The 67,033-nt window shown below is 42.7% G+C and overlaps 3 protein-coding genes across 6 annotated transcripts; 1 reads left to right on the top strand and 2 right to left on the bottom strand.

Moving 5' to 3' along the window:
* Positions 1–11,001: 11,001 nt before the first annotated feature.
* Positions 11,002–21,713, bottom strand: exoc5 (exocyst complex component 5). The gene is made up of 18 exons (XM_082515822.1): positions 21,519–21,713; positions 21,041–21,135; positions 19,643–19,790; positions 19,310–19,504; positions 17,829–17,893; positions 17,595–17,623; positions 16,317–16,426; positions 16,110–16,154; positions 15,875–16,015; positions 15,718–15,800; positions 15,415–15,624; positions 15,178–15,325; positions 14,967–15,075; positions 13,792–13,912; positions 13,620–13,706; positions 13,410–13,518; positions 13,018–13,233; positions 11,002–12,218 (listed from the first exon to the last, which is right to left on the bottom strand). The coding sequence occupies exons 1-18, from the start codon at positions 21,543–21,545 to the stop codon at positions 12,030–12,032; spliced, it is 2,127 nt and encodes a 708-aa protein (XP_082371948.1). The 5' UTR covers positions 21,546–21,713; the 3' UTR covers positions 11,002–12,029.
* Positions 21,711–26,765, top strand: ap5m1 (adaptor related protein complex 5 subunit mu 1). Of its 3 annotated transcripts, none has more exons than XM_082515824.1 (9): positions 21,711–21,790; positions 21,904–21,990; positions 22,096–22,747; positions 22,841–23,068; positions 23,144–23,283; positions 23,621–23,706; positions 23,813–23,925; positions 24,070–24,166; positions 24,251–26,765. In XM_082515824.1, the coding sequence occupies exons 2-9, from the start codon at positions 21,923–21,925 to the stop codon at positions 24,331–24,333; spliced, it is 1,467 nt and encodes a 488-aa protein (XP_082371950.1). In that variant the 5' UTR covers positions 21,711–21,790; positions 21,904–21,922; the 3' UTR covers positions 24,334–26,765. The 3 variants fall into 3 exon arrangements, with proteins under 3 accessions (XP_082371950.1, XP_082371951.1, XP_082371949.1); XM_082515825.1 differs by lacking the exon at positions 21,711–21,790 and having other exon boundaries at positions 21,797–21,990; positions 22,096–22,214; positions 22,365–22,747; XM_082515823.1 differs by lacking the exon at positions 21,711–21,790 and having other exon boundaries at positions 21,797–21,990.
* A 4,769-nt stretch (positions 26,766–31,534) lies between these two features.
* slc35f4 (solute carrier family 35 member F4) lies at positions 31,535–47,587 on the bottom strand. Of its 2 annotated transcripts, none has more exons than XM_082515267.1 (7): positions 47,178–47,587; positions 34,440–34,740; positions 34,052–34,271; positions 33,834–33,959; positions 33,553–33,745; positions 32,803–32,892; positions 31,535–32,253 (listed from the first exon to the last, which is right to left on the bottom strand). In XM_082515267.1, exons 1-7 carry the CDS (start codon positions 47,404–47,406, stop codon positions 32,012–32,014), a joined length of 1,401 nt encoding a protein of 466 aa, XP_082371393.1. In that variant the 5' UTR covers positions 47,407–47,587; the 3' UTR covers positions 31,535–32,011. The 2 variants fall into 2 exon arrangements, with proteins under 2 accessions (XP_082371393.1, XP_082371394.1); XM_082515268.1 differs by lacking the exon at positions 47,178–47,587 and adding an exon at positions 38,746–39,230.
* Between the last annotated feature and the right edge of the window lie 19,446 nt (positions 47,588–67,033).

Below are 67,033 nucleotides of genomic sequence, written 5' to 3'. Positions count from 1 at the left end.
GGATTACATTTCCTTTGAGTGGAAATGCTGTGCATGCACTCCTCACTCTAAACATTTTTTCCACTGATGCAGAGAAACACACTTTCTCATGCTGTGGCACTCCAGATTCCTCAGCCGTTCGGTGACTCTTGGCATTTGCTTATTATCAGAATATTCTTAATCATAGTGGAGACAGTGCCAGTGGAGAGAGCGAGCCGAGAGAGACACGTCAAAACATCTTCAACCGTAAAGGACCAGACAGCAAGCGTGATGGGCAAATTAGTCAGAGGCGCTGCCTAAATGGATGGTGAGGGCACAGGGGGAGAGATAGGGAGTATACGAGTGTGTGTGGAAATCAGCGAGGGAGCAGAAAACAGAAAGAGAGAAAGAGAGGAACCTTCTCCATTTCACCATTCAGCGGTGCCTCCTATTCCCGAAGCACTTCGCCAGATCACAACCCACTAACTGATAGAGAAATAAATTAAGGAAAGGCTGCTCAAATAGATACGATTCTGAAGAAGATTTAAGGAGTGGAACTGATTGTGCATGTCTGATTCCTGCGCTTCAGAGTCCTCACCCGGGGGGCTTGGCTTTCAAAGCTGAGTGACTTGCATGGAGAAACACTCCATTAACAAAGTTCAGCTCTCCTCTGAGCCCCCCCCATAAAAAAAAATCTTCCCCCTCTCCTATCCCCCCTCTCCCACCACAGACGACCTCTCCCAGGCAGCAAAGCTTTTTTCTGAAACTGTTTCAGGGTGCAGTGGCTTCATAAACAGGAAGATTGTAGTATGTTTAGAGAGCAAACAGTTGACAGGAGTATTAAGGGATAATTCTAATTAATACAACTTGGATCCTGTTTTTGTGGTTTCAGCTATCATTTCTATCAGTTAGGATAACATTGTACTCAACCAAAGAGTCTGCTGAGCTCACACCACATATTAACAGCGAAATAAACTGAAGACAATGGGGCAAGACTAACAGATGATCAGAAACATGGCGACAAAACATCAAAACCAAACATCAGACTTTATCTACATTTAAAAAACAAAAACAAAAAAACACAAGTATGTTTTTATATTTGTGCATCTGTAAGCAGTTACGAACACGTTTTTCCTCACCTGAAAATAAGTCAAATTCATTTAGAGACACAGAATTTAGGATAAAGTGAGAATCAGCACACAGTACCCATAGTTACAGTGATGCATCACTTAAAAAGCCATTCTACCTCATGATCAAGGAAAAACAAGCAAACAAGGGAAAAGTATGCAACTTCTCGTCTCTAAATATGGTTGTATTTTACCTTAAATTATAATTTTTCATCTTTGTCTGCTTCTCTTGTTCCCGATAGAGGCATCCAAGCTTTGTTGTGCTTTTCTTTTTATCCTAATTAAAGGCCATTTGGGGACATTTCCTGCATACAATCATGTTGTTCGAATTGTTGTTGGAGTTCTGTGATTTGAGGATATGTCAATAAAGCTAACATTTCTTAAGTAGTAAGTATTGTACAGTATCCAAAATTTTAACAAGAGTTTTGGTATGTTTTTTGTAGTTTCTGATAAGTTCAGATATAATGTAATGTTATATATAATTTGTGAGCAGGTGCTTCCGCCTTCCAGTCCTAGCTTTATATTTACAGGTATCAGAGTGCCTGACTCTGGACTTTCTTCTTATTAACTGAAGACCAAAACTACGATTCTGTTATAACTTTATTCATCCTGTAAATGTTTCTGCTACACAACTTGGTTTAGCCCTGTCAGACTTGTTGGTGCTAAACTATTCATGCATTCCTAAATCGTATTAAAGGGTTAACCTGAGCTCAGGCAGTTTAGAAAGACAGAGGGCCATTGAGCAGGCATAGCATGGAGGAGAGCAGTAGCTCGGGTCCAGAGTCCCAGGATTAGAGTCATGGGACTAGTCAGAGGCAGGACCATTACCCCTCAGTGGAAAGCCTCAAACCCAGTGACTCCTTCTCACATCAGATGGAAAGGAATATACTCAGAAAGAGAATAAGAAGAGAGAGGGGTGTAGGCGTGGATGGAGAGGAGTGGGTTATGTGTCCAAAAAGAGGCTCGCAGTAGTGCAGAGCAACTAGGCGCGGTGGGATGGGGAAGCTGTGTTTTTATGGTCGGAGAAGAGACTTGTGATCACTTTGAGGGAGGGTGTCTATGAGGTGGTTACCGCAGTAGAAATGATTGTGGTAATGGAGGTCAGCCTTTGAAAGAGGCGCTTTGATGCGCCATCACCACTGAACTTCATTTAACTCAGCCCATCTAATCATCTGACACCAGTACTCCAAAACCCATTCACAAATCCCTCTTTTATGCCAGTGGGGCTGCTATCACCTGAATATGTTGCAACTTTATCACACAGCTCATGTCTACAACTGAGCTCTTGACCATTAACCCCATTAACTTGTCAAAATGCTGTTTGAAATATTTGACGTTTTTTTCTCGATTTCTTTGCATGGGTAGAGAAGAGCAAGTAGTATAGAAGCTAGGTGAGTGTGGATAATTGAGCAGTCTGCAGGCGTGGAGCCCAGAGATAAGTGAAAGAGTCAGAAATTGAGTGTGATGCTGAGGCGAGGGCCCGGCCCTTTATTTGATGGAGAAAAGAAGAAACGGGGAAAAAGGGGAGAAGAGGATGTCTCTGAGGAGGAGAGATAGACAGCAGCAGAGCGAGGGACTCGGAGACAGACAAGGGGAAAGATATGGATGGCAGGCAGCAATTACTGAGACTGAGGCTCCATGCGAACGCAGCCAAATGTGTGTGTGACAGTATGCGAGGAAAAGAGAAGCACAGAGCGAGTGGAGGAGTGGAGGCGAGGAGGAGAAGGAGGAGGAGGGGGCAACAGAGGGAGGATTGAGATCTCTGCCTGCCTGGGCCCCTGCTGACTCTCATACAGGCAGATCACAGGCTCATCATGTCAGCTCTGTTTGTGGAAATCCTCCCTCATCAAATGACAAATTTGCTACACGTTTACCTTTATCAGATCTGAGAAGAGAGGCCGAGGAGACGAGCGAGGAAAAGGGTGTGTGTGTGTGCCTGTGTGCGTGTAGGGGGGCCTGTGTATGTGTGTGCGCGTAAGTGCCTCTTTCTGTCGCTGCTACCATCGAGGGGCCAATTACCTGCTCCTCCGAGAGCAACTCTGCCATCTCAGGCCTTTCATTCAGCCGCCTGTTTCTCCTCCTCCTCTCCGTCGTCCTCGGAAACATCTGTCTCTGAATATGCAATGAGTGTGTCAAAGAGAATACACCCACGATCTGCACAGAGCTAATATTTGCTAACATCAAACCTGTCTGTTCTGCCTCTAGTGCCGTGCACGCTGCTGGAGCAGGATGCCTCCGGTGCTGCTGGGATCCTCTCCCCCTCCTGCTACTGGCCTTGTTACTGACACCATGCCTCGCTGGCCTCCTCCCTCTCCTCCCTGCCTCTGCTTTACCCATCCTCTTCTTATCATCCTGCCCCCTCTCTTTTTTTCCCTCCCCCTCCTCGATCAAGTCTTAATTAACTAGACTTGAGTCTCATCAGCCTTTTACAGCCCTCTTGAATAAACATCAGTATTGACCATAGTTTTACATGTCAGTCTGGGCTATCAGGATCTTTATGGATCATAGATAATGAATGCATTTAGCCCTTCGTTAACCTGTCTTTACCTGTTTGTCTTTTAAAGAAATGTTCAGATTCTTGTGCAGGAGAATCCCAACATCAATAAAGGGAGGATTTGATTATGCGTCCCTGTGTAGATTTTCTACTTTTGTGGTTCATAGAAGTAATAGTTTAATCTTTACATGTTTTTGAGCACAGTAACCCTGTGGTTATTTAATTTGTTAGTTATTAAGGAGCGCTAAAATACACTTTCAGAATGATCTGTGGAGTCGATTTTGATTAATTAGTTGAACTGCTTAATTTTTGCTTTTAGCAAAGCAAGTTGTCACTTTGGCTCTTTTTAAAGCAAAGAGCTATGCTGCTCGCTGAGAATAACATTTTCACTTGTTCACACTGCTGTTAAATACTTGCTGAAGTAAAGAATGAAACTGTAGATTTGTCATTTCACGCCTCTTGTTACATCACAAAGTTTGATGTGCTGTAGATGAATTAAAAATTGCAGATTTGGTGTCTCAAAACAAAAGTGCTTAACAAGTTTACCATTAATCATGACACATGCAACATATATACATGTGCACTAAAACCCAAATGATAGATAAGACTGAATTCTTTCCACTCCTCCATTGTCCCTCATTCCTCAGTGCATCCAGCTTCCTGCAATGCCCAGCTACGCCCAGCAAGAAAGACTTTACCATTAACTCCACCAAATGTTTGACTAATACTTTAACTGTTTTACACTATCAGCATCCCAGCCTCCATTATTAATCAGGACAACGTGCACAGCTCACTACATTCTAACTCCACAGTCAAACTTTTTTCATTGTTAAACTTGAATAACAGAGGACCAAAGTCTTCATTCAACCTCTTTATTTTCCTGACACTTTTTTCATGTGCAATAGTACACCCCCATACCTGTAAATATTTAAGATATGTAATGGTTCCTTTTTAATTAGACACTCAATATTATATAGGATGAGCTGGTGCCCCATATGCCAAAAGCTACTGTGGAGACCAAGGTTTGAGTCCACCCCAGACCATTATCTGCGTGTTTTTCCTGTCCACTCTCTGCTCAATACTATCAATAAAACTAAGCGCTGTTGTGCGATGCTTCACATGCTGACAAGTCCTTGGGCAACACACTGAATCCCAAGATGTTCCTAATGTCAGGCTGAGGGTGTGTTAATAGGTGAATAAGAAATAATATGAAGCCTTTTGTTTCCCCAGTGCAGGTGATTAATAACTCCACTCTCTTTACTTGCTCCTCATCTTTGATAAAGGATTTGATTGGGTCTTCCAGCCTCTTTAAAATATGGATTTTTGATTTTATAGTCTGGCTGTCCAGGATCCCTCTAATGTTACTTTTTGGGATTTTTTGGAAACCAGCACTTTAGCACATGAGAGAAAACAAGGAAAGAGGAGCTGTTTCAACAGGAGCCGCTTTCCTCTGTGTCTGCCTCTGCTGAGTGATGAAGATTAAAGAGAGACAGAGAGAGAGAGGGAGGGCAAGATTAAAAGGGGACCATAGCTTGAGTGCAAGAGAGAGAAAAAGAGAGAAAGGGTGAAAGAAGGGAGGGAGGAAGAGCGCACGGAAGATAGCGAGCTATGACAGAGTGAGGGAGGGAGAGCATTTGCATAATGTCCTCCACCACAGTAAGTCCCTGAGGCTAGCCATGCTGGATAACAGAGGACCAATACTCTTAATTCAATCTCTTTATTTTTCTAATACTTCAGAAATTAATAATTCGTCCCCATTCCACCTCCAGCCACCCCCTCTCGTCCACAAAAACCACCGTGAGCGTCAGGCTGAGCTGCCTAAGTTTGTAACTTTAACCCAAGAAATTGATGTGAGCAGGCCTTGAGGCAGACCTGCTAATGAATGGATAGAGAGAGAAAGAAGAAAGTTAAAAGATGGTCTTTTATAAAGTAATTTAAGAAAATCCTGTTAGCTGGATCAAGTACAAGAGTATAATTTCTTAAAATGGGAAAAAGAGGAGCTTTCGTGCCTCTCCCGCACACTTAATAACAAAATTAAGGAGGTAAAAAGATAAAGAGACAGAATCAATTAGGGCAGGCCTGGTAAACAGTGCTTAATGTACAGAGGGTGGGATGGTCCGTGGAGGTGGGATGATGGGTGTGATGCTTAGGTGCTAATAACCCTCAGGCTGCTTTATGCCACACCACCTCTGACATGTCCCGGATGAGAACTGGGCTGGGTGAGATGAGAGGGGGAGGACACAAATGCAGCCGCCCTCACTGCCATTTTAGATATTTTTTTTTTTAAAAAGGGGAAAGTATTCGAGCAGTGCATGATATACCGAAAAATTCATTTTGGTAGTTTCAAACAAAAACGTCTTTTTGCAAGAAAATTAAACAACCACAGTCTTTTTTTTTCTACTTAATTTCAGTTTCATTGGCTCCTCTGTTGTAGCTTTCCTTCCCCACCAAGTCAATAGGACACCCCTTTCTGTTTCCCGATGACACGATCATTCTCCTATGGCACAGGCGTAGAGAGACACCCATCAAGTTGACAGCCTGTTAACCAGGCACTAAACACACTAGAGATAAGAGGAGATTATCAGACTGTTATTGTTCCAAAGGGGAGTCCTCTGTCACAGAGACCTGGCCAGGCTCAGTCAGTCAGGGAGCTGGGTTGATGGTACAGTACCGGTGGTGATTATTTTTTGGGGAGAAGAGGATCCTTTGCCATTAGTTCCCTCTGTTGTAAGAAAACTGGAGTTTTTCCTCAGTGTGTCAAAATCAGATCAATCACACGAACAAACTTGTTTTGAAAATTATTCGTCACTTAACTAAAGTCATTGTTCATCGAGTATATGAACTCAGCATGGTTGTGTGCATGCTGAAAGTGGAAAGCAAGTGTGTTTAATGCAGTGTTTAAGCAATTAAATCATTTTCTGCTTTAATAACACCAAAAATACCTTCGTTTTTTATCAAGTTGCACTTCGTTATTCCTGTGCACCATTTTTAGCGTTTACAGTTGTTCTTTTTGTAAGCTTGCACATCATGTGTGCTGATTATCATGAGTGGATTGGCTCACTTATTGTTAAAAAAAATAAACTTGTATCTTTTGTCAGTTATTATTGAATTATTCCTGGTGTCTGTGTATTTTTTCATTATGCAGAACAAAAAGGGAAATTTCTCGTAGAATTGGAAACACTGCAAAGATATATAGAGTTATGATATGATTTCTTTTAAATTACTGCATTATTTACAATTATATATAATACTAATATATTAATGATATCCAGCACATAAATTATAGGGAATTTATTGTTGAAAATGACAAAGAATTAATTACAATGAAATTAAAAATAACCAAATTAAATTTCCAGCGTCTTATCTTGGGGATCTTTATAATTTGTATCTTTACCTTTGCACAGAAATGTGACTCTTTTGACCTTTTATCCAGCGCGTCACTTGTGTTCCACTTCCTCAGTAGATAAAAGCAAGGATGAATGCTCTCTGTGGGCATACCAAACACTGAGCATTATTTGATTCACATTCCCTTGGGTGTTATGACTGGGAAATAATTGTTCGTATTTGTATTTGTTTCTTTTAACTGTGGTGTGCTCTGGGAAATTCTTAATACCTTCTAGAGATTATACGGTAACTCCCAAACTCCCATGATTATAATTAAGCCTGACTTGGTTATAAAATGAGCAAATAGCAATTTAGTTTTGCATCGTGTGAGGGAGCATCTCTGTGTGTTCCCTGTGTCTCCGCACATCTTTACATTTCTAAATATACTTGTGATGGTGCTTGTGAGTTTGAATATATACATGCGTTGTGCATGTGTGTGTGTGTGTGTGTTGGTGTGTCAGGGGAAAGTGCTGCAGAGGAAATGCACATATTGAAAGTGTTTGTTTGGGCATGGAGACTGCTATCATCTTTCTTCTTGCAAAGAGAAAAAAAGAAGACAAAAAACACACAGACACAAACATTCCCCCATCCATTCTTTCTCTATCTCGCACTCACTCTCTTCAGCTCTCTCCCTCTCTCTTTCTGTATCACTTACAAAGGCAGCCGTTTCCTCCAAAATGAGGCCACGTACGGAAGGTATGCAAATGAAATCATTGCTCGTGGATTAGAATGGGACACCATATACCCTAAATCATGATTGTCAATCATGGCTGGGGATTAAGGGATATGGGCTCACAGACCTAAAAAAGCAACATTTCCCCCCTCAGGCAGATCCCCATTGTGAGAAGCTCTGAGGAGGAGAGGGCTCCACAGGGGAGGAGAGCAACACTGGAGCACTAGTGCCCCCTTCTGTCTCATGTTCACCGCACCGTTTCATCATCAAACACAGCCAGCCTCAACAGAAATAAGAGGCTGGCACACACAAGCCTATTCATTTACATTCGATGTAGCCGCGGGCAAAAACTTGATTAGACAAACGCACATGCTTTGGTGATGCAGTGTTTCATCTTCAGTGGAGGAGAGAGAGAGACCTCATTTGTTTCTCTGGCAAGTGTGCAGGCTTGGTTCAACATCAGTGGGTTAGGAGGGCCAAAGGCCTTACAAACGTAACAGATGTTTGTTTGCCCTGTGAGTGAATGTGTTTAACACCAAAGTCCCTTAAACATCACAATCAATTTGTTTTTTATACCGTGATTTTAAAATGCTTCTGCAGTATTTTTCTTAGTCCTGCACGCACCAACATGCCAATAATGGAGTGCACTGTATGGAATTTAAGCATGTATTGTACACTATAATAGCAAGACTGGACCAGTTGCTAGAATTCCTGATAATTACCCATAATGCACAGTAATATTAAATTATATATTATAACGGTAAGTACATCTACATAAAATAATTAAGAGGAAATGTGCTTAATGTTGCTGCAACTCGAGATTCCTCCTTCATATTTAGGAAGTAGTGCAGCTCCTCACACAGAGACATGTTTAGTGGATTGTGTGTGCAGACCCCGGAGCCCTCAGCTAGAGTGCCAGTCTGTTCCTGTGGAGCAGTCAACCAGACAAACCCAGCCAAGAGAGAGCAAGGCACAGGCACCGGGCCAGGAAATAGCACTGGAAGACACTCCACTACGGCAGAGAATTAATAGTGTTTTTAGGAGATGGGGAGGGTGGAGGAAGAAGGGCAAAAAAAAAAGCAGAACAAACAAACTACTTTGTGACATCTTCAAGAAACTGGTTGTGTATGATTGCAAGAATCAAGGGATTATTAAACCCCATTAGATAATAAAAGCGAGCAAAGGAGGAGAGTTGGCACCGTTCACATCCTGCACAGTGCAGCCCTCAGCTGCCCAAGACTGAAGGTGGCGTGGCACCTGTGCCTTTTTGGCCCTGGCATCGCATGGGCAGGAGGTCAAGGCCAGGGCAACATCTGCATCGCATCAGAGGGCCTGGATGTGTGCCACCAAAGTCTCTCACAGAGGAATTCTGAAGAATAGATTTGAAAAAGACCACAAAAGCCTTTCTTTGAATATCCACCATAGATGTATAAATATGAAGATCCCACTGTTTTAATAGTTTTTACTCCAATTCAGCTCATATGTAAACTAGCTAATCAGGATACAGTGATCCCATCTGTTGTGTGATTTCTAAACATCGCTCATTGTTTGCTTCGAAAATGCTAAGAACGGAGGACATTTAGTCAGACAAGATGTTCTCCGTGAGGCCAAAACACTCATGGATCTAGTCACAATTACTGCCTAATTTTAACAGGGGGGATCCTTAATCCCAGACTGTCTTCCACAGCGAGTCCACCTGAGTCATCTTTTCACTGGTGGGTAAAATAAACCAGAAAAATTGATATGAGCCACAAGCACACTAAAGAGCAAATCATTATGCATCATTAGGTGAAGATTTAGTTTAAACGTGTTTAGCAGGAATTAAGCAAAGCTGTTGTTGACATGGATTGACTGCTGTAATGCTTTATTGTCAGGGCTCCAGGAGGCAGAGAGAGGGACGGCCTAGTTGGGGAAGCAGCAATGCGCCGAAAGCAAGGATTTATGGGATATTGGGAGAACTAGCCGGGTGAGTGGACAAATAAGAAGCTACGGTCGATGATTTGGCAGAGGAGACAAAGGAGGGAGGGAGATGCATAAAGACAGCAAACAAATAGTGTCAGAGAGGATTCAGCTGTAGAATAAAATTAAAAGCATTGGTTAAAAACCAGATGCTTGAAATGTGCACGTAGAGAGGTTCTATTTGAAACTACTGTACTACAGACAGAATATAATTTTCTCACCTTCAAGAGATTTGGATTTGTGTGGATTAAAACCCCTTAGATTACAAAACAACCATTTTCAATGAGAGCCTCTTTCACTGACACCTGGCTAAACAAAGCTTGATCTAATAGCACGGTTTAAAGATTTAATTGCACAATGGAAAGGTCAAAACGATCGATATTGTAGGTATGAGGTATTGATGATCACAGTCCCGGTATAAATTCAAAGCTAACTGCACACATCTTGGCATGGTTTCCTTGCACGGGAGCAGATATTCTGCTATCTGAATACAAAAGCGGCGGACAGTTTCCTGTTAAAACAGGAAACAGTTTTAACAGAAAGTAAAAATCAAAAGTAGAACGACACGTTCACGGTCAGTTCAACCACAGTCTTTCTGCTGTCCTGACACCAGCGTATGTTTGTATGTGTTGGAGTCTTTATGTTTCTGAATGTGTATGCAAGAGCTGCTCAAACTGACGAGTAAGAGAGGACAGTCTTATCCAGCTCTCCAGTGTTGACAGTTTTACTAATCCCCTCCACCTGCTCAAACACCCACCCCAAAAAATACATCCCTCCCCCTTTTCCATGTGCCTGTGCTGGGAGTCCCTGGGGCCAGGCTGCGCCTCTGCCTTCGTCTCCACACCAGTTATCGTCTCTGGCCTGGCTCCGCTCCCCTAACCCCTTCCCGCGCCACACACATTAATCGGCGCAAAAACAAATAGTTTTCAAATGTTTGGAAAAGACCCACTGTTTGCATCAGGGCCTAACAAAATAATTTTTACAAGCTATCCAGTTGTGATTAGGGCTGAGAGAATTGAATTTATGTGGCATTGATAATATTAATATTAGCCTAATTAATTATGTTGTTTGAACTTGCACAGCACCGTGTGTACCCTCTACACAACACTAACCAGCCGGCGCTGGAACTGAGCTTTCAGCCATCTCTATCTCCCCAGCTCTCCCCCAGTCCATGACTACTGCACACAATTCATCAACTCGCAGATATCTAATCCCCTCTGGCTCTGCTCACTTCCTGAAGTCTAAGAAAGAACTTTACTCTGGTGGCAAGAATTCCTATGAATACTTGATGACTTCTATAGACAGACTGTTTCATCTCACTTTGAAAGTCACATTTGAAGAGAACTCAGCAAACTTTCTATTCACAGCTCCCCAATTTATGAAGGATATTCATAGACGGACAGTAATAAAATGCAACAGATTTTTATTGGGTCACTAATTAAGGTAAACAGCAGTACAATGAGAGCGACTTTGTATAAGAGACAGTTTTGGGCATTAGGTACACGACCCTTCGTCTTTCTCAGTGTAGAAGCTCCCTAATAAGCCCTGTGTGAAGAAGTCCCTTCTTGCTTGTTTCCTTAATCATTAGAGGTCCACACTGTAGTGTCTCCTGACCCAGAAACACTGCAGATCAGACTGACAATGTCTTTGGACTGTGTGCCCCACTGGATGAGCAAGTGTTGATCTGTGCAATTACAGTGACACATACTCAGTGACCCATCACACCAATCATCTAAGCCATAAAGAGACCACCCAAACCTACAGAGAGGTTCTCAGACCTGTTTGCAGCTCGGATCACACTACTCTGAGATGGCCTCTTGACCTGTAATTTGTGGTCAAGGGTCAAAGGTTATAGAGGTGGTCATGTGTCTCTCTTAGCCAGACAGACCTCAGATCTCATGCTTAGTCAGGCTGTCTCTGTCTGGTTTCCTACAGTTCATTACAAGGGGTAGCTGTCTGCAATGCACAGAGTGACTACAGCCTTGACTTTACAGTGTGATTGTTGACAGATTCCCTTTAAAGCAGCTTTCGGGTCCACTTCTGTGCACAGGTGCAGCCACAGAATTTATATTTTTGGCACAATAAAAAAAAAAGTGTTTCTTTTTAGATAACCATAGAAATGAGTAATGTCCATTTACTTAGATTTCAGATATCTTTGCCATAGATTAGTATTTAAAAACAATTGAAATTAAGTCAATAGACATTTAAATTTCTTCAGCTTGGAGAAATAAACAATGGGAAAAAAAAGGTAAAATGCACACATTCAAGGAGCACTGGCCCTTGTCTCCATGACGCACAAAGCAATCCCAGTACAGTCTGTATGCTAGGGCCAGACTGATGCATTCACTGAAGCAGTAATGGGTATCTTCAAGATGCATCATCTCATCAAAGCATAATTTACTGGACGGAGCTCAGGGAGGTGTTGAAACAGTCATTAACTGAAGTGTCTACCGAGTCGAGCTGAACGGTAATCCACTCTGAGCTGGACGAAGGCGTGCAGGAGGTTTCGGTCCAGATTGGTTAGCTGCTCACCCGAACAGACCTGCTTCAGGTTATCAGGGGCAACCACCAGGAGGTTACAAAGGGCATGGAGTGTGTCAAAGAGCTGCAGCACCAGAGGGACCTGAACGACAGTGAAGTACAAGACTGTTTACATACTTTAGGTTTTTATACATTTAGATTAAATAAAAATGTCTAATATTTGCAGACTCTCTGTGAGAATTGCCAGTTTTTCCATATAATATAGTTAATTGTGAATAGATTAATTTAATTTATTTATTTGCTACATAACATGATACACGGGTCAAGTTTTTTAAACCTCTACATCAGTGTTGTCCCCCCCAACCTTAACCCTAGTCCCCATATGTTTTTGTTTGAGGTAAACAAACTGCGAGCAATAGTCTACAAAAATGCCAGATTTAGTAAAAATGACACAAATTACAATAAAATGCATACATGCAAATTTATATTTATAAATGCATATTCTTTTTTTAGTCATCAGAAGGTTAAAAAATCTAATTTTCTGAGAATTTTTAATGGTTCATCCTTTACGGGGTTAAATAATTAATAATTAAAATGAATTGTCTTGTGGACTTTTAACAGCTGTTCTGACAAAATAAGCAAATGTACACGTTAAACACGGAAAATTTACAATGCTGTTGGTCCATGTATGTTTAGACTGAATGTTTAACAAAGGAAAATAAGCAATCAAATAATCAATGATGGAAATAATTCTTATTTGCCACCCTTCTTGTTTGTACTGAAAGATTAACAAAGGATGCCAGAGCCTTTATTTTGGATTGGCCTGACCAGTTTATTTAATAAAACATCCCAGGTAGAGCCTTTGTAGGAAAAGCCATGTTTGCCCTGTGACCAGTGCATTCTGGACCTATGCTCCACCCCCCACCCCACCCCACACTCACCCTGAAGTCCTTGGCGCATCGTCGGTATTCAGCCACGTCGCAGATGGCCAGCATCCCTCCCATTGAGCTGTAGCTGTATTGCTGTAGATGCTCATGGATGAGCCGGTGGAAACGAATGCCCAACTCCGTCAGCACTGTGTCCACATTTTTCCCATCCATGGACTTCCGCACGTGCTCCACCTGCCGACTGACGTAGGCACATACCTTGGAGCAGGCCTGTCAAGGTGGGGGGTACACGAGGAGAAACATGGAAAACACGTTCAGTCCGACACACTATCTGTATTTAGTCGAAGAAAAACTAGGTGTGGATTTGATTTGCAAGTTTCCTTTGCTAATTTGTTTAGTTTTGAATGTGAGCTCCTTAAAGCGAGCTGAAGATTTTTCTCTCTTACTGTAGTGTACTGGATCATGACATTGTTTTCATCCTCAGGCCTGAAATCTGTCTTCTTCTGCTCTGTTGCCAAGATGTGCTTCATCTGGCCCACCATGCAGTTTAGTGTTCTGTGTGCAGCAGGGAGAAAGATTAAAAACAAAACACCCATAAATGTCTTTTAAAACTACTTGCTATTTCATTACAGACAAAGTATTAGAAACACACAGACCTGTCGATTCCTGTGTCCAGTTTCACTTCCATCTGCTCTATCACCTCTTTTTTCTTGTGCAAACACTCTGCCAACTTTGGAGATGAGCTAAAATCAGATTAGGAAAGATAAATTCAGGAAAATCTTTTTACTAGATGAATAAAAGGTTCATCATCTTTAACCCTTAACTGACCTTATCAGAGGCATGAGCTGGTCATTAAACTGTTTGTCAAACAAATGAAAGATAGAGTTCGCCTGCTGAACCACATCCAGGAAGTACAGGTTGGCATTCTTTGCATCAGGTGAGGGAATTGCTGTAGAAGAGAAAGAGAGAAAGCCAGACGATAGGAAAAAAAAAAGTGGGTGAAAGCATGAATCAACATGATTCACAAAGAGCAGAAAACCACTAGTGCCTGATGTCTACTTCTTGGCATTAGAGAAATATAATGCATGAAGCAGAAATTCTCAGTAATGCTCTATTTCAGTGTCAGACAGTGAGGAGAAAGTAATCAAACCACAGGGACATCAATGATCCATTTCCTTAATGCAGAATGTACCTAACGAATTGAGCACTGGGATGTACCAAATGCATGTTTAGTTCCACTGTAGCTGGCTGAAAATGATAAGCTGCTCCCTTATTATACAGTCCCATAGAAAATGTAAAGAAGTGCCAAAAGCGCAGCCTGCATGGCATCAAGGTAACTTGGATTTTTCACTTTTTCATATGGAACAGACATTAATGGGCACATGTAACCAACCGCAGTAAGTGATGTCAGAGCAGGTGTTTTCCTCTAGGTGTCGAATCAAAAACGGAGGATGTGGCCTGCCAGGTAACATACTTGATGGTTTCAACTCATGTGGAGCAAGGAGAATGATGATGGATCTTCCACATGCGGCTAAGAAATTGGGATTTCTTTTGTCTTTGATAAAATGATTTGTGTCTGTCACTATGTGTTAGTTCAGTGATAGACTGGTGCCTTGTCCAGCGTGTACCCTGACTCACCGAATGACAGCTGGGTTAGGCTTCCCGCCAGCACTGAATTCGATGTGTTTCCAGCTTCCTTTGTTAGTGTTTTGTTACAAATAAATGTAAGACAGAAATATTGTATTCATCTGGTTTTCCACACCTAATCTGCTCTGGTTCAACAGTTTGAGAACCACTGGACTAGACCATTATCAAAGTTTCACCAGGATGGCTGCTATTATTTAACAGTCTGCTGGCTGTTTGATTGAAAAGCTTTTCTTACAAGATGGCAAGGAAGACCTGGATCATCCTTGCCAGTAAATTAAAAGTTTTAGTTTTAGGACACAGCTATAGTGAACACTGCAGACAAACATTATGGTTTTAATGAGCTAAGTTGGATTTACCTGAGAGGCCAATCTCTAAGGCGTAATCAATGTGTTCTACACAAAGGTGGTCAACCAGTAGCAGGAAGATTGAGAAGGCATTCTTGGGCAGGTCAGACGGGTCTGAAAGCTGTGTAACATCAAAGAAAAATATGCATTTAAACTTTTTCAAAAAACACAAATGCAGTACAGTTAGCGCACCGCTAGTAAACATAGGGCAGAAAAGCCTCACCCTGTGGCATCTCTCAAAGGCATGGCGTGTCTCCTGCAACAAATTGACAACCAGCTCCGGAGAGAGAAAAGTCTCTCCGTGGGTGTCAATGCTAGGGCCCAATGGAAGATTGGTGCGTTGTCTGATCCGTTCCTTCAGATCTTGAATACTGTTACAAAAAACAAAACTTAAATTATGTTTTGTTTTTTTACCAGTTAATCTTTTCTTTGTGTAAAATCAAATGTGTAAAAGTCTGACCTGCCAGCACCCACTGGCCGTTTCTGGTGATTCTTAGAGTCGTAGTATCGCTGCAGAATCATGGCACCTCGAGTGCGAAGGTATTCTCTCTCCATGTCAATGTAACTTTCCAAGTATGAAGAAAAAATGCTCTTAATCAGCTTGGAGAGGAACGTATGCTTGTCTGAGCCCAGGTTGAACTCTGTGAGCTTTGTGGCTAATCCTGTGGTCCTTCAAAAGGGAAATAATCAGAGTCATAAACAAGAACAATGGTTTCCGGGTACCCATGAAGTGAACTGAATTAAAAGTCAGCAAGTTAATTACCTGGTGTAAAGGTCATAGAGATTCTTGAGGTATTGTTCTACATCTGAGTGTCGAGTTTCATCCAGTTTTTCTTTAACATGTGCCTGCAGACACAAAGCCAGTTAAATATAACCAAAGACAGAGTAATACATCAAACTCTTCATTTCAGTAGAAATACCTGTAATTTGTTCTCAAAGATGTTCTGGATGAGTTTGGCCATGACAGTCTCAGGACTACTGAAGACCTCGCCCACCTGCTTATTGACCCTCTGGCAGAGGACTGCCGTGTCCTCAAACACGTCATTCCTCACGTAGGCACCCTTACAAAGACAGATGACATCAGCAACATGTAAATGTCTGCAGATATTACTTGAAGCAATACTACCAAGTGTAAGAGGAACTTTACACACTCACCTCCTGACACTGCTTGATGTAGACGTCCACACAGTGTGCATAGCCCTTTTACGAAAAGACACAAGCATTACATCGCTGTGCAACATTTCAAGGAAGTGCTAAAAATTTAAATCATACATGATTAATATGAACAGAATGGGAATCACAATTATCCAATTAATTTGACCAAAGGTCAAATGTGGACACTGAACCCATTTTCTAGGTTACCTTGAAATGTAATAGAACTGCTGCAACCTCCCGCATACGTCCAATCTCACCCCTGCGCTGAGCTGCAGTGAACTCCTGGATTAACTGCCGCTCCAGGTCATGGTATTTACCTGGTTAGAAAACCAAACAACCACCAATAAATTATTAGATTTTATATTATATTATTACAAAGGATTACTAGGATTTCTGATTTGACTACTCATAAAATGTGGCCTGATATTCATCTAAGTCACAGACACCAATAAACACAAGCTGATTAAATTAATGATACACAAACAGTTGTACTTCATGTGATTTAAAAATCAACACAGTGCAGGCTGGAAAAAGGAATTAAACTCTTAAATTTAGTTATGCATCTTAATGGCAAAAACCTCCATCAGATGAGGATGGTGTGCATCAGCACACATCAGCATGCCCCCATTCGGAAGCCAAAAAAAGTTTACAGGTCACATCCTACAGCATAAACATAAGTCAACTTACATAAGTCCCATTTTCCTCAGTTTTTCCACACTCCACAGTTTCATATAGAGACACCTTTATTGTGAAATGTCATTGTTTCCCCCTAGATTGGGAGACATCCAGGCCCCGAGATAGAAAAGAGTATACCGATGATCTAAGGGTTGAGTGCTAATGTACTTTCCTCTTTGCACAGACTTTTGTGTGTATTTGTGTTTATTATTAAAAAAAAACAAACACCAAAAAAACAACTTCTTTCTCATTAGTCCAGGAAACACTGATCAACAAGTGTTCTGGGATACCTAAATGGACTTCAGTAACCTTGACATATTGCACAAAGTTGTTTTGTGAGGGCAGAGGTTCCATTTGTCCTTCCATCAGCACACTGTCATTTACTGTTTTTCTTAGACTGGAAATAACGTTACAGAAACAAACATTTTTGCAAAGTTTTGATATTTCTGCAGGTGTTTTCTGTAAGCCTTGTTTGGTTTTTTCATTCTTTATGTACACACACTTTTGCTCCTGGTCTGAACTCTGTAGTACATTCACTACTCATGACAGCAGCATCAGGCCTGGACAGATGACCACCCGGGTCTTCAGAAATACTTTTACAGGCTTTTTAATGTTCGGACCCATGAAAGTTGTTGAGACTGAGGGATGGTTAAAACAAACAGTGTTTGTTTAACTTTAATAAGGTTTTCTTCATTGGAGCAGTGACTCAATATTCAATGTTCAATAATGTTTCTTCAAATGAAGAAAACTTGGTCATTCCAAGTAGTTTACAATAGAAACACTAAATGTGGGTGACTGTCAAAAACTTACTTGCAATTTTTGCCTTGACATCTGCAAACCTGGCAGAGAAAAACAGTAAATCAATATCAATGACATTTTAATCTATATACTAGTAAAATAAAAAAGTAGACTATTTTTAGAAATCACATGATGCTGTAAAGATTTAGTGTTGCGATTACACTGAGAGGAACAAAAGTAATACTCTGCGTTCCTCTTGTATGTCACTGCTTTTGTCTAAAGCTGCCTTCAGGATGCCTGACTCACCTGTCGAATGGCAGCTCCTGGGCAATGAGATGCAGCTTCTGAATGATATCAGCAGCTTCCTTAATCTGAGGAACAGAGAAAAAGTGAGAGTGGGTATGTATGTGTGTTTATGAGAGAGAGATATCAGGTGATGGAAAAAGAGTGAGAGCACAGCGGGACCATGTGAAGTGGACATCCAGAGAAAAAGTGGGCAGGCCGCGGGCAGTGTTTCCCCTTGGGGGATCATCATCTTAAAGCAGCCCTCCTCCACCTTCCCGTGTTGAACAGGGAGCTGATAACAGACAGGCTGCGCTCACCTGGGCATCGGCAGCAGCAGCAGTGGAAGTCCTGACTTAGCAGCACATCCAACTCTTTATTGGCATGCCTTTTCTGAATAGGCTGTAATCCCACAGGAGTCTAAATCGCCTTCAATAATCTGTCCGTCCAGGGATATCTGTCTAAAAAAAGGGGGCCCTGTCGAGAGCCGCCCCACACCCCCATACACACCCCCACCCCTCCTGACATACTGAAAAAAAAGCCCCAGACCTACGAAAGGCCCGCCGTCCGCAACTCCTCTGTTCCCGCAGATGCCTGCCTCAGCTAACATCATTACTCTGCTCCCGTGAGGAGGATCCAGCCTTTCTGCTCGGCGAAGGTTTTCTAAGTATCTGTCCCCCAGCTAAGATTAGCTAAATCCCATGTAAGTAATGTAGCCGTCTCCCTGCAGTCAGGGTTTAGCAGCACTTGTCTCCACGCTGGCGGCCCAGCCCTCCCTTTCAGAAGGATTAGCAAAGCCATCCCCCTTCAGCTATTCACTTGCAGCTTTCCTCTTTTCCCCCTCATATGGAGGTATGCTCAGGAAAAAGGAATCTGGACAGATATTTCTGCATGCCTTTCCAGAAAACCAGCTCCATCTCCAGCTTTCGTTTCTGGGATTGACCCCCAGACACACTTCTCAGCATCCGCTAATGACATTCCTACTAACAAGAATAAATCTAAAGCATCTCAGTCGCTCTGCTGTCACTACAAAACTGCAAAATCAAACTTTTGGCCACTTGTCTAACATCGAAAAGGCCTCTGTGTAGACTGACACTGGGTAAAAGTGTGCATATCTTTTCCCAGGATGTATGTCACCAGTGCCCTTGCATGCACCACCTTGCTACAAGCTCTCTTCTGCTGTAACGTGACACAAAGCTGAGGGCCATCCAAATTCTCTCTCCCAGACAACCTACTGTAAATGCAATTAGTTTTGACATGAGCATGTTGACATCCATGCTAGTCAATCAGCCAGCTATTGTCAGACAGCAAATGACAGTTTATTAATCCAAATTAGTCGAGGGATCCAACTAAAGGGATAAACTTAACAAATTAATATGGATGGTTTACCTCGTAATCCTGTTCATTCTCACCTCCAGCAGTATCACAGCAGGGGGCCCCCGACAGTGGTCACGCATACACACCTCCACTGTTGTGAAGGGAAAGAACATGTGCAGCATACTTACCTTGTCTGGGTTGTTAAATACATCGCTGCGTAGGTCTCCATCCAAGAACTCGTTGAAGTAGGTCATCAGACGCTGAGCTTCTACAGCTCTCTGGCGAGGCGTGTTCACCCCCTCCAGCTGGTCCCCCAGGTGACAAACCTTAGTGGCCACATAGCTGATGTGCTCGTCGAGCTCTTGGAAATGCTGAAAGGCCACCTGATATCATGCAAAACAAAGAGGATGTGAAATAAAAAACACACAGAAAAAAGTTTTTGGAATGACAGATAATATAATCTTTGACAGCTCAAGGGCTTTGCAGTGGGTGTGATTGGCTCCTTTCACCACACAACACACCTGGTTGCTTCTCTGCAAGTCTTGAACTTTGTGGGCAAATTCCTTGGCCTCACGATGACACTGATGCTCAAGCTTCTCCACCTTCCGCTGGATCTTCTCATCCAATTGCTTCAACTCCTCAATGTGGTTCTGAAACTCCTCCAACAGCCTTTAATGGGGGAAAGAATGCATGTAAGTTTCCACTTGGTAGTTCTTCAAAAAAAATAACAGGTAAAAGATGCAGAAAATGCCCTTAGTTTAGAATAGTAATTTGGTACCGCAAGGTTAAATCTGTCCCACTGACCTCACAGTTACAGTTAATAGTTAAAGAATAGTGCCAGATGCTTAATTCCTGGGTCCCCAGGCTTAAGAAGCTCTGAAAACTAGCAGCTTCGTCAGCTGCATTTTAAGTGCCACCAGGACTGCAGAGCAAATGTTCTAAGTCAGCACCACATTTCACAGAGTAGGAAACATCCCAAAATGATGAGTGTATAATCTTCTGACTAATTCCCTCAGCACTGGCTAGAGCTTAAAGACATCTCCCATCCTTTCCCAACAGACACTCATTCCCTGGCTGGTGACTCACAGTATGGTGGCCTCCACAGATATGTTGTCTCTGACTTGTAGCTAAGAGTATCCGAGGAGGTGGCGGCAACAGTTTGTGTAGTGAGAAGATAAGCAGGATGCATCTGTGGCACAGTTAAACTGCTGTGGCATTTTTGCTTACGAGATGCAGGCCTGTCCCCAAATATAAACATCACAACAAATATGGGGAAAAAAGATGCAAAAGACTTTAATATTTATTTCTCGTTTTTCTCCAACCCGAAACTTTAAATGAGTGGAGAGGAGATCCAGGTGAGCTTTGTGAAGGACAGCTTCTTTAGAAAGTCAGTCTGTTGACTGTTATAAAATAATACAATGACATAATGTAATTGAAACACTAAAATCTAAAATATAATGAATTATTTCCAAGTATTTTAACAGGAAGCTTACCCTAAATTATTATTAAAATATGTTTACTGAGAGAGAAGAAGATGGTTTATGTGTATTTAATGGCTACAGAGAGAAAATGGTCTTGATTACAGTCTAATTAATTTAATTAACTGCTCAAAAAATGAGTGGCACTATGGCTAGAAAGACAGTATGCATGGTTAATGCTTTCCATTTGTAAAAGTTGAAATATTAATTCATGAATAAGGCATCCTTTTGAGAACATATTTATTATTATAATAACTAAAAATAATCAATTAAATTTTACTTCCTTTTCAATAAAGATAATGGATGGAAGGAGATCTTATACGCTATATAATCTAAAACTTTGAGCTAAAATGTGGTGCATGTAATTCTTATAAACTACGACCTTATATTAAGGATAAGAGAGATGCTACTGCATATGTAAATGACAAGTATCTATAGTACCTTTTGGGGTCAAACGCCTCGGCTCCTCCTTTGGAGCCTCCCCCAGGAGTCCTCCATGCCAGCCTTTCAATGTACTCATCTGCGTCAAAGGGCTCCTAAAGGGGGGAAAAAGCAATGGGAGAAAAGTCACTTGGCCCAAAATACTACAGTCGTCTACAAAAGGATGGTAAAAGATTACAATATCGGGTAAATTGTAAAAGGTTACTAAAGTTACCTGTGCTGATTGTATTGCACACAAACAGCCAACAACATTGCTATTTCCTCGAATAAGCGAACTCATACAATTAGACAATACGTGTCCTCTTTTCCCTCACTTTAACAACAAGAAACCAACGTTTCTCCTCAATGCTTGAGTTATTATTAATTCTTAATTACGCACTCAATTGATAAATACGGTCGGCACTGTTAGGGTACCGTTAATTGTAGTTAGCCCCTTAGCTAGCCTGAAAGCTAACACAGCTACCCGTTGTCATTTTACCTCGAACAGATGAGCTGTCGTCGCCATGTTAAAGATTCAGCTGGCGGCGCGGTGAGATAAAACCTAGGAGATGGAACTCAAAGCCGGCAATAAAGCCGACTTCTGCATTGATTTGGTGGTTTCGTACAGTTTTGCCCTTTGTTGACAGCTAGCTGGTTGGCGATCCAGCTTCCTGTATGGGAGAGAAGGGTGGGGACAGCCGCTTGGAAGTGCGCAAGCGCATTTGTCAGCTGATTGGACGTAGTTGTCACATGAAACAACAAAAGCAGGAAGTAAGTAGCGAGCATCAGCGATGTTCATACAGCGAGGCAAAAAATGAATTTAACACATGCACAGGGAGATTTAAATATTAGATTTTGACGCTTTTGTTTTTTTCCCCATAAAGTCGGGAGTTTGCTGTAGAAATGACTGTACGTGGTTTGTGGATTATTTCTCACGAGAATGGAGGAAATCTGTCAATACGCTTTTCTAGGTTTGTGACTTCTAATTATTGTCACATATATGCTAACATAACATATTTTTTTCGGATTACTTATAGATCGCTGTGTTTTGTCATGTCTTGTGTCTCCTTCATCAGGAGGTTTTCCACCGTGGAGCACCGTGCAAAGAGCCTGGCAGGTTCCTCATATGTAGCAGTCCCAGAGGAGAGTACTTTCCTGCAGCTCCTGCTCACTGAGCTGGGGCTTTCAGACCCAGGTAAGAATTATGTAGCCCTCAGAGATGACTGTCTTTACCGTCCACGGTCACCAGCCCTGGAGCTGCATGTGGATGGACCTGCAAAAGGAATACTTTGGCCTGTGTTGACTGTCTCGCAAGGGCCTCTCATTCTGGCGTGTCTGCCTTTAGTGGATGTCCCTCCTGATCCGCGGCCACCTCTGGCCAGTCTGCTGTCAGTCTCACAGGGTCTCACACTTCTGGCAGGCCTACAGACTTTTCTCCTTGGCTCAGGGAGTAAGCCTGATAGTGAAGGGCTTGGCTCTCGTCTGGCAATGGTGCCCTCAGTCCTCCTGCAGGTTTGTCCACTTGGCACACCCCTTGATGTCCCCCTACCTGGGACACCCACAGCGCCCACTTCTGTTGGAACTCAGAAACAGCCAGCCTGGAAGACAGGACTACACCGAGGTCGAGCTGTGGTTAACGTTGGACTGATAGAAACAGTGCGGTCCATGCAGTATGGTAATCGAAGCAGACAGGACCTCTGGGATGTTTATGGCACCGTGACATGCAAAGTAAGTCCGCAATGTAAAAAAAGTGATTAATGTTATAACTTCTGGAAATGATTTATTTAGGATTATTCTACATTTCTACCCTTCTTTCAACAGTGTGAAGTGGAGGGGGTGCTCCCAAATGTGACAGTGACTCTATCACTGCCACCAAATGGTTCTCCACTGCAGGACATCCTGGTCCATCCCTGTGTCACATCTCTGGATTCGAGTATCCTGACTGCCAGCAGTGTGGATAATTATGATGGCTCAGCTTTCTCCGGGCCATACAAGTTTCCCTTTTCCCCTCCTCTAGAGCCCTTCAGACTATGCAGCTATACTTCTGAGGTATGCATACAAATTCCTTGCAGATATGTTTTCATCTTGTAAATGATTTCTGCTAAAATCTTAATTTCTCACCAGGTTCCTGTTCCACCCATACTTGGTTCATACCAACTAAAGGAAGAGGAGAACCAGCTTCGCGTGTCAGTAACCCTCAAACTTCATGAGAGTATAAAGAACAGTTTTGAGTTCTGTAATGCTCACCTGCCATTCTTTAACAGGTAAACTACACAAAGTTCAAAATCACTATTTCCTCGTGCTTTATGCTTTCTTTACAAGCATAATATGATCCAGTCATAAATATAATTACTGAGAGCCCTTTTAGGAGTTTAGAAATTGTTGAAAAATCAAATGCACATATGTGTGCAGGAAAAATTTTTTTAATGGAAAACTCTTTTAAATGTTTTTAAATCTAATTTAGCAGAGTTATAGTATCTTGCTTGTGTGTGAGAGACTATTAAACAAACTGCACTGTAATTCAGCCGTGTTCTGTAACCTCTGTTAAAAAAATCCGATTTAATTGATTGTCTGCATACTGTCTCTGTGTGCACTGTGCAGGGATCAAATGGGTGTTGTAGATATGAAGGTAAGCTCTGGACAGTTGGATGTTTCAAAAGAGAAAAACCTGCTTGTCTGGGTCCTGGGTAAGCGTTATGCTTCAGACTCTCCCTATAAGAGACAAAATCCCTTTCACTGCATCTGCATACTTTAAAAAAAATGGATGACTATTTTATTCTCAATGATATGTAGGGCAAAAGTTCCCAAAGTCTCGTGAGGTTACGATGGAGGGTAAGATCAACTTTTCTGGACCAACACCAGGACCTTCTGACCCACTCTGCACAAAACTTACTGCTTATGTCAAAGTAAGTTATTATGTTTCATAATTACCAGTAGCCAAGGATCGTCACCCATACTTACTACTTTATGGTCTTCATGTACTACTCACATTAATGTAAGACGAGATAAAAAGATTTATTACTCCTCATCAGTGGCTTTTTTCTTCACAGTTGCATTTCAAAGTGCCTGACATGACGTTGTCTGGGTGTTATGTTGACCAGCATTCGGTGCAGGTTTATTCTTCTGCCAAGCCACGGATTGTAACATGTAAGCTTACAGTAAAAAAATTTTTTTTTTTATAAATATTTGTCTCTTGGGTGACCCTAACAACTGTGTCTGTCCTGCCCTCAGCCCGAGAACTTCAGTCCAAAGAGTACTACATATGGAATTCAACAGGTACAGCTCCGGTATCTTCTGGACAGATGATGATGTAGGATGGATTCACAAAGAGGGGCTTTGTGGACACTGCACTGTGTATTAAAGAGACTGAAAATACTGTAACGCACACACAGTGATGTACGACCCAGGACCCAGCGTCCCGGGTACAGCTGAAAGTAAAGAATTTTGACCCAGTTAAATTATTATTATGGTACCCTGTTTTACAGGAGAGTTATTATCTATTATCTACTCACATGTGCAAAGGCACTTCACAATATGCAAAAATCAACTGGATTACTGCTTTTAAAGAACTACCTGCACCTGCAGTTCAACTTCTTTTATCCCCCAGTCTGCCGCAGATATATCCCATTGCAGACACAAGGGCCACCCCTTGCTCTGACAGTCGCACTTCAGTGACTCTCCATCAGCCGGATAATTAGCAGCTGGGGCCTTGTCATCAGCTGTTGTAGGCCTGGAGTAGAGGGGCGGCTGGACTGTGAAAGGGAAGCCTGATTCGGCCAGTGTCTTGGCGACAAAACCTTCTCTTTTGAGCTGGCAGGAGTCCACACCCATACCAATCACTGGCCCCCACCTCTTTTGACCTCAGCTTTGCCCTGTCAACTAGTAGCTAGCTGAAACACACAAACTCTCCAGCCTGACTGTGATTGAGCGCTGACCCTCGGGCCCTTTGAGACTTGAAAGCTGTCGGTCTCATTCTGTGAGCAGGACCTGCCTAATTGGTGAAAAAGTCACAAGGATGGTAACTGTTGAGTTGCCTCTCGAGGTTACAGAGGAGGTTTTTTAACTAATTTATGGTGCAGCCTGCTGTAAATGATTTTGATCTTTTATTGATGTAACACAATCATCAGAGTAGCCCTCTATGTATGCTTCGATGCATAGATAAAACGGCTCAAATCGGCGTTTGGTTCCAAATGCTTCCCTCAGTTTATCAGCACATTACCTGAACTATGCATGTAACATTTCTACTACACAAGCTCCACCTCTGTGCATTAAGTTGAATGAATAACTAGCTGATGAAGGGTTAAACCAGAGGAGATTGTGTCCCAACTATTCCACAGCAGCCAGACTCCTCTGAGTGGCCTCATTGTCTGCCATTGGCCTCTTGTGCCCCTTGCTGGTCCAAATGCTACATTCTCACGTGGATTTCCACTCAGAAGGCTGACCATGACCAATCCTCTGTCAATTGGAACCAATTGCTCACACGGCATCCTTCACCTTCTTTTTATGTAGCAGTATGGAGTGGCAGACACCGAGACCTCTCGGCTCTCCCCCTCCACGATGATTTGGCTTTAAGGCCCAGTGTGTGTGGTTAGCGAACTGGAAAAGGAGAAGGTTTTTTTTTTGTTTTTTTTTTGAAGAGTTGGGCCACTCTAAATCTCCTCAGTGGTCAGTCTGGCTCCTCAAGTCTGCAGTTAGTGGCCTCTCACTGGCAGACTTTGCTTTGTTGATTGAATAGCTTGCTAAGTAGATGGACTCATTTAATGTGTTGCTCTGCTCCAGTGCCTTCTGTCCATACCTCTGGGCATTCAGCTGAATTGTTCATTTATTTAAAATGTGTTTACTCTTGCATACATGCATACAAGAAACAGATTTACACTTTACTCCTGTAATAATCAAAATAAAGATCATGTGGGCCAAACGCAGCATTTTGGATTGTTACAAATCGTTTAAAACATCATGAAGTTTGGATACTAAAATGTTTTTGCACACCCACAAAAGAATTTGCAATTAAATGCCAAAAAATGCTTCCCACTTCTCTGTGGATGTTTGAGTTACTGTGTGTCCCTCAGCCCAATAATGACACCCAGTGGCAGATTACAATAAAAGTCACATTAGCATGTATTTATGTCTTTAATACATTTAATAAAGTGAATTTCTTCTGTTTAAATAGTTCTACCCAACCACTGCAAGATTATCACTGCTGATTAAATTCCTCCTGCTGTGTAGTGTTCATTTAACACGCTGGGCCTGGGGACCAAGCAATTGAAAGCTTCTGTTGTTCCAGGTGTTTGGTAGGAGTCCAGTTCCTCTCAGCCAGTCTAAGTCTGCTTAGAGTCGGCCTCAGGGAGGCCACTTCATAAATAATGGTAGAATTACTAGCTTCCTGTTTTCAGTCTGAGCGTGCATTTGCTTTAAAATAACAGAATATATCTGCAGACTGAAAGGTTGTTGTTGTTTTTTCTTTTGCACTAACTTTTATCCCAAATGTCTAATAATGGACCAGAAACCTAAAAAGAAAAAAAAAAGTCGATTCAAACCTCTTTTAGCTAAATAGTTCATTTTTGGATGTTTGTTGTCAATATTGCAGGGAGGCTGAAGTCAATGTTCCAGCAGTTTTTCTCACGTCATCGCATTTCTTTCACCAATAGAGGGCGCCATAAACTCAGTCATGAAAGCCAGAACATGCAGTAGCTTCCAAACATCAAAAAGTTTCATCATATTGTTAATAAAAGTTGGTTCCAGAACACGCATGGCAACTTTGTTATCATTTCTGAAAACTGAAATTTGGTATGATAGCTTAAAGATCCCGCTTCTGCTTCTTATCCTGCCTATCTGACCGTTTCATCCTGTGACCTCTGTGCACTTTACTTCAGTTCTCTGCATCAGTTTCTCTTCAGTTGTCCAGTTTTCCATTTTGTTTTGCTGTTTTCAAAAACATCTGCCATCTCCAGTTTGTTGTGTGTGTTTTTTCCTTTAGTCTGTGCTACATCATGAACTCTTTCTTCTTTGACTGTATGATCTAGCTTGCGTTGTAGCTGTTTTTCTGGACAGGTTACACTTCAAAACCAAAGGAAGGGAAAGATATTGGCTCCAGAAGGCAGCCGGGGTTCCCATTTCTTGTGGTCTCATTCCAAAAGATGTCTCTCTCAGTGGGTTCTCACGAGTTTCAGCTTCTGGATGCCTTCTGCATTTGGATCTCCATCGAAAAGGACAAATAAAAGAAGGCAAGTTAGGTTGGAATACACCGCATTCAAACAGAGTATGTATTAGATCAACAATTTCCAAGCCTGAGGTTAAATGTGTAGACTGTATCTTATGTCTTCTCTGCTGCCTGACATTTTAGAGGTGAGCTTGAGAGGCAGCTCTCTGAACCTCCAGAAACCTGCCCTAGAAAGGGTTAAATAAACTGGATATTGAAATCAACTAAGTTCATTTACTCCAGCACTGTAGTGAATTATAATTATGAGTTATTTGTACTTTACTGAAATATTTCTAGTTTGCTTTGCTGCATACTTCTGCTTCACTGCCAGGAAAATTCCTTTAATGTCTCTACTACTTATGTGCTATTAAATGCTCAGTATTTTCATATTGTCGTAAAGATATTTATAATTAAAGGAACTGACCCATCAGTTTTCATTGGAATTGGTGTTTTGTAGGTAATGGAAGAGTGGATGCTGGGTTTAAAGCCAAACACTCTAAAAAAAGAGAAAGAGTAACACAATTGTGGAGTCTATGCTTTTATTTGTTTCTGCAAGTTTGCATCTCCTGGTGGGAGCTTTTCTGTTCTCTGTAGCCTGAAAATAGATCCCGTTGAGGGCCAGTCATGGCTGTAGACCACCCCACTTTCCACTCTACTGGCACTTTAATCAGATCCACTGGGAGACAAGAGGAAGGGCTCAGACTCACAGCTGCCTCTCTCTCCCTCCTTTCCCATCCACCCCATTTTTTCTACCCTCTCCCACTCGCTCTTAAGCACCGTTGCAGACTGTTAGTAAAAATGTATGATTTAAATTATTGATGCTAAAGATGCACTTCACCTCTTCCATACTTTGTCAAGATGCTTTACCTGAATTACTTTGCTCGTGCCTTCTTGGTGGGTTGTAAAAAAACGGTGAATATCCCCATCTGTGAGGTCCCTGTCCTATAAAAAAACCATCAAAATTCCTTATTGGAATCGTTTGACATAGCATGAAGGTGACAGTGGGTTAGCAGTGATATTTTTATTTATTTTTATTTATTTTTTTATTACTTTGGCAATTTGATTGGCAGTGCTTGTGTGGCCAATTTTAAGGGCCAGCAGTTGCAGTGCCTGAGGAGAGATAATGACGGGATGTCTGGGTAATAATCACAACCAGTCAGAAACAATAATGAATGATGTCTCCCAGAGTCCCAGCGCAGATGTGAAATGTTTTAAAAATGAACCAGGCAGCACGACCAGTCTGTTTTAGTTAAATATATTAGGCAGCTAATTTTGCCAAGCTAACCCAAGGTCTTCTGGGTGGAGGAGAATGAATGATGCTTAAATTGCACACACAAACACAAAATCTGTAACACATAGTGATGAGTAACAAAACAAATAAATCATAACTGGGAATGAAATTTGGCGCAGACTGACCTGAAAGCAAAGAAAGAGTTATTTCCTGCTTCAGTGGAGGAAAGGTTGTGCTTTTCTCTCCCACAGATCCTGGTGGCAGCTCCACAGCGTGTGGCAGTGCAGGGACTGTCCATTGTGGTTTTGGCTTCTGAGTCTTTTCTTGCAAAATATTACATGGGGCCACTTTATGCAATCCTGGTCTGGAGTGTGTAGAGCCCATTGTCCTGCTGTCGGTCCAAGAAGCTGACACTTGCAAAATACTTCTCGGTCCAAGCTATTTATGTAAAGTTTAATGGTTACAATATCTGTCTTAAAGTTGGGTGTTACAAATGACCTCAGTCACATGATGGCTCTGTGAGCGTAGACCCACTTGTGCTAATATTTCTTTTCCTTTTTGCCCTGTCCTATAAAAATGTCAGTAACTTCACTTTTAAAGGAGTCTTTTCAATTTGCATCATTTGCTTCAGCTGCTTCCAAGCAAACCCAGTGGTCTTCACATCCTCAGCGGCTTTCAAACTTATGATTTGTCCTGGAGCGTTGTTGTGTGGCACCCAAGTAAAAATGTGGTTAAAAGAGTAGGTGTACACTCCATCCCAACCTGACTTTCACATTATAATGAGCTAGGTTTCTATGGCAACTCTCCCTACAGGTTACTTTGTAACTCATAAGTTAATGCTTGAAAGAGCCTGTTATTTTCCTGCACCCCCTTTGCTATCTGAAAGCCCAGAGGGAGCAGAGAGGGAAATTGTTTTCTGACTGAAAAATATGACTCCAGTAGAGCTCATAAAAGCACCGGGGTAGGAAAAAACTGTTACAGTCCTGGTTCCTATTACACTGCATACAGGAGTTGTTGTGCATTTTTTTTCTGTGCTTGGTAATATTTGGAATTTTTTTAAAGACTGGTATTGTTTTTGTTATCATGCTAGCAGCATGGATCTAGGGATGGCAATCCCAGTCTGTCAGTGTGTTGGTAAACTGCTTTCACCTGACTGAAATATTGTGTCAAACAACTACCCAGTGTGATTTTGCAAAGCCACTTGCGGTACCCAATTGCATGATTATAGCGCCACCTTGAGATGGATAGATGTTTAAATAAAAGGTATTGCTAAAATATCTTAGCAATCAATGACAGCAGGTGCCCGTGTCCCGTGGCTGCTAAACAAGCCCAAATCACCACCCCTCTACCACCGTGCTTGACAGCTGGTATGAGGTGTTTCAGCTGACATGCTGCATTTCTCTTTTGCCAAATGTGGCGCTGTCCATTATCACCGAACCCCTCCACTTTGGTCTGGTCTGTCCAAATTGTCCAGTTGTTCCAGAAGTCTTGTGGTTTGTTCAGATGTAACCTAAGCCATGCGACCAGGATTTCTCCTGGCAACCCTTCTAAACAAGCCATACTTGTTCAGCGTTTTTCTAACTGTACTGCAATGAACCTTAATATTTAACATGCTAATCGAGGCCTGTAAACTCTGAGATGTAGCTCTTGTATCCTCGGACAATTGTCGAATTGTATTGATGCACGCCTGAATGCTCCATACAAGCAAAACTGCCAAAACTTGTGCTTTTATAGAGGTGCTCACACTTGCTGATGATCAAACAATCAAGTGCGTGTGAATAGCAGCACCTGACTGCTACTTACCCTCTTTATTTCAATACAGGCATTATGGGTGTTTTCACAGGACTGCATATAGTTGTACTTTTTTAAGCATGACTGTATGTATTTTACAAAATACTTTTTCTGCAGCTAAAGATTATAAAAGATCCCTCTGATTAATGTGTTTTATCAGTTTCTAGCTGGATACCAGTGACCATTATGAAAGTACAATTTGAACATTGCATTTTTTTCCTTTTGCTTCTTCGACATCATTTATTTTAATATGTTAAAATGCCACCACAGTCGTTTAGCTGAAACTGTCATCTCAGCAAATGCTTCATTAGAGGTTTCAACTCACTGACTGTGCTCCACCATAACAGCACTGTAGTGTGACTCTTGGGATTGTCTGTTTTTCAAATAGTCCTACTGATGATCTCAGTAGGACTATTTGAAAAACATGTTTCTCACCATGTTATGAGATATTAAAAAAAAATCACAGTGACAAGATCATAGCATATGGTCTGTAGGAAACCATGTCCCGTGAGCTTTGACCATTGTTAGACATTTTTACCATGTGTATCTGTGAAAAAGGAAAAATTACAGTTAACTGTCAGTTTTCTGTGTATTGTGTATTTGTGTGTGAGAAAGCGAAGAACAGCACGGAAAAGCATTGTAATTCTCAAAGAGAAGAATTCTGGAAAGTCATCACTGCTGAATCAGAGCAACACAGAGAATACTAATACTGAATGAATCACACTACTTAATTTTGCTAAAAATACTTGTCCATGAGCAGTTAATGGTCAAAGGGACAACAGTCTGCTTTAGTTCATTCTGATAGGCTTGTTTCCATCTTTATAGACTAGCTTGACTAATATTATATATTCAGTAAATAATTTGTAATGGCAGAGAAGATTCGATTAAATAAAAAAATGTTTTAATATTACTCTGCTGATAATGTGATTCAGGGTGCAGTCATTTGCTTTTTTTATTTTTATTTTTTTTACATTTATTTGTGTCAAATAAATATACAGTCAGTTTATCAGTTCTAAAATATTAGTCTAATATTAATACCAAAAATGTGACCTCATGTCAGAGCTTTGCTTAGAAACAGTGGAGCCGTTGCTTTGGTCTTTGGGATGTGAAGCTTTTCCAGCACCATTATCTGTATATAAATGTATACGAATGCTTTTCAGTTATCCAGGCAATAAAGTTCTGAAGCTAGAAGTTTTTCCAAAAATATTAGAAATACATACATGTGATTCTCAGTTAGATGCAGCTTTTTTGTGGGTTTTAAGACTTTTATTACAAAATCAAAAGATCCTGTACATTAAGCATAGTATAATCATCATTCTTCTATATAACGCTATTCAGTAAGATTTAAAATTATTACTCTTATTGATACAGATCTAAATAAATATCATAAATATGTGTAAGACTGAGCCAAACTGGCCCCGCTGATAGTTATATTCACAGAATACAGTCTGCAGAGCATCTCAAGGGGAGCCAGTCAGCTCTTGGTTTGGGTGCGTGCGAGGGATGGAGCGCGGCAAGTATGTCAAGAAAGTAAATAACACTTTCAGCTCTTTCAAGTTGCATGATCCATAAATGTTTTCAGTTTCCCCTGTTGTTGTGAAGTGATAGAAACAGTGCGTCTCCAGAGTGAAGTTTGAAGTTCAAGACGTTACTGCCTCACTTCCTGATAGATGAGTCCACATGGACTGAGCGTCCCACCACACCTCCAGTGTGGGCTCTGGAGAAATGTGGAGTTTCCAGACTGGTTAACAGAGGTTACTATCAGAGCATGTCATGCCAAGGGAATGGAGACAGTGCCATTTGCGCGACTGCGGCTTCGAGTGTGGGTGCTGGAGTCTGTGAGCTCCTCGCCGTGGTCCTCTGACTTTTTGTCCGCAATGGTGGCCAAGAAACGCAGAGTGACTGAGTCCCATTCCTCTGGTAGCAGCATGAGCAGGAAGCCCAGGCAGATGATGCAGGTGGCAGCCAGTCGCACCACACTGAAGATCACCTCATGTTTCAAAAGATCTACAGCTAGAGTGAGAGGGGAATAAATATGGGTGGGAACAAAAGAGGGAGCCAGAGAGCAGGATGGGGATAGAGAGTGTGAAGGATGAGAGAGAAACACAATCAAATCGAGATTAATTACATAAAGTAAGATAAACCACAGGACAGTGCGGCTGTAGGGGGATTAGTGTAACAAATGCAGCTTATAATCAGCACAAGCAATCCACTTTATCCTCTGTGTCTTTGTGGTCTGGAGCCCTGGGACAGGTTCCCGTAACCCACTGACCTTCATACAGACCATTAAGGAAAAGAACTCGTCTGCAGGCATTTGTGTTGCCTTGGGAATCTGATCCTCCCTTAGCAAGAGGATGGTTGCAGGATCTGTCGAGGCACACTGATGATTGGGTTTCCGGGACAAAAGAGGCAGACTTGCTGTGTAATCTGTTTGCTACAGTGGCCCTAAATGCTGACCTCTCAATACAGCGCCACAGTATGTGTGGCCGTTTACTCCATTTTTTACAATCATATTATTTTACATCAAAATGATCAGTGAATGGCAGATAATAGAAACCTTACCTGCATTTCCCGGCACACTGAGCAGTGTCCCTATAGAGATCAGAATGGGGTAAGTCAGTACCACACCAACATGGACCAGGATGTTGAACACTGCAAAAGAAACAGAAGACTCTGTGAAGGTTCTCAGTCATCCAGGTCATCGTTGTCTAAGGAGCTTGGAAAGAAAAGCGTCTGGACTTCTTTAAGTTGCTTGAAGACGTTTCACCTCTCATCCGAGAAGCTTCTTCAGTTCTAAGAGTCAAATGGTGGGCATAAATCTGGGACTGTCCACCACTGACTCTAAGAACCGAAGAAGCTTCTCGGATGAGAGGTGAAACGTCTCATCTGGGAACCCATTAGCTTAGTTATCTGACCTAGCCACTGGGGATGGCGGCCAATATTTTGTAGCTTATGGTCTTGCCAGGTTATCTGGAAAGTGGATAATGGAACACTTCCTTCCACTCACCATTATTTATGAATACACATATATTTCAAAAAGCGAATAAAAAGCTAAATTGTTGTCAGTCGATAGCTAACGTTCCATTACTGGGGCTAAAAGCAGACAACAAACGGAAAGTGGAAAATTTCCGATACTTAAAATAATGCCCTTTGCCTACAGATCCTGTATTCAGACAATATAAACATCATATCCACCGAGTGACTGATGGTAACTATAAGAAATGAATCCCTATAGTTATACTAAAAGCCTTAAAATGATCCAAAATGGTTTGTACATGTGGATGAAACCATCCGGTGTATATGCACTCTCACCCAGCCACAGTCCTGCCAGTCCACACATGTATCCCCACGGCAGTGAGGAGAGTGAGCCCCAGTGCTCTACCCTGGTGAAATACAGGATGAGGGGCACACAGGAGATGAAGATGAGGTTGAAAAAGCCCATGGTGGAAAGAAAATGAGCCACTTCTCCAAGGTTGGCGCTGCCTAGGAACATCTTGAACAGCACCTGGATGGTGAGAAAACAAAGAGTTGACACGATGCAATCAAAAATCAAGCATAGCTCAGACTGGAACGGGCTTATGAGGAAGTCTGACCTTATAAAGAGCTGAAGTTGAGGCTGAGCCCACAGCCAATGCCACACCCACAAAGGAATCACCGTGGAAACCGTCAGCATAAGCCATCATGACAATACCTGTGATGGCCATTATGGCAGCCACAATCTGCACATAGACACATAGATGACACATTTTGAAGTAGTAAAAGCTTGTGTTAAACAGGTAATAAACAATCTCCTTCTTGTTTTCATACAGACCCGAACACCCATGAACCGGTCCTTGAGGACAATCCATGAGAGGAGAAAAACAAAAGCTTTGTGGCAACAGTAGAGGGCAGAGACATCAGTGGCGGTCAATTTCTTCAAGGCTAAGAGGTACAGGTAGTTGGTCAGTGTCCACAGGATTGAGAAGGGTGCTGTCCTCTTTACAAAAAGCTTGAGAGTCATTCCATCCTCCCCAAAGAGCTTGCTGCACTCCCTGTTAGAGAAAAACACCAGTAAAGTCTTCTGAATGGAAATGCTTCATTGTTTGGAAGACTGTGTTTAGAGAATGGACATGATGGTTGTTTGGCTCTCACAGGCTTGAGGGTGGTTTAATACTCAGATATCACACTTGGCTTCTTAAAACTTCTTAAATGAGGTTTACCTGAATTTCTGGATGGGGGTCTGCTTCTCCCGTGTGGTGACGACATGTCCCGAGTAGTAGATGGGGAAGATGAGGATGTTCCAGTTGCTGCTGAACCAGGAGATGAAGAAGGGACAGGAGAATGACTGGAAGGTCAGCTTCACCACCTGAGTGGTACCCACCCAGGAGGAGGAAACACACAGCACCATCAGCAAACCACCCAGCACCTTCAGAGCCGTGTTGGCGCACGTATGGAAGGACTGGCTCTCCATACTGGTCTCACTTCCTGGTGTCTCTGCGTGAGATTCCGAGCCATCCTCTCCTGATGAGAGTCAAGAAGGGGGGAGAAAAATTAAAGGAAATCCACAGCTAGCATCAGATTTCATCTGAATAATTTTGATTAGTATAATGAGTTTAAACTTAACAACTTTTGTATTTTTTGCACCACTATATATAGACTTCAGTGCTGCCTGCATTGTGGCTTCCTGACTGGGTTCCAGCACATGAGCTTCATCGATCAGTCGTCCTTAGTGATCACTGCCTCAGTTTGCCTTTCTTGCTGTGGTGGCACAATTGAGGCTCCGTTTAAAATGCATCGGGTTAACACGGTGCACGCTGCACATGCCATAAATAGCTTGGTTGCCTCATGATGCAGCATGTACTGTACTCCCTTTGTAGCCAGATGTGCACAGAAACCGGATGCCCAGAGAGCAAAAGTAAACCTAACCACATGACAGTCAACATGAAAGTCAGGCCAACCTTGGTGCTCATGGGACACTGTTCTTGTATCGCTGCTGTGAAAAGGAATTTACTGGAACTTTACTGGAACATCCAAATTGCAAAGGTTAAATGATACGTATGTCCCAGTGCCTTTATGGACGATCAGAGAAAGCAAAGTGGGATGTGTGTGAGCTCAGATCTGTTCTTTACCTCTCAACAGTGTGATCAATTTACACCAGGGCAGGAATAAAAGATGACATGTGCTGGCTGTTTGCTAGCTCAGCACCTAAAGCTCTGCCATTTCCGCCACAGACACCAGAGCCCTGCAACCACACTAGAACGTGTAGCAGTAGTAGCTCTCCTCTTCACAACACAGGGGTGCTCATTATTGCATGCGATAGTCTTCTGTTTGTTATCTGCAAAAAGACCTCAGCAGGATGTCAAGCAATGGGAGCACAAGTCAGTGACGTGTACTGGAAATGGATTGTACCAACAAGTGCAGTAAATAATCATTTCTTACATCAAAAGAAGCTGTAACACAGTGTGTGAAGAGCAAACTCTTTGATCAAACAGCCATTTTATCAGTAGGACAGCTGGTAGAAGTTTAGTTTTTGTAAAGTTCCTTATGTGATCAGATGCCAGTATGTGTTTTAAAATCCATTCCTTCTTTTTACAGGATGCAAACAGAGGAAAACGTCACCAAACTTTGAAAGTAAGTTGATGAGTAACTTCATAAAACAATCAAAAGTCTTGCCAAACGTGGTATATATCCTTTATAAGTGCATGAGATCATCGCCGGCACTCAGTTGTTGAAAAACTGCCCAAGAGATTATAAAATTGCAGATTGGACACAGTCATTACTGGCAGCCGTCTTCAATCAGTTCAAGGATAGAAGTAAAAAAATAAGAACATAAAAATGCTCCTTTGCAATTAAAAGTCCTGCATTTAAGATCGTATCAGTGTATTATCCTCTACATGTACTTAGCATCACATGAAAGGAGGCACTCTGAAGAAAATTGGTTTCCCTAAACTGAGTATCAGTATCAACTTTTGCATTAGTGATACATCAGTGCATTTTAACTTAACTTTATATGCATTATACTTTGTGTTCCTTTAAAGATTTTAGTTCACTGCAGAAAAAGATGCTAAATGGGGTTAGAAAGAAGAAAAAAACATGTTTTTCAATGCTCAGTACACTAAAACACAAAGTAATGATTTAAAGTAAAATGTAACTATAATAAATAAAAGAAAAATATATGCTAGTCAAATTTCATTTGACCTGGTTCCATTAAATTTAACATTTCAAATTGTAAAATTTAGATGTAATCAAATTAATTAAAGTCAGAATTAGGGAACAAATATTTTTTTGAGTGTAGTAATCTCTAGGCAGGCTAGCTGTGCTTTAGGGTACAGGTAATGGGGAAGTTAACAAATATATATTTTTTATAGTAATACAGTTTTATTCCAGTCTGGGCCTCAAACAATTATTTAGATGAAACCAAATGAGTGTTTTAAAAGAAAAAAAGCATTCCTCATTATAGACAAATAACTTGTTTTTCAACTGCAAAGCACCAGTGAGCTTTCTAGTTAATGTATTGGTGTAAAAAAACAAACAAAAAAACTGTGGAATGAGGCATATTACAAATTTAGCATAAAATGGAAACACCCGAGTAAAGTAGCTCCAATAAAGCTCACGTGAATGTATTTTCCAACACTGCATTGCTGCAGCACTGACCATCTGTCCACGGTGCAGAGTGGAAAATTCTTCAATGACCACTTACACTTTGAAGGCTTTTACGAGCCTTCAAAGTGCAAAAGAAAAATATTATTTAGCACCCAACAATTCAAAAGTAATAATGAGTTCAACCCCCACCACAAAAAACGCTCGCGGGAGAACAGCACTTAAACTGTTTCTATTCAGGGGATGTGTTAAAGGCAAAAAGCTCACCGTCGATACAGTTTCTGCAGGATCATCGAGGGATTTCATTTAATTGCATTCTGTCACAGCAAGGGTTCTTAATCAAACTAATGAACCTGGTGGTTGCTAAGTGGAAAAAACTGAGATCCGATATTTCTGCAATAGAGAAGCAGCTCTTTTATTTATTTTAATTTTTTTTTTTTTTTTACTTTAGGTCTGTTTTTCTTCATCCACACAGCAGGATGGTTTGTGTTTCACAGCACCGACAAAACCTAAAGCTTTTAGTGTCAGATGCAAGCTTTTCTGTCCTGAGGTAAAAGCCACAACAGGCTCATCTGATGCCAAGACGCAGTAATATTATAACTCTACTATTCCCCTGTCTCATAAAAGTTGCTCCCATTGCCAAAATTGTATTCTCATAGCAGACAGTATTATTGCTGACAAATATTGGTGGTAAAATTTTGCAAAGGAAACAATAATCTCTGCTAAACACAGGCTGACAACACAGTACTGCAGGAGTGAAGGTAAATTCAGTCCAACTCAGGGCAAGTTTTATGAAAAGCTCAAATTTAAGGTTAGTAGTGTTAAGGTATCTGTATGTCCATGATGAATAATTAGTTACTTAGCGCTGGGGTGTTTTTGTTTGTTTGTTTTTTAAGTGAGTGATGATCAGTTTTGGTGCTTTGGTAGGTAAAATGTGATTGGATAAAAGAATGAATACATGCACAAATATTAAAATCTACAAGTCAGGATAAAATGAACAGTGTGTTAAATGTAACCCAAGAAAAGCTAATTTCCTCATGTCAAAGAAGCATCCACTGCAGTGATACTCGGGATAAAAAAGTGTAATATTTTGAGGTTTTTTATAGTTTTATAGGTTAAATGCACAGTAGCTTATATCGGTTCAGACATGGAGTCAGAGTATTTGGAAGTGCTAGAACACTTCATTGCAGAAAACCCAGTGCTGCATAGCATCAGTCACCACCGGCACCCATTTATCCATTCATCGTGATGCAGTATGCTTCTGGAACCTCACATTTTAATCCATTTTCTCCTTTATCGCCACCACTAATGTTGCACGGCAGTGATTGATGGAGGCCCGTTGAATCCAATAAGAGGCTCATAGTCTTGTCTGCAGTTTTTAGCCAGCTTAGCTCAGGTCAAAACGCATTAAGTCTTTATCCAAATTAGGCCTGAAGATGAGACATGGATATCATGATGCTGATGAAAAGTTGATTAGTGGCATCACAGTAATCTCTGTTAACAGAGTTAAAGGTGGGGGGCTAAAATGTTTAATCAGATGAGGGGGAACAACAACAGGCTTTACACACTCCATTACCATTACACTGCTACCAGGAGGCTGAAATAATAGAAAACATTTTTTTTACAGTATTCAAATTCAAACAGTTTTTAGATCCAAAGGCTGCTCTCATGTAAATGGAGCAGGATATAATTTGGAAACGTCCATATTTATTAAAATCTCAATATTTCCTATGAAGACTTATAGACTCTACATGGCACTTTGGTGTATTTGATGCGTTGTAGGAAACAAAATGTCACTCGTGACCCTGAAAATAAAAGTTAAGTACTTTGTCGTATCTTATTTTTCTATTTACACACACAATGCATACAGTATACTCCAGTACAGTATAAATGGCATCTTGTGTCTCTTTGGAGCTTTCAGTTTACCTTCAGAGTTAGGGCAGGTCAGGACCTGAGTGCTGTATGAGCTGAGAGGAGCCACTCGGGCTGAGTGCTTCTTCATCCTCCACTGGGGGCACCACACACTGTCCTCCCCTGGAAGTAGTGTGTATTTGAGTTTAGAAGTGTTGCTTGGCTGCTGCTGCAAGCTCAGCAGCTCCTTCAGCTCGCTCCGTGCATCCTCAGACTCCCGACTCCTCCGCTTTTTCTTCACACTCTTGACTGCCTCCTCCTCCTCTTCCTAGGTCTCTGTCAAATCTTTAGTCTCCTTCCAGGACTCAAGTCCTGACTCTCTGTTCCTCTCTAGCCCAGCACGTCTGTATAGTGCCACAGCTCAGTGGTGATAGCGAAGTGGAAGTGTAGCGAAGTGGAGACCCTACAGTTGCTCTATCATGCCGTGATCCAGCTCTGCCAGTGTCTCCAAGGGAGACTGAGCTTCAAGTGTGTGTGGCATGGTGCAATCACTCCCCTCATCTCTTTCTATCCTCCCCCTCCTCTTTTCGTGTCTGTCTCACTCACTTTTACCTCCTCTTCCTTTGCTCCGCAAATCAGCAGCTTTGTTTGGAAGGTAACCAAGCAGCTCAGGCAAATTTATGCTGTGCTAGCTGTGCTAGCTCTTTTCCTCCTCCCCTCTCTTTTCTACCTGACAAGGCTCTCCTTACTTTTTCCATCTCTCTCTCTCTTTAATCTCCCCCCCTGTACAAACTCTTGCCCTCTGTCTTGCAATGCCTCTCTCTTTCCTTGGCACCTCTCCTGCTCTTGACTACCCCTTGAGAGTCATATTATTAGTAGAGCTCTCTCCGTCTTGTTGCCTCAAACCCTGACACATTAGTCAATTGAACGACGATATGAAAAAGGCAAAAACCATGTGCATACTACAAAAGAATACATGACAATCCCAGGCATTTAAATCCTGTTGTGCACAGAGGTCATCTTAGTTCTCTCAGAGGGAAAATAGGCCTTTTTACCCACATAATCCACACTCCACTACTATATGTTTGCATTTTATTATTGCACGGTACTCACGCGTTATTTCCATATTCTACAATCTGAATCTGAGTTATTTAAAGCAGAATACATTACGAGTTAGTAAAACAATCACTTACAGTGTTCTGTATCTGTTTACTTAAATGAAGAATCACACTGGTTATCTGTTGCTGACTTGGATGGAATTCTGTTATTCTTATAATTTCATGCATGTAAGAAATCAGGTTAAGCAAAGCAGAGGTACTTCCCCTCTGTGTCGTTCCATTGTACCAAATTTACTTGAAGGCAGAAGGTAAGAAAAGACTCTACATAACACATAGATCACCAAGATACGGTGGGCCGGAGAGGTCAAACGCATTACAACGTAAGAAAAGGCCAGCAAGTACAGAAACTCTACAAAAACACACAAAACAAGTTGAAGAAAACAAAGGAGAAATGGAAAAGAAAATGTACGAATCACAACAGAAGTGTGTTTTGTGTATTATATGAATCACATTTTTCTCCCTTACAACACAAATGAATCCACAGCGTCTTTTAAGTGCGTCTCAGTGCGATCCTTTCCGTGTTTTGGTTTCTGTCACTTCAGAAGCTTCTCAGTTTGTATTATGTTTGACCTCTCAGGGCCACCTTACCAAGAAAATGAAAACACTTTCCTACAAGTCAGTCCTAATTTTAAAAATTCAACAAATGTCCATTTATGATAAATCACTGTAGTGTGGTTCTTAAAAAAAATCCATAATCACTGTAAGCACTTTTGATAAGAATTTCTTTATTTATGCAGAAATTTCTGTGGATGTTAGCTGTTTATTTATTTATTATATGCTGGTACTTTAACGAAGGATTTTAATATTTTATCCGTCACTGCTGCACAGTCAAGGGAAACCCTCATCAGCAGCTATGTTGATGATCGGAATAGCGTTTGTGAGTCAGGCTCAGGATTATAGTTGGTCAGGAGTTTCCATTTCAAGGAAAGCCATGCAGTTATTCAATCTGATGCTGTGGTTTATCTACCTGAAGATTTAATGGACCTAAATATCACTCTGGCCTCTACGTCAACAACATATCAGTGCCAAAGTATATGCGGTCAGACACATGAGGCGATGCAGCCAGTAATAAATATTACTATGAAATCTTACAGTAAAATCTGAATTGGAGAAGCAAGACCAGGAGCAATGTGACCCAAGAAACAGGAAACAGGGGAACCACTCAGTACAGTAACTGCAATGTGATTTTTGCCTAAGTTGGCTGGCTGTGAATACTGAAAGCTATTTGCAGCATGTCTGCTCCAGGATTTCTGTTAACGTCTGCCTCCCGTTTCAAATGCTGATCAGCCAAAGATCTGGCAAAGCTACAAAGGGCATAACAGATCAGAGTATTTGTTGTGCATTCTTCAGGCTGCGAGAGAATAGAAAACAGCACAGTTATTGTTTGGCTGTTTCTTGCAAGTGACAAAAAGACACTGAAAATTTGGGGCCACGTTCCAGTAACATTATGGTAATTCATCTGTTAGAGTTCAACACTTTGAAAAAAGCACTTCTCTACTTTCAGTTTTAGGATGACGTTGTGATGCAGGCACATTTATTCCCTGGGGTCACCCAGTTACAGAATGAGTGTAACAAGAATACTAATGCTTTAAATTATGCAACCAGAATCAGCATTGTTTTAAAATGTTTGCACATTTAATGTGTGACAAGCAGGACTGAATACGTAATCCAGGGACAAGCTGGAGGGTTAAATGTAAAAATAGACCTGCTGATGAGAGGAGCCAACACCTAGACACTGAGGGGACAGAGGAGCGACCCAGTCAGCAAATCCTGGGATTCGAATCAGTATCGGATTAAGAGAAATACCTCTTGTCACAGTTCAATCTCAAATATTGGACTAACAACTCTAAGTTTTAAGAAGATTATTGCTTTCTCTATCCTGCGTTACTATACTGTTCGGCCTACATCTAACTTTGGATGCTTTCTTTTTTGTTACTGCTGAGAGGAAAGTTACTGATCATTCATTCCCATCAGACCTTTACAACATATCTGCATTTTATTCTACAATTCAAGCAAACCATACATGAACTTCAATCATTCAATAACTCTCTAACTAAGAAAGAAAGACAGAAAAAATTCTAATAATAATCCCTTTTTAGAGTAGCTAATAAAATGGAAAGTGTGTCTATATAACAAAATGGTCTGCAAGCATAACTGATCAAAGCACAGTATACCACAGCATCCTCCCTCTTTACCTCCATAGCAACACAGTCTCCTGTGCACACTGACGCACTCGACCCATTCAAGCTCTTTTGTCATTCAGATTAACTAATGCTCGACAGTTTGCAGTAGACGGGTCTTTGTCTTTAGCACCTCTCTGTTACTCATCACATCTCAACAAGGTCCGGGAGCAAAGACGACGAGCACAGGGCGCTAATTTTAGCTGAAAAGCCTTTGAACAAATTTCAGGTGTGTATCCAGACACGGTACCTCAACAACTCAACCCAAGGTACTGAGAACATTTGAAGATGAGGACATCTAGTGGTAAATATGATTGGCTGCATTACAGGTGGGACAGGAACACGGGGAAAAAAACTCTTAAAGAGACAATTTTCTCCAAGCCTTAAAGGGTTGAGTCACTCACATTTCTGCACTACGCAGTCAAAGTTATGGTGATTTTTTTATATTAAAACAATAACAAAGTACATTTTAAAATATCAACATCAGTGTGTGTTAAACTAGGCCCAGTTAGCATTCACAATTAATAGGATTTGTCCTTCTGAGCCAACTGAACAAAGTGGTAAAAAAATGGTAAATGGCCTGTATTTGTATAGCGCTTTACTTAGTCCCTGTGGACCCCAAAGCGTCAAAGCAAGGATATGGCTATTACTGTGAGTTTAGTGGGTTCAGTCTGTTACTGTGGGAACTATTTATTTTTTGTCTACACAGACCTACACTCAATTGGTTTGGTTTTGTTCGTTTTTTGTTGGGGTCTTTTTGCTTTGTTTTATTATATTTTGTTGTTCTCATTTCATGTAGACATTGAAAACCTACACGAGTGTTAATGTTCTTCTATGTTAAGCAAGTTGAGCTTGTTTGTAAGTAAATGTCACCCCCCTCCCACACACACACACACACACACACACAAAACAGACACCCAGACCCATGCTGCTTTCTTCTTTTGTTTGTGCTCTATCACTAAATCCAATAACCAAGTAAAATGCACCGACATCCCATACCTGTGGTGTATGGCCATTTGACTGTGGAAACTTTGGGTACGCCTGATTAATAACACCACAGATACTGACTTTACTAAGTAGATCAGTTTGGGAATTTAATAACACTTTAATAAAATATGGCTTGGTCATTATTTCTGGGGTTTGTTTTGTTGGTCCAGTTCACAAACAAATAATCCCACTGACTTTTTAAAAATGATGGAAACATTTTTACAAAGATTTATTGATGTGATTAGATTTACAGACCACAAGAGGGCAATGTTTGGCTGCAGCTCATACCTCAGTGTAGCAGCAATGCACGCACACACACATACTCTCTTCCCATATTATGTAATGTTACTTTGCATGACAGCAGTTGGCTGTAATGTATATGCTCCTTTATTTCTTACTGATCACTCAAAGGGCTTTTACACTACAGCCATTAACCCGCTCACACAGTGACAGACGCATCCAGAGCAGCTGGGGTTCAAGTGTCTTTGTGGGCGATAATCTCTGCAATAGCCCCAAGATACTTGCAAAACAAAGTTCCTAACCATAAATTGCTGAGGTGAGCTAAAAAAAAAATCTTTCTTTTTTTTTTCTTCAATTTTATCACCTGAAATGGGCTGCAATACTACAACATCGAGTGTACAGTCGCACAAGAATAGGTCAGCACTTCTGTAACTCTCATGGAGAAATATTGCACCCATTACTCCCAGGTTAGTTCTGTGCTTTTGCAGGAGCATTGAGGACTAACAGCACTCCAGGAGTCATTCAGGCAAAGCTCATATCCCATTCGTTGGCCTGGCTATAAATAGCACAGAGTGAGCAGGCATGGGAACGGGACGGTCCAAAATAAGTATGTGCACATACAGAATGTTTGAGGAAGAAAAGGGATATTCATCTAGTGTGAACACTGTCTGATTTTAAAGCACACTCACAGGCATGTATAGATTCACAATCATCATCTGTCTTCTTTCCTTATGTTTCTAGACTTTGTCTGTGGACAGAAGTAGACATAAAAACACACTGCTCTGTGATAAATGGTTGCCTTTCCTGCCCTTCCTCCATATAATTTCCTTCTGAGTGCTCAGGTGTGCCCCTGCTTTACTGTGACGCCTGCAGTGAAAAAGATATAGGTCCAGTACTGAGTGGGACTTCAACTACAAGTACCTGCAATTTCTCTTGCACTGTACCTATTTACCCAGCGGGGAGCGCACACGCACTACACACTTTTTCTAAATTACCACCTCAAAAAAGACACCCAGCAAATTACAGCAATGTTTTCCAGGAGGTGCTGGGGAAGCATTTGCCTCACACACCATTGTTCTGTTAGAATTTACTTTCCTTTTATTTTCTCATTAAAAAATTGATTCCGTTACAGCTTCTCACTGGAGCACGCGTTCATAGCTGTGCAACCATGTAAGTAGCGGATCAAGAGATATTGCACCTTGCTTGTTTAGAAAAGCATTTACTTTTTCCCTCTCAGATTCTGTCACTGCATGCAGCCATTGTGTCATGACTGTACTGTATGCATTAGAGTCCGGACCTTGTCTCCAAATGTGGTCCACAATTCCCCTCAGAGGCATCTTCTAATTCAACACAGATGGCAAGTGGCAATACGAACAAACTGGCAACAAGATCTTACTAAATATATCATTACGCCATAGGCTTGGCAGGACAGGCCTTCTGTTCTATTTAGGTGCTCCTTTGTCTTGTCCTTTATGGAAAATGATACTCACCAGCTTGAGGGACATGTGATTCAAAGTGTAAACAAACCACAGTACTTGAGTGCAATGCTTTCAGGCAGCAAGACGCAGCAAAGAAAGAGAAGAAGAATTAGCAGGATGATGATGTGCAAATAAAATTTTGTCAGATTAGCAGCTACGTGTTTAAGAGCTGTAAACACAGGAAAAACACTGACAAGCTGCACTGGAGAGCACCTTGTATGGACTTTCATTCATTTGATTGATAGATGGAAAAAAACAGGGGAAACGGATTTATCTAAAAAATGGGAAATGTCTTTCAGGTCAAAAAAAACCTTCTGACTGATCTTTTATAACCTTGGTACGGCTCTTGCAATCCACACCTGCTCCCTATATTTCAAATAATATCACAGACAGCACCCCATCTTTCATTTTCACAAGTACAGAATATTATAGACGATAGAATAACAGACTCAAGGCTGCAAAAACTGGAAACCAGAGCCTCACCAGATACTGATCTTCATTATTGTTTAATTTGATGATTATTTTTTGTTTTTCTTTTTTTCTTCTTCTTTTTTTTTTGCAGAAATAGATGATGAATAATTTAGCCTGTGTTGTCAGAAAATAATGAAAATGCCTACTGTTCTTCATGTTGGCATTTTTATTTAAAAATAGCTAAAACAATCTTTCAATAATCAGAAAAAAAAACTCTTTTTACTGGCCAATCAGTAATCAGCAACAGCACCTTATCATCTCAGCCTTCTGCGATATACATCGGAATATTTGCACTATTTAAAAACTAGAAGTAAATATCAATGATGCCAGTGCTACTTCAAGCTTCTAAAATACAAAATACTTTATTTATTAGAGCCAGTCATTCAGGACTGGTTACATAACTCTGGTGCTGTATCAGAAGCCTCTGAACTGTTCAATCTGTCTTCAATTGAAAGTTTGGACTGCTCCTGATTAATCAGGTGTTCTTTCAATAGATTAATCCAGACAAGTAGACACATTCTCAAGTAAAATGTGTGATTGCGTTCATGGTTAATCTACTGCAACTGACACCCCTGATAAACAGGAGGCGGTTAATGAAAGACAGGCTCATTTCGCTTTTTCTTTCCGCAGCCTCTATCTAAAAAGCCATTGAGATGCTCCGAGCTGATCTGAAAGAGCCTCAGCTGGAACTGTTCTCGATTAAATGAGACCCTATCAGCATGGCGGTATTTCCTTTGAGATTTCAAATAGATTTGTCACCGTATATCACAGAGCAGGGAAGCCATAACATTGAGAGCACATCGTTTTCCTGCATGTGTATTTAAGTCAGGAATTTATGTTTGAACTTTTATGTAGCAGCCAGAGGGAGATGTTAGGGAGCCGCTGTTGCGTGCCCAATTTAATTGAGGTTAAGGGTCTCAGCATCTGAATGTCAAGACACTCACATGATGACCAGCTGCATTTTGGGGAATTTGTTTAACGGGAAAAAATCCCTTTAAAAGAGAAACGACATAAAATCGTAGTGGTTAGGCCAATTATGCAACACAAAGGTGAATCTGTGCCTGTGCTTTAGGCCTTGTCAAATCCTCCTCCTCTCACCTCACTTCATTACTATAGAGCCATTTATGATAGCACTGATTGGCTTTTCAAAGAGCTTAGTGCTTTTCTCCCCACTTTTCTCTCTCATAATCCCGCTGCCAATGGCAACACTCGAACAAAACCGGAGGGCAAGTTTTCTAAAGATCATCCCTGAACAAAGTGCACCATCAGCTCTCTTCTCCAATCACAGCCATTGTCTCAATGTCAGCAAATTCAGAGCAATGCCTGACACAAATCAAAACCTCTTTGACAAGAAGAAAATTATAGAGAAGCTTAGCTAACACATACACGCACTGCTGTATTTGAAGCATGCCAGGAGATAGCTGGTAATATTCCCATCCATCACAGGAGAAGCTGTGAGATTTAATAAACAATTGATTGGGAGTGACTGTTCACAGCCTTCGCCAATGTGGGGAATGTGAGCGCTCGATAGCTGGCAACCTTAGAGTACAGTTCAAGCAGTCACTTAACTGCATGGCTCTTTGCTGTGTAACTGCATTGTCTCGCAGCGCTACATTTGGTTCGTATGCCTCTCTCTGCCCCCTTACCCCCACCTCCCCCTCACTAACAGAGATGGACGGGCCAGCTCATCACCCACCCTCCAGCTGACAGTGGCAGAGATGGACACTCTGCTGCTCCTTAACAGCCACAATTAAAATCCAGTTTTCATTAACCAATTTTGCACAAGGCCTAATTAGAATTTAAAAGATTTGGCAATTGTACACTGTTTCTTCCAAACACCGAATTACAAGCATTTTTGCTTTTGGCAGCTATAACATGCTTTGATAGGCAGCACCGTTTTCCCACAGTCTTTAATTTACGCAGTATCACACTTGCCTAATAAATGCGTGAACCTGTCACATCAACAAATGACTACACCAGACTACTTTCTTTTTCTTTTTTTTCTTTTTCTTTTTTGGCATCTTTTCACTCACTTCTATGACTGGAGTATCCCGGGTTGTAGCCGTAGTAGCCGGTGATCCTCAGAATCCGGTCCTCAATGTCGTGCAGTCCGTTGGCTGTCGCTTTGGGGCTGCTGTCCGTGAAGACAGCGCAGCTGCCACCGGTCGGCGTCGACTTGCCCGGCAAGTGTGTGCTCTTCAGGGGCTCCAGCCGAATACAAGGCTGGTCTCCACTCTCAAAAACAGTCTCGGTGCTCATCATTGTAGGTCTGAGCGGGAGGAGATGAGATGAGACCGGGGACGAGCCTTGATAACCATGCGAGAGACCTCCGGGGCTGCATCAACAATTAGCAGCATGAGGAAGGCATCCAGACCCACATCCACATTCCTTCAGTGATGCTCTCGGACGCAGAGCAAGGTTATCAAACTCAAGCAGCCTGGCAGCCGTGAAACACCAGGGGGCGTGTCACTACTATCACATGCGTTTTTATGCGTGTTTAATAAAACAAGAGACGGCAAACTTGGCTGCGATCAGCGATGAAGAGCAGAGTCCGCTTATAGCAGTATCTATAAAATGAAATAAAAAAGCAACGTGGTTAAAATAATCAGTAAAACGAGTTTTCAGTAATTAGTTACTCTAATGCGTTTTTTTATTTCATGATATCTCTATAATATACCGTATTGCATCGGTCATTTCAGTTTAATGAAACAGCTAAATTGTATTTTTCAATTATTTGGGGGTAGTGGATCTTTTGACTTCCCCTTGGTATCGCTGTTATATTTCAGTTGATGGCTGGCATGCGCTTTTGTTTCCTTCTCTTCTCCTTCGTCTCTTTATCGAGTTCTACTGAAGAAAGAAGGGGCTTTATTTTAGGAATATAAAAAATCAATCGGTCTACAGCTGGGTGCCGGGGGACACATCAGACAGAAACTGATTAAATAAATCGTAACTTCTCGTTTAACCCAACACAAAAATATCTTTTAAAAGACCACAAGCAGTTTATTTTTGACTCTATTTTCAGCACGTATTCACTACCCCCTCTGGCTCTCTGTTATTTGTGGACTAATCCTGGACCTCTCACTGACTTTTGTGTTTGTTGTTAATAAAACATGCGTGTGTGTTTGGCACAGGTTTGTCTCACTGCTGTGGGCCCTTAAATGTGTGTTATTTTTCTTATTGTCAGCCTTTGTGTAAAATGTTTTTCTTTTAGTGTAAAAGCTCACAGATTATGAAGTTTGTGCACACTGCTGCTCACCATAGCCAGTCAAGTTTTTTTCTTACAATTTTCAAGCGCTTATTATGAATTTTATTCTAAGGTAAACCCCCAGAACAATCTCTTTTCCTCAGCTGGCCACAGGTTCTTGTGCTGGCTCAGGAAAGCTCCACTTGACTGGATCTCCCAGCTTGCAGATACTTGGGGAAAAAAAACATTCAGAAAACTGGGCTCCAAATCCAGTAACACAAGATGCAGTATTTCAGTGTCTCTGCGATACGCCTCTTTTCCAAGTCCTCCCCTCTCTGTGTGAAATCGATTCCCAGTGTGTGGAGAATTTGTGCCCCTGTTGGCATTGTTGTGCAGACACATGCTGGGGTTTATGATGCCCTTGGACGGCAGAAGTGCTTCCTCCCCCTGTCTTACTTACTAAACCAATCTCCACCTCATGTTCTTTTGTTTCAGTTTGTTTGCACTCCAAAGCACTTATCTCACACATTCAGTTCATGGACAGCTTTGTGGCTACAACAATGAAATGCCAATGCCCAGAAACTTTCTCCTTGCCTTTTTGTGAGAATTGCTAATTTATTATTGGACACTTTCTTACAAGTCTGTGCAGCTCAATCCAAAAAAAGTTTAAAAAAAGTTTTCTTCATGTGTCTACTTTTGTTACATTACTGTATAGTTTATGCAATACAATATCTAAACGGCTACAGTAGCAAATTTTGCATTAGTTTGTGCCCTTTCATGTCTGAGGTGCTCGTCAGAGTTACTATTTTCTGTCAGCTGTTAATGCATGAAGAAGAGTTCAGCTCAGGGGGAAAATTGCTCTCTGACAGCAGCAAGCTTATTAAAAGTCTTTGCAGCTATAACCCACATTAAGAAAGCAGTTTATGCATGAACTGTTACAATGCAAGGCCTGGCATTTTGGATTTTAAATGCTCGTGCTCTGTGTTTTATGAAAGTGTCATCGCAAAGTGATCTCTAAAGAAATCACTCCATCCTTGAAGCAATATCTTAAAAGCTATTATGAAAAGATGATCCTCGTATCAACTTTAATAGGATTTCTAATTGTCCCCCAGCAATGAGGCTGACCTCAATCTCAGACAACATGATTATCATTCAGAGCATCTCCCTGATGTGAATCCTCAGTGCATGATAAATTACTGTCTCACCTTCCTTTCCTTCCACCTCTAGTGTGGGAGAATATGTGAGAGAGCCCGAGTCTAAAACTCAGATTGTCTTATTAATCAAATCTTCAAATGTTTCTCACTTTTTGGTGTGCCGGAGAGTTTTTCATCTGTTAATATACAACAACAGCATGTACAACCGGTGTGTGCAAAGAGCACAATATTTGATGTTGAGAGCTGAGAACATCAATCAAATGACAGTTTAGCTATAATAGCACTCTAATGGCTCCCTGACTCTTCTCCTCTGTGCTTGTGGTAGGCAGTCTACCACACAATATAATCCTTTACCTAAGTGGAATAAAAGGACACACCGAGGAGACAATATGTCCCATGTGACTTCATCCCAGACCAACCCCATCACACCAGCACCTCCCACAGAGGCTCAGCAAGTCACCTTAGAGATCAGTGACTGACTCCCCAGCCACCTGCTGTATAAATATTCAATGCGCACTAAAGATAAACCCGGCTCGTGCACAGAGAAAGAAGAGGGCCGTTCAACAGAAGAGGAGGGTTAGAATTTCAATATAGTTAGTCCAGCTGTGATTGGAAGGCATGTTGGCCTGAAAAGGTCATATTTAAAAGCTTGGTAAACGTTCAATAACTTTCTCAATTGGAGAGAAACTGGAATGTAAATGCAGCGAGAAATGAATATTCATACCAGAGCCAGTTTTTCAGATTGAAAAATCACATATTCAGACATTGAGATAGTTCTCTTCCAACTACAGAAACTATCCTGTTGCACAACAACAGTGCTTAAGATGAAATATCATTATGTCCTTTGAAGCCTCACATGACCTTTCTTTGTTGTCTCCATGCAAAGAAAAACACTTGCGTCTCACAGAGCACTCTCCGGCCTATAGGATTTCCTCTTCCACCTCCTCTGTCTTCAGCCACAAAAGTTGATTTGTGTCGAGAGGACAATTGGCAAGAGAGAGTCTGCTTGCTCTCACTTAACGATGCCAGTCAGTGTATAAACAAAGTATGCAACGACCACGCTGCATTTTTAAAAATAAACGATCCACAGAGCCTATCCTCTTCCTCGTGCTAATCCACTCCAAGACACGGTAAACATGCTTTTAGTGGAAAAGGGCATCTTGTCACACATTTCACTCATTTTTGAATAATCAGAAGCCTCTGCAGAATTATTTACTCGAAGGAGAAAACAACATAAATCAAAACGCTCCAGAGAGCAAAAAATAATACGTTAGTGCTAACTCCAGTTCACACATTGCTGCGTTCTCCCACTATACATCAGACTTCAGTAAATGCAAAAAAGGTACGTTCACCCTGCAGGCAGCTCCCTCTGGTGTTGAAAACAGGACCAGTGTGACAATTTAACTGTGACAAGACAGAGTGTAATTAGTGCCTCAAGTCACTGTCTGTCACATTGACTCAGTATAACGTCTGAAATATGACGCTTTCATCAACAGTTGTCTTGTTATCCACATCACTGAAGGTCACTGTCTCCATATGTGGCTATGACTTGTAAAACATGTAGACATGGTTTATTGTTGCCTGACAGAGGACGCTGGAAGTGCGTCACTGAAAGAGTCAGCAAAATGGATATCACAATACGTCTTTAAGCATGTGGACTCGTACACGAGAAAGCACGTAACCCTTGACCTTTGTCCTGTCGTTAAAGGACGATCAATAAACCAATCCATACAAGGTTGAATTTTGCAGTGAGCATTTGCATGTCATTAGAAGAAGCTGTCAATAAGAGGATAAGAAGTGTTTTTGCATTTGTTCATTAGATTCTCTTTAGGTGTACTGGATGTATTTAATGCATAGCAAGATATATTGTTAGATGAAGAAACATGTTTACTTGTATTTACAAGGCTGGGTTGGAAAACTACATTTTAATATCAAAATGATAAATATATATTTAAAAAAAAAAACTCCTTTAAGAATTGGATGAAATGGTTTCTTTCCATTAAGCCACACTGTTTGTCAAGTTAAGAAGCTGACTGGACCAAATCTTTAAGTCTTGATAAAGTTCATCTTTGAAATATATTAAAAGCGTAGAACTATGCAGCACATTAGGGTACAGCTCTATAGCCGAGGTAAAATATCACAATAGTGCCACAACCACAATTTCTCATTCACATCTATGCATCCTTTATGTTATGTCATACATTTAATCATGTAACTGTAGAGCAGCTCTTGGAGGCAGCCGCTGTAGATTTATGGCCTCTGGTGGTAACAAAGTTAAATCCCTCAGTGTAGCTTTTCTGCATGCTCCATCCCTTTGCACTGCAGGCAGGATGATGGATTAGGCCTCCGGTGTGAGGAGGGGGCTGAGGAGCAAAGGCTGGATGACAACAGCAGCAATGGGGACATTTAGCATGATTGACCAGGCGGGATTGTGAGTAATGGTCACACTGATATTAGCTTAGGGGTCTGCCTCACTCTCACACGCTCTGAATTTTGATGATTTCAGGGTGTTTATTACAGCAGATGCTGTTCAACAGATTGCAGATTTGCCGATCTCTATTTCAACAGCACCACGGGGGTTTTGACGGAGACACATCTGTACAGGAAAATGAGTTTTCAGTTTTAATAGAAAATTCTGTAATGCACATACAAATTGACAGTTGAAAATGGCTCAGGCTGCATACACTACAGGACCAGGGTTATGTTAAATTCCACACAAAGGGCATGGCAATTAGTTCAGTACTGGCTCAGCCATTTCATTCAAAAGTGTGAATGAGGGCTTCACCAAGGTGCTCCACAAGGTCAACCTACTTAGCAACTGCTGCACGCTACAACAGAGGTCACCTTGCCAGTGCATCTGACTTTTTTGTTTTGCAGTATGTACATTTTCATGTGGATTAAAAAAAAAAGTTTGTTCAAGAGCCTTTGAAGAATATCCAGGTCTTTCAGTTTTAGAAAGTTTTCAGCCCCAGAAGCACAAAGTTAGATAAGCTGCAACTCGACAGCCAGTCGATGAGGACTTAAGCTTCAATCTATTGAAGCAGAGCTCGATGAACTCTTGGTCAGACTTGCTTTTGTGTGTGGTTAACTTCCATTTTCAGCACTACATAAACTCAGTTGTTGACTATCGACAGGTTTGTCTCTCTCCTGCTCCATAGGCAGATTTTTGGTCGCACTGAACTCTGAGCTCATTAATTACATCAAGTATTAGACAAGACGGACAAGACTCTGATCCAACAAAAGCACACAAGGTGAATAAAGACATGGTGCATGAAGCTCTCGTTGTTGTTTCCTTTGGCAGGTATGAAGAGCGAAATAGTGGAGAGTGTGGCTCAAATCATCCTCTCCAAGAAGCCTTAGGGAGGATGAAGCTGTAGCTCCTAGTGTATTCATTGTCATATATTAAAATGGGGTTATTTATGGTTTCTCGCCAATACAAAAAAAGTGTCACTGGGAAGTGTTAGTCAGAAAACACCACCTAAATAATGCATAAAGACAGCCTTTTTCAGGATATAACCAAAAGTACACAGCTTAAATTAAGGGTGATAAAAGAGCTGATGAAGATATATTTTTTCTCTTTCTGCAGAGTGACAGAAATATTGCAGTTCATGCTCATTTTATAGAGTCTCACATTCAGAATCCATTTTTTTCATCGAGATAGCTGATTCAGCTGCCCTGTGCTAACTTATATTGTTAAGGGAACAATGGGAACAATGCTACCTGCACTTAGTTTTTTGGTTTTTATGTACAAATGTAACAGCAGGATCATAATTCAACTCCAGTTCTAAGCTTATTTCATACAATGTCCGCCTTTAATTTACCCAGGGGCATATTCATTTTTTACAAGTAGCTTATTTTTTGGCTAGAAGGGAGCTAAAGATGCACATCTGCACTGTATTGCCAATGCTGTGGGCCCCTTAAATATTGATCATCCACTCTGACCCTATGCACCCTTGAGCATCATCCCCCATAAGAGCCCTTATCCCTCAAAGACCCACATTGATTAAACCATTTAGGCCATCAAGCTGTGTAGGTGCAGGGTCACACTCTGTCTCAAGGCCACTGTCTCAGCAAGAGGAGTCTACAGGGAATTGATGCTCACTGATAACTAAGTCCCTGAGGAGTTTTTTGAAACAGGAAATGCTCCCAAATGATGCCTCATGTTGATGAAACTCTTGATAAATGACTTGTTTTGGCTATGTACTATGCTATTTCATCAACACTACCATGCACACTTGGGATTCAGTATGTAAACTCACACTGAAGCTCTTTCTTCTAGTGTGCAAATTGGAAAGTTATTGTTGATTTTGGGGGGAAAATAATTATTTTAAAAAATCCTTTTTAACTGTCCTCTTATGAAAAGCTACAGTGAAATGCATGACGAAAGGAAACAAAATCACAGCAGCACTTGTTTCCTGTTTGCTTCACATTTATCCTTACAAGTCAAAAAGAGTGAGCATGTGGAGTGTAATCGATCTTGGATCCCAAATTTAAGCAGGACTTTAATAGACTATATTTTGTGTAAATCCTTTTCTTTCTTTTTACAAAACCTGAATGTTAAATAGTATGAGATGATACAGAGTTGCTATAACTTAAAGTCTTAGTGCTTTAACTGCAGATTAAGCTGCAGGTCTGTATGGCAAAGATATTTACTAAATATGTACAGATTTATTAGCTTTGATTTACATCTGCCTTTAAACTAACTGCAATCACTTTGACTGATGAATCTAGTCTAGTCTATTTACATATATTGTCTTAAAAAAATTCCCCAAACTATTTTTGAAAGCATCATACTCCGTCTGTCTTATACAGCTCTTGATTTTGAGTGCGATATTGGTGCTATACATATCCAAACAGCCTCATATAAAAACATGCGGTTTACAACCATTTTACTGCTGTTACTAGAGTGCCACCCTCTGGTCATCCTGCCAACAACACAACTGTGATGAGACACGAGAGAGGTTTTTTTCAGATGCTGAAAATCACTCAGTTGTGTCTATTTAGGCTTTGATGTGATTTTGCATCTATTATGGATAGAGCATGAGGCTGTAGCAGTGCTACAAACAGCACATTACATACAGATATCACTTGCATGATAATCCTTCAAGTAAGTCGATGAAAAACTGTATGTTTTACTTCTTTAATTAATCTTTATAGATTTAATGTATGTATATTTATGTATAATCTGATGGGATCCCGTACAGCCACCAGAAGGATGTAAGAATTGTTTTGTTGTCCACAATCAAAAGCAGCAGCTACTAATGAGGAGGTCCCGCTGCCACGCCGTCTTTTACACATATTAAATTTTAGTCGTTTTCACTTCTGTTACATTTTCCAAGATGACACTCTGATTTTCATATGAAAAGGGAGGCACTGCAAACAGAGGAACCACGCCGAGCACAAAATTATCTTGTCTCTCTCTCGCCATTTATGTGTAGTATTGTTATTATTTATGAACATCTTTTGTTTGGAATCTAAGAAGGGGAAAAAAGTACTTCAAAAGCATAAGCGCCTTTATTACAAACGCTTTCGCTTTGTACACACTGTTTTTCTGAGACTGTCTTTTTCTCTGCAAACTCCCAGTATTACCAGCATTATTCATTCACGGCTGTAAGCATCTCAGAGTCTCAAGATACGTGTTGTAGTCTGTTGTACAAACAGTGAACTTCCTAATACTGTCATATCGTTCCACGTTGAAAAACCTCTTTCTGCATTTTGCTGATTTATACATAGCTGTATTGATTAACTCTTTGATATGAGCATAATTCCTTATGAGTGGCCTAATGAGACAGTTGCATTACAGTGAACCCTGCAGCAAGCTGCAGCTGTAAGACCCTTGAGCTAGCAACTAATTCATTCATTCTGCACCGGGGTGCTGTCATAGCTGGATTTAAAACAACTCAATCAGTTTTGTGTATTATCATTAATATGCCCGATTCTCACATTTTTAACAAGGTGTTCGTATCTCCAGTGTCAGGCTAGGCTGCACACAAAGATGTGTCTCTGATCAACTCTCCTTCTAACTCAATCCGCATGATTAGATCATTGCAGCACAGCAGATATTCTCATGACAGAAATAAAACTTTTATCTTCGCTGTTGCAGACAAGTCCAAGTGAGGCTCGACATTCTTCTGAAACAACTTAATACAGAATAGCAGACTCACTGCTTAATAAGCCATCTGTTTAACACTTCCTTTGGTGCGTTCAGATTAAAACCTTCCTTTTTAAAAAAAAAAATATTAACTGCAATAATTATTAACAGCTAAAAAAGACGGATCACAAAAAGTCACATACACAAAAAAACATGGTAAAGAATGAGATTTAAGGTAAACGTTCTGGTGTTCAGGTAGTCTTTATGTTCTTCCTTTGGCAACTTGCATCACACATTCAGAAGTCTCACTTCCTTTCCTGTCTGCTCCATCTGATTAAAATCCAGTTTGGGGCCTATGACCTTTTCCAAGGGCAGATAAACCTTTATCTGACTTGTAAATCCAGGAGTCTCATGACTTTGGCATCCAAAGGAGGAATCCTGCTTCTCGCTTCTCTGCCTAAGTCTAAGTTTTCAACTGTGGATTGACAGAAATTCCTTAGGATTCTAAAAGCTATCAACTTGGCACCTCACGAAGCATCTAATTTAGCGAATGAGTCAGATTACTCCAACTGCACAGCAAGACAGTGTTTCCCAAGGTTTTCTGGGAACTGAGATTATGAGTAATTTCAGATGTTATAGCGATTGCCTGGTCTCCCTGAGCTGAACTGTGTCCAAACGCCACTTTATAGAGAGACGAAGTTTGTCTATAAATCATGCCACATGGAACTTACTGAGCAGTTCAATATGATTACTATTGCTTGTGACAGACTAGTGCAATTAGATGTAATAGTCAGTCTATGTATGGTCAAGCAAGTGACCCAGAATACTATCGTTTAATAGCTGGGGTACTCTGGGAGTGTTATTATCCATGATAGCACAGTTTCTGGTCCTTTGAGTGTGATGCATTAAAACTGCCATGTACAGTATGTTCTTATCATCTTGTGTTCAGCCTCAGGACCTAACTTTTGGTATAGGCACTGAAAATAGAAGTCTCTCTCATCAGAGAAAAGATGGTACAAGATCCGCTATATCGCACATATTTAAATTTAGATTTTTATACCTTTTTGCAGCAAAGCTTATAAACTGCTGAACCTTGATGTGTCTCTCGTGATTTACTTTGAATTATGCTAATAACTTCTGATTCATGATTCCTTGGGTTTGTGTGCGTGTCTGTACCTTTCTTCGTGTCTTGAGAAAAACACTTTACCAATCTGATAAGGGCTTTTTAAGCTTTCATGTCTTCACAGCTGCTGCCTTTCTTTGAAGCGATTGGCTTTGCGGTACTTCTAAGATCACACACTTTTTCATTCTTCAGACAGATGCGTGTTACGCGATAAAGAGAATTGCCAATATGTCGCTGAAGCGTTAAAAGATTTCTTTTAATAAAAGCACGTACTTTGACTTTAAAGTTTCTGTTGCAATAAAACATCTGGGGTTTTTGTGTGTTTGTGTTTTTATTAATTATACTTGTGAAATCCAATAAACAGTTGCAGTGTGCATAGTATGTTTCCCATTTTGTTTGCCATTAAAGGTAAATACAAAAGAAACACATGCTGTTATGATGGCTGATTTAAAACTGACAACAGAATAAGGCTGAAATTGTCACGATCTGGTACAGGGATTCAACGCAGAGCGGTAAGGTATCTCCAAGGTGTGGTTTATTTACAGTGCAGTGCAATATATATACAGTGAAGGGATCCAAAACTCCGAGGGGAATCACAGGGTAATCCAAAACTCCGGGGGGAATCACAGGGTAATCCAAAACTCCGAGGGGAATCACAGGGTAATCCAAAACTCCGAGGGGAATCACAGGGTAATCCAAAACTCCGAGGGGAATCACAGGGTAATCCAAAACTCCGAGGGGAATCACAGGGTAACTCGCTCACGTCTCCTTCGCTCACACTCACACACTTTCCCGCAGCAGGGAGGTCGCAGGTCCAGGGGGGGGAGATCTGAAGCAGACGAGAAGGCAGGTCACCAACTAATCACAAATCACGGATATGAAGCACAAGAGCTGTGAGAACACTAACGTTAGGGGTACAATCATCCAGCGACGAGAGGATCTGTGTTCCAGCCTCAAATAGTGCTCCCAGTGATGATGGGTGAGTGTTGTCAGGTGTGTGTGTGTGGGCCAAGGGCGGGAGCCCACAGTGAGCTCCGCCCAGGCAGAGAGGGAGAAAACAGCAACAGCAATTGTAGCCTTGTGGGGCCGACCGGGCAGGCACGGAGACCATGACAGTACCCCCCCCTCAACGGGAGCCTCCCGGTGACCCACCAGGCTTACCTGGATGCCTGCGGTGGAAGTCCCGGAGCATGGCATCATCCAGGACAGCAGCTCGAGGCACCCAGGAGCATTCCTCTATCCCGTAGCCCTCCCAGTCAACCAGGTACTGAAAACCCCGACCCCGGCGCCGGGAGTCCATGATGCGGGCGATATTGTAGACCAGCTGACCATCCACGAGCCGGGGGGGCGGCGGGGCCCTGGAGGGAGGGCACAACGGGCTGGAGAGCACCGGCTTGACCTGAGACACATGAAAGACATTGTGAATGCGCATGTTGCGCGGCAGCTTGAGGCGGACAGACACAGGGTTCACAATGGCCTCAACGGGAAAAGGGCCAATAAACTGAGGAGACAGCTTCTTCGACTCAGTCCGTAGCGGCACAAAACGGGTAGCCAGCCATACTTGTTGACCGATGGCGTACACGGGGGCCGGTGTCCGGCGACGGTCAGCGAGGGTCTTGTTCCGCTCCTTAGTACGGAGCAGGGCAGCCCGAGTCGTCCGCCAGGCACGACGGCACCCGCGGAGGTGAGCCTGTACAGAAGGAACGGAGTGCTCACCTTCGATGGCCGGGAGCAAAGGTGGTTGATAGCCCAGGGACGCTTCGAAGGGAGACTTGCCCGTGGCGGAGGATGTGTGGCTGTTGTGGGCGTATTCGATCCATGGAAGCTGTTCACTCCAGGTCGATTGGTTGTGCGAAGTGACACAGCGGAGGGCAGCTTCCAGCTCCTGGTTGGCCTGCTCCGATTGCCCGTTACTCTGTGGATGGAAACCGGAAGACAGACTGACCTTGGCCCCCAGTGCGGAGCAGAACTCCCTCCAAACACGGGACGTGAATTGCGGCCCCCTATCCGAGACGATGTCCTCGGGGATCCCGTGAAGACGAAACACATGGGAGGTGAGGAGCCGGGCCGTCTCCAAGGCCGAGGGGAGCTTCGGGAGGGCGACGAAGTGTGCAGCTTTGGAGAAACGATCGATAATGGTCAGGATGGCGGTGTTACCAGCGGAGGGCGGCAGGCCCGTGACAAAGTCCAAAGAAACATGGGACCATGGTCGAGCTGGTGTAGGGAGAGGCTGCAGAAGACCCGGTGGAGGGCGGTTCGAAAGCTTATTCCGGGCGCAGGTCGAACAGGCGGCTACATACTCCTTGGCATCCCTAGTCATAGCAGGCCACCAGAAGTAACGTCGGAGGAACGAGCAGGTGCGGAGGACCCCAGGATGGCATGAAAAGCGGGCGGTGTGAGCCCACTGGAGAACCTGAGAGCGGACGGCTGAAGGAACGAAGAGGCGACCAGGTGGACCAGTGCCAGGATCCGGTTCGGTCTCCTGCGCCTCTTGGATGAGCCCCTCGATCTCCCAGGAGATGGCTCCAATTACGCAGGCGGCCGGGAGGACAGGCTCAGGGTCCGAGTCCTCCCCAGTGATGGAGAATTGCCTGGACAGGGCGTCTGGCTTTACGTTCCGTGTTCCTGGCCTGTAGGTGATAGTGAAGTCAAAACGAGCGAAAAACAGTGCCCACCTGGCTTGCCGGGAATTGAGACGTCTAGCCGAGCGCAGGTACTCCAGATTCTTGTGATCCGTCCAGACGATGAATGGTTGTGCTGCTCCCTCCAACCAATGTCTCCACTCCTCCAGGGCCAGCTTGACGGCCAGAAGCTCCCGGTCCCCGATGTCATAGTTACACTCTGCTGGGGAGAGACGGCGAGAATAAAAGGCACACGGGTGCAGCTTACCGTCCATCTGTTGAGACAGAACTGCCCCAACCCCGGAGTCCGACGCGTCCACTTCCACAACGAACTGCCGTGTAAGGTCCGGTTGCCGGAGTATGGGAGCAGTGGTGAACCTGTCCTTGAGCAGGGCGAAGGCTCGCTGAACGGCAGAATCCCACTGGAAGGGAACCTTGGGAGAGGTGAGTTTAGTGAGAGGGAGAGCGATTCTGCTGAAATCACGAATGAACCGTCTGTAAAAGTTGGCGAATCCCAAAAAACGTTGCACTTGGCGGCGATCAGGAGGAGTAGGCCATTCCACCACAGCCCGCACTTTCTCCGGATCTGTCCGCAAGTCCCCCTTCTCGATAATGTGGCCCAGAAAACTCACAGACGACACGTGGAAGTCGCACTTCTCCCCCTTCACAAAGAGCCGGTTCTCCAGAAGGCGTAGCAGGACCTGCCGGACATGGACCTTGTGCTCCTCGAGCGTCTTAGAAAAGACCAAGATGTCATCTAAGTACACAAACACACAACGGTTAACAAAATCACGAAGGACATCATCGGCTGAAACACCGCGGGGGCGTTAGTCAGCCCAAACGGCATCACGAGATACTCAAAGTGGCCCCGATGCGTATTGAACGCGGTCTTCCACTCATCCCCCTCCCTGATGCGCACCAGGTGGTAAGCGTTGCGCAGATCCAGCTTGGTAAAGACGGTCATGCCCTGAAGCAGTTCAAAGGCGGAGGAAAGCAACGGCAAAGGGTATTTGTTCTTAACAGTGATCTGATTAAGGCCCCGAAAGTCAATACACGGCCGCAGCGAACCATCCTTCTTATCCACAAAAAAACCCCCAGCCGCGACAGGGGAAGAGGAGGGGCGAATCAACCCCGCCGCCAGCGACTCCGAGATGTAGCGCTCCGTAGCATCCCTCTCAGGCCGGGAGAGGCTGTACAGGCGGCTAGACGGCAGCGGAGCTCCAGGAAGAAGGTCGACGGCACAATCGTACGGGCGGTGCGGGGGAAGGGACCGCGCCCGATCCTTACAAAAAACACCCCGCAGATCATGATAATCCCGCGGAACCATCGAGAGGTCCGGGGCGTCTGACGGCGAGGCCGCGGGCGGGAGCGAAACCGGGGAAGCCGCAGCCCGGAGGCAGTTCATGTGGCAGGCCACACTCCAACCCAGCACGGCACCCTTCTCCCAGTCGATATGCGGGTTGTGGAGGACACGCCAGGGGTGACCCAGAACCAGCGGAGTGAGAGGAGCCTTAAACGAAAAAAAACAAATCCTTTCTGCGTGATTGCCAGAGAGAGATAATGAAAGGAATTCAGAAACATGAGTGATGTCAGGCAGGCGCTGACCCGACAATGCGTGAACGCGAAGGGGGCGTGACAGAGGCTCCAAGGCGATGTTCAATTTGGCGGCGAGTGAGGTGTCAATAAAGTTCTGCTCAGCCCCAGAGTCAATGAGAACGGAGAGAGAATGAGAAACAGTCCGAACACGCAGAGTAGCCGGCAAAAGAAGTCTGGGGAGAGGGCTTTCACTCGACAGATCGCCCACCAGCACCCTCACGATCACTGGTGAGCGCGCCCTTTTGCCAGCGTTGGGCAGGAGGAGACAGAGTGGCCTTTACGGCTGCAGTAAACGCACTCACCGGAGGCAAGGCGGCGCTGGCGCTCCGCGGGCGACAGCCGCGAGCGCCCAAGCTGCATGGGCTCTTCCCCATCCCCGGCGTCGGCGTCACACAATCCATGGGCCGCAGTAGGGGTCCCACAAAAGTCCAGCGGGGCATGCCCCGAACGCGCGCGTGCGCTCCGATGTGCGCGCACCTGATCGTCCACCCGCATACACAAAACCAAAAGCGCATCCAGGGAGGAAGGTAGTTCTCGGAGCATTAGTTCATTCCTTATTTCCTCATTAATATTAGTGAGCAATGCACTTTTAAGGGCCTCTTCCCCCCATTTCGCCTGTTCAGCCAAGGTAGAAAAGTCAATAGAAAAATCAGCCATGCTGCGTTTACCTTGTTTAAGCGCAAGCAAGCGCTGGCCGGCGGTGGCAGTTGTGGCTTTCCTGTCAAACACACCTTTAAACTTAGTCAGAAAGTCAGAAAAGGTGATGTCCGGCTCCGCCTGAAGCGCAGCTTGAGCCCAGGTTAGAGCACGGTCCTGGAATAACTGGACGATATAAGCGATTTTAGCACCATCAGTAGAAAAGGTTTGCGGTTGCTGGCGAAACTGAAGGGTACACTGAGTGAGAAAACCAGCACATTTATCAATCTCTCCCGTGAAAGCCCTGGGAGTAGGGAGGAATCTGTCAACGTGAACAGGTGAGGGAACAGGTGGCGCGACACTTACAGCTGGAACTGGCGCCTCCAAGGGAGGAGCGGCGACCAGAGGAGCGGCCGGTAGCGGTATTAGCTGAGCCACGGCCTGTGTGAGGTTCGCGAGCTCTGCTCGAAGGTGAATGAACATCTGCTCGTGGCGTGCCAGCATCGCGGCCAAAGTGGCGAGGGTGGGAGTCGAGACCGCTGGGTCTGCTGAATCCATTTTCGTGGCTGGATGATTCTGTCACGATCTGGTACAGGGATTCAACGCAGAGCGGTAAGGTATCTCCAAGGTGTGGTTTATTTACAGTGCAGTGCAATATATATACAGTGAAGGGATCCAAAACTCCGAGGGGAATCACAGGGTAACTCGCTCACGTCTCCTTCGCTCACACTCACACACTTTCCCGCAGCAGGGAGGTCGCAGGTCCGGGGGGGGGAGATCTGAAGCAGACGAGAAGGCAGGTCACCAACTAATCACAAGTCACGGATATGAAGCACAAGAGCTGTGAGAACACTAACGTTAGGGGTACAATCATCCAGCGACGAGAGGATCTGTGTTCCAGCCTCAAATAGTGCTCCCGGTGATGATGGGTGAGTGTTGTCAGGTGTGTGTGTGGGCCAAGGGCGGGAGCCCACAGTGAGCTCCGCCCAGGCAGAGAGGGAGAAAACAGCAACAGCAATTGTAGCCTTGTGGGGCCGACCGGGCAGGCACGGAGACCATGACAGAAATTGCATAACTTCAAGTCGTCCATCAGCCAGTTCATGGGAAAGGCCTCTTTTATTTTTTGTTTGTTGCTTTGAGGTTTATCACTTGTTTCACATTTCTCAAGCACCCTGCATGCATAACATCATCTCAGATACCAGATGCTTGGGACTGGACACTGCCTGTAGTACTTTATTTGACTGCATCCTTGAAACAACTTGCTCTTATCTCTTCTCCTGCTTCGCTTCCCTCAGCTTCCATCTCATTTCCACCAAAGGGAATAAATATGCTGCATATAAGGTGCCATTCGTGCCCCTTTCAGATTGAGTATATGGGCAATTTCTCAGAAATATAGTAGAGACTGCCTCCACTGTGCCACTCCATTCAGAAATCCAATTTATTCATTTCAGCTTCACGCAATAGGACTCTCTTACACAAGCTATTGGATGTAAAACACAGCAGTACACCCGGGATCCCGGGATCCCATATTTCAGGATAACTTATTTCCCATGCAGATGTCTCCCAGCTGTTCAACATCTGCAGATTTGTGTTTCCTGCCCAGAGTAATAAGGTCTGTCCATCCATGAGCACATTTCCCAAGCCTGTGTGCTCAGCCTGTTCCTGTTGCTTCTACGCTCTCTGCCATGTCTGTGAGGCCTGTAATCTGATCCTGGAAGCACCAGGGTGCACAGGTCAGATCCTTTAGCACGCCAGCCACAATGCCACGAGGCACCCTGTCTAATAGTTGCAAGCCATGTCCGAACCCAGCAGTGGCAAAGCAAATCTTCTCATCGCTGTAGACAGGAGATGAAGAGCGGTGTGCAGGCTCTTTAAATTAAGATGGCATTTCCTCCAGTGACTTCTTCACATTGATAAGAGCTTTCCCAGGAGGCATGGGGGGCTAAAGGCAGTGGGCGGGGTGGCATAACGTGAGTGTGTAAATCCCACTTACAGTTTATCTGTTATGTGGAAGACTAGGGCTGTCCCTTGGGACGGTGAGCCCTTTGCCCCCTCTAACCGTGCCCCTCCTTCAAACCCAGGGAGCTTCTGGGTATCTCTGCGACGAAAGTGGACAAAGTCACGCCAGAAAGAACCAAGATTCCTTCTGGTTACAGTGTGGGAATATGTCCTCTCAGGAGGAAGTAGGAATAATAAGAAGAGGAGGAAAACCACAGCGAAGAGGTCAAGAGGGAGGGTGGGGAACTACTTGCAACTGCACCATCAAAAGCAGCAGATGTGGAGCTTCTCTTCCCTCACTTCTCCTTGTTAAGAAGAAAGAAGAAGCCCTTTTTGGTCTGAATACTGCTGAATGCCAGATGATGGCCCATTTAGCCCCCTTTTGTACTGGTTCCTCAGGCTATCTCGCATATGACCACAGGGCCACAGTTTCCCATCAATCACAGCATCCATTTGTAGTGTGATTAATCTCTCTATCTGTGGTGTTCTGGATCTGCAGGTGTGGTGTTTCTTTACAGCCAGGTGTAGCATAGTGTGAATGGAGACACCCCAATGCTTCACAGAGGAACATTAGAGCAGATTTGCAATTGTTGAGTTGCAAGATGTGTCAGGATGACAGATGAGTTCAGTACTAAAGTGCTTCCTCTTGTATATTGAGAGAATAGCATGGTAAACAATAGACTGCAATCTTCTTTGATCACCAGCACAAAGACACTTGATGACTGACCACCGGAGCCACCCTGCTGATATGAAAGTGTTGCGTACAAGCCTGGCCTCCAAACCCCCATCGACACCAGTTTGTCATCTGCGTGCGTGCCTCCGTTTAATCCCGGATCATTCAGTTCTACTTAAACACAGAGGCACATAGTATAAACAGCCTTATTAACACCGCCAGGGTCAGTAATCTTCCTCGAAAACTTTCGACCGTGACTCACACTTTTACCCTGACATGTGCTTCGCTCATTACAGCATGATGTATTGCAGGGATTTTTATAGTCAACATTTGCCAAGATCTGTTTGGTTTCATTGTTTAATCTGCATCAACATTTTGACACTGTGATGGAGCTGTTATCAAAAAAATCCGAAACGTGTTTTTCAAAAAAAGGAGCATTGGTGAAGAGATGGCTGTAGTGTATTTACATACTCTTTAAAAGGAATGTAACCAAGATTCGCTCTGTGCACAGATGCTCATGAGGGTTTTTTGATATTTCCTGATGTTCTGCCTCAAATGCTGTTATGCTAAAATGTCCTTCTAGAGTTATTCTCACTTTTATGCCACGAGTATCGAGCAGCTATCAGTCTTTTTAATTCCACAAATTCTCCAGTGTTGTCGACATTTCACTATGCAGTATCAACAAAAAATGCACACATGGAAAATAAGTGGAACTTTTTTTTTTAAATAACTTGTTTATTAACACATTCTTTTTACTGAAGAAGGTATTCATTTATCTCCAGAAGGATTAGTCTCTTGCTTGCTCCCTCCTCTTAAACTTCAAGGTCATGGAAGGAGCAGCCTCGTAGGAATTCCGGTATCTCACACATTTTAAACATTTTAGCATTTAGATTTTTGTTAAATTGGGTGCTCTAATCTAAATGCTTTGGTTGAAGGATGATCTTGGCCACCTAAACAGTCTCATACCAAAAACCTTATCTCAGCCGATGGCAAGGCAACATGGACATTTAGCAGACAACTATAAGCCTTGTATCTTGTCCTTTTGCTCTCCCGCCTCAGGATAGTCAGTCAGTCTCATCTCCACTGGGAGTAACTGTTCCTCCCCCAGCTGATCTGTTTACAAACCACAGCCAAACAGCCAGCAGTTGACCAACTGTTTGTCTTACGCTGCAAGCCGTGGTATTCACGTCATTACTGAGCCGAAGAAGCCAAGGCACCGGGCTCTGGGGAAGCCATAGGGCCCATGGGAGTCGCAGGTGCACTACACAGAGCCAGAGAGGATATTTGTAAAAGTACAAGTTCCAGAAGGTTCCCGATGAGAAGAGGGGGAGTGGTCTAGTGGGTCCCATCTGATATCAATGATTCTTCTTCCTGGCAGAAGTCAGGGGTCACACCCTATATCAACATTGGGAACAAAATAGTAAAGCCCAGTCCACCTAGAAAAAGCGTGCTGGTTGTCCATCTTAAGTGGGAATCGTCAGAGCATGACGCTTTTATCAAATTTTCTTGTTTGCCTTTTTCCATGAGAAAGTTGGGAGCTCTTGGACTTGCTCCATGTGCTCACAGCTCTGTACCTAAAGCCAGTGCCTCCCACAAAAAGGACTCCCCCGTCATGTGACTGGGCTCAAGGACAGCTGCCCTTCCCATGGTGCTCGTGTTCCTCCCCCATCCCTTGGGGGGGAAGAAGGCCCAGGTTCGACTGTATGAAGGAGGGAAACAAATACGGAATCTGTGTGACACCAAAAAAGAGAGACATCTGCTTCTCCTCATCTCTATGGGAAATTTCCCGCGATCCTGGAGATCGGGATGGAGTCCCCCAGTCAGAGTACACTGGCTCCTCTAAGGCTCACAGCTTGTGTGCAGACTCTCCAAGGCATTGTTGGCTTTAATCCAGAGTAATCCATTTGAGTGAGTGACCCTGTCTTCCCCCCAACAAACCACAGATACACATAAACAGCGTAAGTTATTATTGCTTCCTCATACAAGTTTTATTTAGTGAGGAAATGCTGATATCCAGGTAGCAAAACTAGCACGAACACGGGCTCACTGTGGTGTCTAGGCCTCAACATCCTGCACTCATTCCTCTCATTACCATGATGCCTGGGGGTGCGACTCTGTTTATTTTCACCTGATTAGCGCTGCACATTTTCACTCGTTCCCGAATCGGGGTGTGGGGGCTCAGTTAGTGGTCTGTGTTCATTCAACACCATAACTTTCCACGGTGGTTCAAAGCTTATCACAACACCTACTAATTCTTTCACATCTGCCCCTGCACATGGAGACAAAACGCATGGTCTGAACTTTGTTGGGCTTACTGCTGGGATCGGGTCTGATTTCAATTTTAATCACTTTTCAAGCAGATCATGCAGTAGTTTAAAAAAAAAAACATTTTCCTTTGGTAGCAGTTTTTTTATAGTCTATAAACACATTTAATATTTCAGGGATGTCACAGCCTTACAGACAGTATGTCTGTGTTCTGTTCCTCATCAGAGATGGATACTAAAAGGACCTCACGGTTTGTTTCTAAAGAAAAAACTTCCAAGTTCTGCAACAGATCCTTCAGCTAAGCGCTGTGGATTACTAAAATCTCTGCAAATGTGTTACAGGAATTTAAATGTGTTGTGGTGCAATGTAGAACTTGAGGCATATGAGTGGCTTAGCTGATGCTTTTTCCTCTGTGATAGAGACTAAATGAGAAACTGCAAAGCATGAAAAGAATTACATCTAACCTCCTTTCTCACAACCCCAGCCAAACCGTCCTGGAAATTGTGTGTTTATTTGATTATTTTCCTTTTCAGGGCAATGGAAAATTA

This window comes from Aulonocara stuartgranti (assembly GCF_965226115.1).
Source record: "Aulonocara stuartgranti genome assembly, chromosome: 19".
Lineage (NCBI taxonomy): Eukaryota > Metazoa > Chordata > Actinopteri > Cichliformes > Cichlidae > Aulonocara > Aulonocara stuartgranti.
This window is presented reverse-complemented; position numbering and strand designations above follow the sequence as displayed.

Excerpts from the sequence above, each read along its gene's own strand:
- exoc5 (XM_082515822.1), bottom strand. The coding sequence starts at position 21,545 with ATGGCGACGACAGCTCATCTGTTCGAG. Across the intron at positions 16,016-16,109 it reads ACATCAAGCAGTGTCAGGAG|GGTGCCTACGTGAGGAATGA; the intron begins GTGAGTGTGTAA and ends TGTCTTTGTAAG. Across the intron at positions 12,219-13,017 it reads GATGCGCCAAGGACTTCAGG|GTCCCTCTGGTGCTGCAGCT; the intron begins GTGAGTGTGGGG and ends ACTGTCGTTCAG.
- ap5m1 (XM_082515824.1), top strand. The coding sequence starts at position 21,923 with ATGACTGTACGTGGTTTGTGGATTATTTCTCACGAGAATGGAGGAAAT. Across the intron at positions 23,069-23,143 it reads TATGCAGCTATACTTCTGAG|GTTCCTGTTCCACCCATACT; the intron begins GTATGCATACAA and ends ATTTCTCACCAG. Across the intron at positions 23,926-24,069 it reads AACTTACTGCTTATGTCAAA|TTGCATTTCAAAGTGCCTGA; the intron begins GTAAGTTATTAT and ends TTTTCTTCACAG.
- slc35f4 (XM_082515267.1), bottom strand. The coding sequence starts at position 47,406 with ATGATGAGCACCGAGACTGTTTTTGAGAGTGGAGACCAGCCTTGTATT. Across the intron at positions 34,741-47,177 it reads GGGATACTCCAGTCATAGAA|GAGAGGATGGCTCGGAATCT; the intron begins GTGAGTGAAAAG and ends GACTCTCATCAG. Across the intron at positions 34,272-34,439 it reads ACCCCCATCCAGAAATTCAG|GGAGTGCAGCAAGCTCTTTG; the intron begins GTAAACCTCATT and ends TTTCTCTAACAG.